Source organism: Triticum urartu, chromosome 6A (genome assembly GCF_056163025.1).
Source record: "Triticum urartu cultivar PI428250 chromosome 6A, HENAU_Tu73, whole genome shotgun sequence".
Taxonomy (NCBI): domain Eukaryota; kingdom Viridiplantae; phylum Streptophyta; class Magnoliopsida; order Poales; family Poaceae; genus Triticum; species Triticum urartu.
This window is the reverse complement of record NC_141878.1, coordinates 570,926,252-570,998,134: the sequence shown is the minus strand read 5'-3', so window position 1 is coordinate 570,998,134 and position 71,883 is coordinate 570,926,252. Positions and strand designations below refer to the sequence as shown.

Sequence of the window (71,883 nt, the reverse complement as noted above, 5' to 3'; positions counted from 1 at the left end):
CCGTCTAGGGTGCCCAAACACCCAAGAGTAATAAAACCCACAAGAAATATATGGCGGAATCAAATTTCCTTTGGTGGATACGTATATCTAGACCTCCCTCAATCCCTAGCAAACCAATAAGTTTGATTGGCTAGAGAAAGAAATTTGGCAAAATAGAGCTTAGGGCATTAATGGAGAAGAGAAGAAGGCCAAGAGGTATGTGGGAGGTGGCAGATCCATCTCCTTAAATAGTCCCTCATCAAACCCAACCATTATGCATAAAAACACATGGGAGCGGTACAACTACTCCAGAGAGCGGTACAACCACCCCAAGTCACATGAGCCATCTGCCAGGACTGAGTGGTACAATAGCTCAGCTGCATAGTACAACAGTCAGCTGCGCGGTACAACCGTGCAAGGCATGAGTGTTTCTGGTGGGTCAAGCGGTACAACCACCCTCACCACCAGTTGTACCATTTATTAGTGTAATAACCGGTGCAACCGCTCCAGCACCACCCTATACCGCTGGCCAAACCTGAAGGGAGACCGCCTCCGGTGGTAGTTGGCCCAGTACGAGGGCCATCGGTGCCGCGGCAGGGGAGGTAGTAGTACAACCGTCCATGTGGCTGGTACAACCGCCTAGCTTGGCCTGCGTTTACCCAGTCCACAAGGGAGCGGCACAACCGCTAGCATCAGTGGTACAGCCACTTGAGTGCATTTTTTTGCATAGTCAGAATTGAGGATCTATCCTCAAAATGGAAGACCTTGATAAAGTTTTGAACAAGTTCAAAATGGACCATCCTCAAAATGGAAGACCTTGATAAAGTTTTGAACAAGTTCAAAATGGACCAGTTAAAGAAAGGGTTCTTGCTTGTGTTACAAGGTGTGAACTTGAGTCAGACTCAATGCCCGACCACTTTAGAAGATAGAGAGAAAATGAAAGTCAATCCCTATGCCTCAGCCATAGGTTCTATCATGTATGCAATGCTGTGTACCAGACCTGATGTGTGCCTTGCTATAAGTTTAGCAGGGAGGTACCAAAGTAATCCAGGAGTGGATCACTGGACAGTGGTCAAGAACATCCTGAAATATCTAAAAAGGACTAAGGATATGTTTCTCGTTTATGAGGTGACAAAGAGCATGTCATAAATGGTTACGTTGATGCTAGTTTTGACACTGATCCGGATGACTCTAAGTCGCAAACCAGATACGTATTTATACTGAATGGCAGAGCTGTCAGTTGGTGCAGTTCCAAGCAGAGCGTCGTGGCGGGATCTACGTGTGAAGCGGAGTACATAGCTGCTTCGAAAGCAGCAAATGAAGGAGTCTGAATGAAGGAGTTCATATTCGATCTAGGTGTAATACCTAGTGCATCGGGTCCAATGAAAATCTATTGTGACAATACTGGAGCAATTGCCTTAGCAAAGGAATCCAGATTTCACAAGAGAATGAAACACATCAAGAGACGCTTCAATTCCATCCGCGATCAAGTCAAGGAGGGAGACATAGAGATTTGGAAAATACATACGAATCTGAATGTTGCATACCAGTTGACTAAGCCTCTTCCATGAGCAAAACATGATCAGCACCAAGACTCCATGGGTGTTAGAATCATTACTATGTAATCTAGATTATTGACCCTAGTGCAAGTGGGAGACTGAAAGAAATATGCCCTAGAGGCAATAATAAAGTTGTTATTTATATTTCCTTATATCATGATAAATGTTTATTATTCATGCTAGAATTGTATTAACCCGAAACTTAGTACATGTGTGAATACATAGACAAAACAGAGTGTCCCTAGTATGCCTCTACTTGACTAGCTCGTTAATCAAAGATGGTTATAGTTTCCTAATCATAGACATGTGTTGTCATTTGATGAACGAGATCACATCATTAGAGAATGATGTGATGGACAAGACCCATCCATTAGCTTAGCATAATCATCGTTAAGTTTTATCGCTATTGCTTTCTTCATGACTTATACATATCCCTCTAACTATGAGATTATGCAACTTCTGAATACCGGAGGAACACCTTGTGTGCTATCAAACGTCACAACGTAACTGGGTGATTATAAAGATGCTCTATAGATGTCTCCTAAGGTGTTTGTTGGGTTGGCATATATCAATATTAGGATTGTCACTCTGAGTATCGGAGAGGTATCTATGGGCCCTCTCGATAATGCACATCACTATAAGCCTTGCAAGCAATGTGACTAATGAGTTAGTGACAGGATGATGCATTACGGAACGAGTAAAGAGACTTGCCGGTAATGAGATTGAACTAGTTATGATGATACCGACGATCGAATCTCAGGCAAGTAACATACCGATGACAAAGGGAATAACGTATGTTGTTATTGCGATTTGATCGATAAAGACCTTCATAGAATATGTAGGAATTGTTGGGGAACGTAGTATTTAAAAGATTTGCCTACGATCACGCAAGATCTATCTAGGAGAAGCATAGCAACGATCAGGGAGAGTGTGTCTACGTACCCTCGTAGACCAAAAGCGGAAGCGTTGAGTAACGCGGTTGATGTAGTCGAACGTCTTCATGATCCAACCGATCAAGTACCGAACGCACAGCACCTCCACGATCTGCACACGTTCAGCTCGGTGACGTCCCTCAAACTCTAGATCCAGCTGAGGTCGAGGGAGAGTTTCGTCGGCACGATGGCGTGGTAACGATGATGATGAAGTTACCGACACAGGGCTTCGCCTAAGCACTACTTTGGTACCTCCCTGCTAAACTAATAGCGAGGAAAAAGAGGGGGCCGAATCCTACTAGGAGTGGAGTCCTAGTAGGACTCCCCCCCCCTTGGCGCCCCCCTTGGTGGCCGGCCTCCTCCTCCCCTCCTTTATATACGGGGGGCAGTGGGGCACCCCAAAGCACAACAGTTGTTCTCTTAGTCGTGTGCGGTGCCCCCCTCCATAGTTTACTCCTCCGGTCATAGCGTCGTAGTGCTTAGGTGAAGCCCTGTGCGGATCACATCACCATCACCGTCACCACGCTGTTGTGCTGACGAAACTCTCCCTCGACCCTCTGCTGGATCAAGAGTTCGAGGGACGTCATCGAGCTGAACGTGTGCTGAACTGGGAGGTGCCGTATATTCGGCACTAGATCATTTGGATCATGAAGACGTTCGACTACATCAACCGCGTTAACCTAACGCTCCCGCTTTCGGTCTATGAGGGTACGTGGACACACTCTCCCCCTCTCGTTGCTATGCATCTCCTAGATAGATCTTGCGTGATCGTAGGAATTTTTTTGAAATTGCATGCTACATTCCCCAATAGTGGTGGCGGCCTCATGGGAAGCGGTGACCACCACCGCATCGCAAAGTAACCCCATTGTGCCTGTGGAACCGTTTAGGTGGCCCACGGCGTCGACTTCCAAAATGGAGGCCATATCCGCCTCCATGGTTTGCAGACGGAATGAGAAGGAGGCACGGCTTGCTTGCCGCACAAGGCTACGGGCACACCTTGAAGCGAAGGTCGCGAGGAGGAGCAAGTGGAATCGCACGCCGGCATGGGCAGCGAGGAGGAAGCCCTCCATGCCTACATCATCATGAAGTGACGAAGGAGTGTGATCCATGTCATGGCAGAAGTGCAAAGCAGAGCGGTCCATGCCATGGTCGGACTACCTCCCAAGGAGAAGGACGAGGACGAGGACGGATCGGACAACCAGCAGTGAGCAGATTCGCCTCGATCTGTTTTGCATCTTCGACCATTACTTCCGCAAGGAATACGACAAGGACAAGGGAGACCATGCATGAACTTCTTCCGTTGTTGTTTCCTTCATAGTTAAGTAGAATGTGTCAAATTTTGGTAGTTCGATGACTTGTGTTCAACTACGTATTTTTAACGTTGCATGAGTCTGGTATGGATTTGTGGATTTGGTTTGATGGATCCAGTTGTGGAGGCGTACTATTAATGCATTCCCGGTCAATGTATGCGGATGCTCCCGCGCACGGTCGTGAATGTATATGGGCCCGGATTAGGCAACTCCTACACTAGATTCTCTAAGCAATTGAACAGCGATTCAACCACTTTCATGAGTGAATTGAATGTATGCCACACGCTCTGCCTCCATGAGATTGCCATGTGATACGTATCCAATGTATCTATATTTTTAATTGTTTCATGCTATATAGTATCAATCTTGGATGTTTTATATAACTTTTTGTTCTATTTTATATCATTTTCTGGTACTAACCTATTAACCCAGTGTCAAGTGCTAGTTGTTGTTTTCTGCTTGTTTTTGGTTTTTCAATAAATTAGTATCAAACGGAGTCCAAATGCTATGGAACTTTTTGATGATTTTTTCTAGACAAGAGAGACCTTAGAAGCTTTGGGGGGATACCAGACAAGAAGCGAGGGGACGGCAAGGCAACAGGGCACGCACAGGGGATAGGCGCGCCCTGATGCATGCCTTGTGGGCCCCACGTGGCTCCGACTGGCCTAATTTCACCTCTATAAATTGTCTAAAATCAGGAAGTCAACAGAGAGCCACCCCAAACACTTTTTTCTCCGCTGCAAGTTTCTGTTCTTCCGTGATCCCATCTAGAGGCATTTTTCGGCACTCTGTTGGAGGGGGGATCGATCACACGGAGGGCTTCTATGTCATCTTTGTTGCCTTCTGTTGATGCGTGAGTAGTTTACCACAGACCTATGAGTTCATAGCTTGTATCTAGATGACTTCTTGTCTCTTTGATATTCAATACAATGCTCTCCTCGATGTTCTTGGAGTTCTATTCAATGTAATTTTTTTTTGCGGTGTGTTTGTTGGGATCAGATGAATTGTAGGTTTATGATCAGATTATTCATGAATATTAATTAAGTCTTTTCGAAAAATTCACTTTGGTTCATAGGTGTAGATGCACCCATTGTCTAAATACGTATTTTAAAAAGTAAAAAAATGAGAAAAAATCATGCATGTACATCTGGACATTATATGTTCGTGCACAAAGTTTTGCTAAAAAGGGAATTTTTTGTGGCTTGTGTAAAAAAGACAATTTTCGATGCTTGATTATAGCTATTCAGGAAATATTTTTAAATCTTTTTTATACATGCCACAAAAATGTTCTTTCTTTGTGAATTTCTGTGCGAATATAGAATGTCTAGATGTACACGCGAAATTATTGTTCGATTTAAAAAAATTGAACTGTGTTATATATATAATAGGTGTATCTACACCTATGAGCCAAAACACCACTCTCAGTCTTTTCTGAATTCTTTTATGCATGATTATTATAGCATTGTATTTCTCTCCAATCTATCCATTTAGTTTGGCCAACTAGATTGATTTTTTCTTGCAATGGGGGTGGTGTTTTATGATGGGTTCAATCTTGCGGTGTTCAGTCCCAGTGACATAAAGGGACATGACACGTATTTGTATTATTATCATTAAGGATAAAAATATGAGGTTTATTCGTATTGCTTGGGTTTACTTTTTCTACATCATGTCATCTTACTTAAGACGTTACTCTGTTTTCATTAATTGAATATCCTAGATGTATGCTGGATAGCGGTCGATGGGTGAAGTAATAATACTAGATGTAGAAAGGAGTCGGTCTACTTGTCTCGGACGTGATGCCTATATACATGATCATTGCCTTGAATATCGTTATAACTATACGCTTTTCTATCAATTGCCCAACAGTAATTTCTTCACCCATCGTAGTTATGTGCTCGAGAGAGAAGCCTCTAGTGAACACTATGGCCCCTGGGTCTACTTTTATCATATATAAAAACACAAAAATACCTTGTTGCACTTTTATTTATTTTATTTTGTTTTTCAATTTATGTTATCACCCACCACTACGAGATTTGATCCTTGCAAATAACCGCCAAGGGGATTGACAACCCCCTTGTTCGCGTTGGGTGCAAGTATTTGCTTTTGTGTGTGTGCATGTGCTGCTAACAAGGTTCTGCGTGGTTCACCTACTGGATTGATAACCTTGGTTCTTAAGCGAGGGAAATACGTATCTCTAATGTATTGCTTCATCCTCTCCTCTTCGGAGAAATCCCAACGCAGCTCACAAGTAGCACCATGTCAATGCCATATACCCAAGAGATGACGAGAAATGCCAATGTTGTTGATGAGGTCGGAGAGACCAAACTAACAAGAAGAGAAGTAGGTTTTGCAAGTACAAGACCGAGGAAGACAAAGCTTTGTGAGAAGCTTGGGTCAACATCTCTCTCGATGCCACGTTAGGCACCGACCAAACAAAGGACAATTTTTTTTCAAAGGATCACGGAGTACTACAATAACAATGTGACCATTCGCTCCAGCCACACAATCAGATTTCTCACTCCTCATTGGAGTGTGATCTAAGATCAATGCAACTGGTGGGAATAATATGTTGAGCTAGTCAACCTTGCGTCGCTAGGTGGAGTGCCCATCGACGAGTATGAACCCGTCATTCAAGCTCTTTACAAGGAGAGTGATGTCTACTACACAAACTTCTTCTTGTAGACGTTGTTGGGCCTCCAAGTGCAGAGGTTTCTAGGACAGTAGCAAATTTCCCTCAAGTGGATGACCTAAGGTTTATCAATCCGTAGGAGGCATAGGATGAAGATGGTCTCTCTCAAGCAACCCTGCAACCAAATAACAAAGAGTCTCTTGTGTCCCCAACACACCCAATACAATGGTAAATTGTATAGGTGCACTAATTCGGCGAAGAGATGGTGATACAAGAGGTATATGGATAGTAGATAATAGTATTTGTAATATGAAATTATAAAAACAGCAAGTTAACTAATGGTAAAAGTGAGCGTAAACGGTATTGCAATGCGTGGAAATAAGGCCTAGGGTTCATACTTTCGCTAGTGTAAGTTCCCTCAACAATACTAACATAATTGGATCACATAACTATCCATCAACATGCAACAAAGAGTCACTCCAAAGTCACTAATAGCGGAGAACGAACGAAGAGATTATGGTAGGGTACGAAACCACCTCAAAGTTATTCTTTCCAATCAATCCGTTGGGCTATTCCTATAAGTGTCACAAACAGCCCTAGAGTTCGTACTAGAATAACACCTTAAAACACAAATCAACCAAAACCCTAATGTCACCTAGATACTCCAATATCACCTCAAGTTTCCGTGGGTATGATTATACGATATGCATCACACAATCTCAGATTCATCTATTCAACCAACACAAAGGACCTCAAAGAGTGCCCCAAAGTTTCTACCAGAGAATCACGACGATAACGTGTGCCAACCCCTATGCATAGGTTCCCAATGTCACGAAACCCGCAAGTTGATCACCAAGACATACATCAAGTGGCACGTGGTATCCCATTGTCACCACAGATATCCACGGCAAGACATACATCAAGTGTTCTCAAGTCTTTAAAGACTCAATCCGATAAGATAACTCCAAAGGGGAAACTCAATTCATTACAAGAGAGAAGAGGGGGAGGATAAACATAAGATCCAACTATAATAGCAAAGCTCGTGATACATCAAGATCGTGCCAAATCAAGAACACGAGAGAGAGAGAGATCAAACACATAGCTACTGGTACATACCCTCAGCCCCGAGGGAGAACTACTCCCTCCTCGTCATGGAGAGCACCGGGATGATGAAGATGGCCACCGGTGAGGGTTCCCCCCTCCGGCAGGGTGCCGGAACAGGGTCCCGATTGACTTTTGGTGGCTACAGAGGCTTCTGGCGGCGGAACTCCTGATCTTTGTTGCATTCTGGAAGTTTTAGGGTATATGGACTTATATAGGCAGAAGAAGCACGTCAGGGGAGCCACGGGGGCCCCACGAGGCAGGGGGCGCGCCCCCCACCCTCGTGGGCAGCTCCCGTATCTTCTGACGTGGGGTCCAAGTCCATCAGGTGTGTTTCCTTCCAAAAATAACTTCTCCAGTTGATTTCGTTCCGTTTCGACTCCGTCTGATATTCCTTTTCTTCAAACACTGAAATAGGCATAAAACAACAAATCTGGGCTGGGCCTCTGGTTAATAGGTTAGTCCCAAAAATAATATAAAAGTGGATAATAAAGCCCAATATTGCCTAAAACAGTAGATAATATAGCATGGAGCAATCAAAAATTATAGATACGTTGGAGACGTATCAAGCATCCCCAAGCTTAATTCCTGCTCGTCCTCGAGTAGGTAAATGATAAAAAGATAATTTTTGATGTGGAATGCTAGTTGGCATAATTTCAATGTAATTCTTCTTACTTGTGATATGAATATTCAGATCCATAAGATTCAAGACAATAGTTCATATTGACATAAAAATAATAATACTTCAAGCATACTAACTAAGCAATCATGTCTTCTCAAAATAACATGGCTAAAGAAAGCTATCCCTACAAAATCATATAGTCTGGCTATGCTCCATCTTCACCACACAACATATTTAAATCATGCACAACCCCGATGACAAGCCAAGCAATTGTTTCATACTTTTGATGTTCTCAAACTTTTTCAATCTTCACGCAATACATGAGCGTGAGCCATGGATATAGCACTATAGGTGGAATAGAATGGTGGTTGTGGAGAAGAAAAAAAGGGAGAAGATAGTCTCACATCAACTAGGCGTATCAACGGGCTATGGAGATGCCCATCAATAGATATCAATGTGAGTGAGTAGGGATTGCCATGCAACGGATGCACTAGAGCTGTAAATGTATGAAAGCTCAATAAAAGAAACTAGTGGGTGTGCATCCAACTTGCTTGCTCACGAAGACCTAGGGCATTTTGAGGAAGCCCATCATTGGAATATACAAGCCAAGTTCTATAATGAAATATTCCCACTAGTGTATGAAAGTGACAACATAGGAGACTCTCTATCATGAAGATCATGGTGCTACTTTGAAGCACAAGTGTGGAAAAAAAAGATAGTAGCATTTCCCCTTTTTATTTTATTTTTATTTTTTATTTGGCCTTCCTTTCTTTTGGCCTTTCTTTTTTTATTTGGCCTTTCTTTTTTTGGCCTTTTTTGGGACAATGCTCTATTGAATGATGATCATCACACTTCTATTTATTTACAACTCGATACTTAGAACAAGATATGACACTATATGAATGCCTCCGACGGTGTACCGGATGTGCAATGAATCAAGAGTGACATGTATGAAAGAATTATGAACGGTGGCTTTGCCACAAATACTATGTCAACTACATGATCATGCTAAGCAATATGACAATGATGGAGTGTGTCATAATAAACAGAACGGTGGAAAGTTGCATGGCAATATATATTGGAATGGCTATGAAAATTCCATAATAGGTAGGTATGGTGGCTGTTTTGAGGAAGGTATATGGTGGGTTTATGGTACCGGCAAAAGTTGCGCGGTACTAGAGAGGCTAGCAAAGGTGGAAGGGTGAGAGTGCGTATAATCCATGGACTCAACATTAGTCATAAAGAACTCACATACTTATTGCAAAAATCTATTAGTTATCGAAACAAAGTACTACGCGCATGCTCCTAGGGGGATAGATTGGTAGGAAAAGACCATCGCTCGTCCCCGACCGCCACTCATAAGGAAGACAATCAATAAATAAATCATGCTCCGACTTCATCACATAACGGTTCACCATACGTGCATGCTACGGGAATCACAAACTTCAACACAAGTATTTCTCAAATTCACAACTATTCAACTAGCATGACTCTAATATCACCATCTCCATATCTCAAAACAATTATCAAGTATCAAACTTCTCTTAGTATTCAACACACTCATAAGAGAATTTTATTATTCTTGAATACCTAGCATATTAGGATTTTTAGAAAATTACCATGCTATTTAATACTCTCAGAAGGATATAAGTGAAGCATGAGAGTTCATCTATTTCTTCAAAATAAAACTACCACCATGCTCTAAAAGATATAAGTGAAGCACTAGAGCAAATGACAAACTACTCCGAAAGATATAAGTGAAGATCAATGAGTAGTCGAATAATTATGCAACTATGTGAAGACTCTCTAACATTTAATAATTTCAGATCTTGATACTTTATTCAAACAGCAAGCAAAACAAAAGAAAATGACATCTAGTAATAGCAAACATCATGTGAAGAAGAAAAAACTTAGGATCAACCGATACTAACCGTTAATTGTTGAAGAAGAAAGGTGGAATGCCAACTGGGGCATCCCCAAGCTTAGATGCTTGAGACTTCTTGAAATATTATCTTGGGATGCCTTGGGCATCCCCAAGCTTGAGCTTTTGTGTCTCCTTAATTCCTCTCATATCACGGTCTCCCTAAATCTCAAAAGCTTCATCCACACAAAACTCAACAAGGACTCATGAGATAAGTTAGTATAAACCATTGCAAAAACCTTATCATACTCTACTGTAGCAAATCACTAAAATTATTATTCAACATTGCATACTAAATGCCTCTGCATATTTAATAGTCCTATCCTCAAATAGAATCATTAAAGAAGCAAACATATGCAAACAATGCAAACATAACAGCAATCTGCCTAAACAGGATAGTCTGTAAAAAATGCTGCAACATCCATACTTCCCTAACTCCAATAATTATGAAAGAAAATTCCCACTATAGTAAATTTATCAGAGCTTAATATTCAAAAGGTTTCAACATTTTATCACATTCTAAATTTTCTAGGGAATTATTGCAACAGCGGTAAACTTTCAGTTTTCAAACAGCAACATGTATACTTGTAACATAGGCATAGTAAAGGCTATCAATGCCACTTTTATTGAAATAAAAGATGCAAAACATTGTTCTAAATAATATCAAGCAAATCCTAACAAAATAAATTGACGCTCTAAGAAAAACACATATCATGTGGCGAATAAAAATATAGCTCCAAGTAAAGTTACCGATGAACGAAGACGAAAGAGGGGATGCCTTCTGGGGCATCCCCAAGCTTAGGCTCTTGGCTATCCTTGAATATTACCTTGGGGTGCCTTGGGCATCCCAAAGCTTAGCCTCTTGCCACTCCTTATTCCATAGTCCATCGAATCCTTACCCAAAACTTGAAAACTTCACAACACAAAACTTAACAGAAAACTCGCAAGCTCTGTTAGCGAAAGAAAACAAAACACCACTTCAAGGTACTGTAATGAACTCATTCTTTATTTATATTGGTGTTAGCCCTACTTGTGACGCCCCGTGACCGATGTGCCAGGTGTCTTCCCGTTATTCGCTGTTGTTGCCTTATCTTTCGCTTGCGTGTTGCATCTTGCCATGTCATCATCCGCATTGCATCATCATGTTTTCAAAACTTGCATCCGTCCCGGTCTCCTCGTTCCGTCTGTTGTCCGTTCTGAGCCCAGACACACTTGCACGCGCCCGCGGCATGTCCAAAATATTATTTTATAAGTGGCCGGAAAATGTTCTCGGAATGGGATGAAAGTTGGCGTGTGGTCTTATTATAGTGTAGATAGACCGCCTGTCAAATTTCATTGCATTCAGAGATCGTTTGTTGCCCCAACGGATAAATATAGCGGCAATAGTAGCTGGTCTTTTCGTCGGACATTTTCGGTCTCCAGAAACCGTGCCGTACTACATCTCTCCTCTCCCCTCTCAACCTAACCCTCCTACACATCCCACTTCCACTCATCCTGCAGCCCACCTACTCCATCCTCGCGACCGGAGCCATCGGATCGCGATCAGAGGGTCCGAAAACCCCCTAAACCCCCTAACCCTAGAACCTGCCCTATATAAACCTTCCCCCCTTCCATTTTGGGCAGCTACCTACCCCTCCTCCTAAATTTCCGTGCCCCCAATCATCTTCCAGCTGCCTCCCACCTCCTCTCCTCGAAATCTGGCACCGGCCAACCCCTCAAGTGCCACTTGGCGCCGCCCAACTGGCCAGCCGCCACGGGTCAGGCGCTCTCCACCTCTCCCGTGGTGCCACGTCGCCCAACCACCTCCTCCCACCGCCGTGGCCCTGCTAGGCCCATCCGCAGCCCGTCCCAGGCCGAGATGGGCCCGAGCCGCCACCGCCCGTCCAGCGCCCTGGATCCCTCACCCACTCCAGCGTGCGGGCCGCCGCCTCCGATCCGGATCGGGAGAGCCCCGATTCCCTCCCTCGCGTTCGTGCCGTCTCCGCCGTCTGGCCTCCCGCCGGCGACCACCGCTGCCATGGTGAGCCCCGACCTCGCCGTCCTTCTTCTCCCTGCCAACCGAGCTCATCGCTCTCTCCCTCCCGTTCTGCAGGATGCCATGATGCCGCCGGAGTCCGCCGCTGACGCCAGGAACGGAGAGTCAGCTCCAGATCGGGCCTCTGGAGCTCAGCCTCAGCCTCCTCCTTGCCTCCTCGACCCCCCCGGCGACCCGCCTTGCCAAGCCGCCGCCGCCACCATTGCCCTGCTCAGGCTCGAGCTGAACAGCGGTTCGATCCCCTGCCTCCCCTGCTTCGTGGTCGCGTTGACCAAGGCCCAGCCTACCCTTGGCCCATCCGGGCAAACCTAGCAGCTGCGCCAGATCCGCTAGGCCAGCCGGCCTGCTAAGGCCCGCGGTGAGCAGCCCAATTCTTCTCAGTTTCAGCCCATAGTTGTTTTTTTTCTGTGTGCTGCGAATTTGTCCATTTATCCTGAGACTGCAGTTTTTACAGTATAGCCCCTCTAGTCCATGCATATCGTAACTCTCAATCCGTGCATCATATGTAAAAACTTTAAATATGAAAGATGCTTAAAATTTCATCTAGTTTAATAATATGCCACTTTCATCCATGTTTAAAATGCTTAAAATGATGTTTGCTTTAATTTGCTCCTATGCCATGCTAAAATGCTTTAATTCATAACTAAATAACCGTAACTCGGAATTTAATAATCTTTATATGTAAATGGGGTGGGAAAATGCCTAGTTTAACATGGTGCATTCATCTTGTATGTTTAACAACCCTAAAATTGTGTTTAGGGCAGAACAGTACCATTACCAAAATTATGCACATGAGGAGTTTCCGGACTTGTTGTTTTGTTGTTCCGGCCTCATTTAAACTTGCCTAGATAGATAGTTTCATTATGCTTCACCTCTTGCCATGCTAACAACATTTAATCTTGTTGGGTACATAAACGAGAGGGAACTAAATAAGTCATGTGGTGTTTTCTTCAATATGCAACTCCGTTGCATATTGAGCTCCACTTAATTTGTAGGGTTGTTTGTGCATTTTGCCATGCCATGCCTCATTAAACCGGACATGCATCATACTTGGTTGTGCATCATGCCATGTCCATGTGTTGTTTGCTTACTATGTTGTGTGCTTCTTTCCGGTGTTGCTTCTTCAGGTTGGTTCCGATAACATCGTGTTTGTGAGGATCCGTTCGACTACGTCCGTTTGTCTTCTTCATGGACTCGTTCTTCTTCCTTGCGGGATTTCAGGCAAGATGACCATACCCTCGAAATCACTTCTATCTTTGCTTGCTAGTTGCTCGCTCTTTTGCTATGCCTATGCTACGATACCTACCACTTGCTTATAATGCCTCCCATATTGTTAAACCAAGCCTCTAACCCACCTTGTCCTAGCAAACCGTTGTTTGGCTATGTTACCGCTTTGCTCAGCTCCTCTTATAGTGTTGTTAGTTACAGGTGAAGATGAAGTTTGTTCCTTGTTGGAACATGGAGATGTTGTTCCTTGTTGGAACATGTTTACTTGTTGGGATATCACAATATCTCTTATTTAATTAATTCATCTATATACTTGGTAAAGGGTGGAAGGCTCGGCCTTATGCCTGGTGTTTTGTTCCACTCTTGCCGCCCTAGTTTCCGTCATATCGGTGTTATGTTCCCGGATTTTGCGTTCCTTACGCGGTTGGGTTATAATGGGAACCCCTTGACAGTTCGCCTTGAATAAAACTCCTCCAGCAATGCCCAACATTGGTTTTACCATTCGCCACCTAGCCTCTTTTTCCCTTGGGTTTCGCGGACTCAGGGGTCATCTTTATTTTAACCCCCCCGGGCCAGTGCTACTCTGAGTGTTGGTCTGAACTAAGCTGCCTGCGGGGCCACCTCGGGGAAACTTAAGGGTTGGTTTTACTCGTGGCTAGTCTCATCTGAGTGTGCCCTGAGAACGAGATATGTGCAGCTCCTATCGGGATTTGTCGGCACATTCGGGCGGTGTTGCTGGACTTGTTTTACCATTGTTGAAATGTCTTGTAACCTGGATGCCGAGTCTGATCGGAATGTCTTGGGAGAAGGAATATCCTTCGTTGACCATGAGAGGTTGTGATGGGCTAAGTTGGGACACCCCTGCAGGGATTTGAACTTTCGAAAGCCGTGCCCGCGGTTATGGGCAGATGGGAATTTGTTAATGTCCGGTTGTAGAAAACCTAAAGTTGACCTTAATTAAAACACATCAACCGCGTGTGTAACCGTGATGGTCTCTTCTCGGCGGGGTCCGGGAAGTGAACACGGTGTTGGAGTTATGCTTGACGTAGGTTGCTCTAGGATCACTTCTTGATTATAGATTCTTGACCGTGCTTTTGCCTTCTCTTCTCACTCTCATTTGCGTTGTTAGCCACCATATATGCTAGTCGCCTGCTGCAGCTCCACCTCATACCTTTTACCTTACCCATAAGCTTAAATAGTCTTGATCGCGAGGGTGTGAGATTGCTGAGTCCCTGTGGCTCACAGATACTTCCAAAACCAGTTTGCAGGTGTCGATGAAACCATACAGGTGACGCAACCAAGCTCAAGGAGGAGCTCGATGAAGATCTTGTCCTTTGTGTTTTTTCGTGCTAGTTGATCAGTAGTGGAGCCCAGTCGGGACGATCGGGATCTGTGTAGCATTTGGGGTAGTCTTCTTTCATTTTGGTTCCGTAGTCAGACCTTGATTGTATCTGGTTGATGTAATGTTATATTCATGTATTGTGTGAAGTGGCGATTGTAAGCCAACTATGTATCGCTTTCCCTTATGTATTACATGGGCTGTGTGAAGATTACCTCACTTGCGACATTGCTTTCAATGCGGTTATGCCTCTTAGTCGTGCTTCGACACGTGGGAGATATAGCCGCATCGAGGGCGTTACAAGTTGGTATCAGAGCCTTCCCCGACCTTAGGAGCCCCCTGCTTGATCGAATCGCTGGCGTTATTGAGTCTAGAAATGTTTTGAGTCATTTAGGAATTATATATATCGGAGAGTTAGGACTTCTTTTTACTCCTCGGTCCCTTCGTCGCTCTGGTGAGGCATCCTGACGTAGAGTTTTGACTCTTCTCTTCTCAAATTTCACTAAATTTTTTTAGGATCACGCGGGTATCTTGGAATCGTTCCGATGGTTTTGTGACGAGAACATTGTTCTTGGTGCCTCCTGACATTTAGGGGTTGTGGCAGTGTCCCGGGGAGTTGAGCTCTGAGGTGTTGTCATCACAATTTTATCGTTGCAGTTCTGGAATACCTGAGTTTAGTTTCACCGACATCGAAAATCTCTTTTATGCAGTTGTTGGTGAGATAACCTCGACGGCACCCAGTACTGGGGCGGGAGTTCAGGAGTATTGCCATAACTCGTATAACGGATGCTTCTCGAAGGTTGAGGTAAACGATTTTTGAAGGTTTCTTGGTTATGTGTTGAAGGATGGATACAGCTGGATGTAGGATTTGTTAGTTTTGGGTGAGATATTATGCTTCCCCTGTATCCCCAACACCTGATTGCATAACCGGAAAATTTCGAGAGTTTATAAGTGTGAATTCAAGTATCTCCTAGGATATCTTTCCGAAAGATGTATGATATGAAATTGGGGTTCGACGTCTAGTGGTCTGCCTATCCACGGTTGGTTTTATAGTGGTCTCGTTGTGTCTTAAAGAGTCCTTGGCTATGCCGACTCGGGGACGCTTCGTATGTCATGTGCACTGCCTTGTACATGATGGTGCTGTACGATCGAGCCCGTGTAGGCCCCACCACGAAAACTTCGGACGAAATCTCTATCATATGTTTGTTCCGGCTTATTCTGCAAGCCAATCCTTTGTTTTGTTTTGAGTTGTGGTATTCGAGTTGCTTTAGAGACAAATGTTGATTCCATACCTTACCTAAGCGGTATTCTCATGTTCTTATGTGATACTAATCCTTCTCGATCATCGAGTTTGTCATGTCAATTCTATTCAACCGGTGTGATTCTCTTCAAGATGATCCTATCATTTCAACATTCGCAAGATCCAATCTCAGTTTTTTTCAACAACGTTGTTCGTTTCATCCGTATTCAAGTTGACTTTGTTTTCCCTCCCTCCCACCCTTTTTCTTCAAGGACACATATATCTTATTAAAGTATCCATTTTATTCATGTGAAGACTCTTCATTCTTGTCTTTGAATGTTCTTATCCGGTGATTCTCATGAAGATACTAACGGAGCCTCAAGTTCGTCACTCTTCACTCATTTTCCTTCTCCGGTGGATTCAATTCAAACTTCGGTATTGAGCATTGTCTTTTCTTTTTGTCCAATGCTTTTCTTATGCTGGTGCACCTCATAATCATTCACGTCTCGCCATCCATTTGTTCTGGAGTGCTGAAGATATCTCAGAAGATTCACGTTTTCATTCCCGAGTCGTTCAAGTTATTTTGAGGTTGTTATCTCTTTCAAGTCATTTAACTCAACCGGCGCAATATCACTTTTAAATCTTTTCAATGGTGTTTCTTGTCAGTAGGTCCTAACCCACAGGTCTTTTCCTAGGATTTTACCTGACTCTTTTAATTTTTACGGAGTTATTATCAAATTCTTTTCTAAAGTTTGACGTAAGAATGATTTATCATCAGTCAAATGTCTTTCTCCAAGATCGGTTAAATTCTTTTTATCATTGGCTCAACCTTCCATTTTTCATCCCGGAGTATCTCAACAATTTGGTGGTGTTTCTCATCGTCATTCTCAGATTTTGAAGACCGAAGAAGAGTTTCTTTTAAATCTTGCCCCATTCTCTGCCATCCTCCCATAATTATTTCGGTTGTGAGAATTTCTTTTCACCCATCCGGAGTAATTCAGAGTATTTTCAGTTTGATTCTCCGAAGGCCATCAAATTCAGGTTTATTCATTCTCAGCTTTCAGTTATCATTCTCCAATCTTACCGGTGCATCGTTCAAGTGATCTCTAATCAGTTCGTGATCTCTTCGTTCTCATGTATCTAGATTGTCTCAAGTATGTTCGTTCATTTGCTTATTCTTATCGGTGATTCATCCTTTTACTTCATTCGTGTTCAATTCTTACGGTGGTTCGTTCAAGATCCCTCTTTATACGTTATCATATCAATTCACTCGTTTCTTCCCAATCCTACCGGTGGTTCGTTGAAGACCTTCTCAAGTTTATGCTATATCGCTCTTAATCCCTTCTACGAGAATAAGTAGTGTGCCAAATCTATTGGTTGTCATCAATTTAATTGGTGAAGGATAAGCATAATGTAATTCTTATTCTTGTTTCATCGAGTGAATTCAATTCCTTATTCCGGAGGTTCATCATATCACATTCTCGGTTCGAGAGGCTGTATCTTTTCTTTTCCAAGAGTTCCAAGGTCTCGCAATTATTTTATCACGGACATCCATCTAAACTATTACAAGGTTTCACCTTGTGTTTTTAACTTCTCTTTCCTTCCGTTTGATCATTCTTTTGTTTAACGGAGTTCCTCATGAAGGTTCTACATGATGGTTCATAAAGGATTTAATTCCTTCTTCAAGTTTTTCATCGAGATTCTTTTCTAAGAAGCTCAAGCTTTCTTCATATTGTAATCCGGAGTGCAATTCTTTCTTCCGTATCATTGGAAGTGGTACTAAGTCATTCTTGATAATTTGAGTTCATGTTTCATGATTCACATGTTGTTAAGAAGGAGGTATCTCAAATCCACTAATCTCTTCATTGGAGTTATCTTGGGTTATATTTCACCTAAAACCTTCCCTAGGGAATGTTGCTATTTATGGTGTTTATCGGTGATCCAAGTTTCCTCCTATTCTCGTGATGAAAGATGTTTTCATCTCTCCGTCGCTCTCAAGCAAGCAATTGTTTTCGTTTGTGGCAGGTTTTCACCTCAAGTTTTTGAGATGTTTTCCATAAGCCCTCAACAAGCGTGTTCTTTTCGTTGTTGATTTCCCAACAACTCCATTCAATCCTTCTTTTTAAGGATGCTCTCTCAAATTCATTCGAGGTAGAACATGTTGTTTTCTTCTCCGTTCTTTTCTTTGCATTCTTTCATTTCTTCCGGAGGCATTGCGATGTTGTTCTTTTCAACCGTCATCTCGTGTTATCTAAGATCATGTCCTTTTCATGCTTATCCATTTAACCGGAGTGTTGTGTCCTCTGCTCAAGTTCTTTTCATCTTGCAAAGTCTTCCATCCCTTCTCAACCGGAGTGTTGCCCAAAGTTGTTCTTCCTTGTTCCTCTTTGCTAACGGAGTGCTTTCAACTTCATTTATCTCCGTTGTATTCTTTTCTCGAAATGTCTTAACCTATTCAAGGTTCTTTGGTTTCACTCGTTTGTCAAAGGAGCAACTTAGTTTTACCTTCTCTCTCTCTCTCTCTCTCTCTCTCTCTCTCTCTCTCTTCCGTTTTTCCCTCCGGTGCCATTCTAGATCTCGGGACGAGATCCTCTCGTAGTGGTGGAGTGTTGTGACGCCCCGTGACCGATGTGCCAGGTGTCTTCCAGTTATTCGTTGTTGTTGCCTTATCTTTCGCTTGCGTGTTGCATCTTGCCATGTCATCATCCGCATTGCATCATCATGTTTTCAAAACTAGCATCCGTCCCGGTCTCCTCGTTCCGTCCGTTGTCCGTTCTGAGCCTAGACACACTTGCACGCGCCCGCGGCATGTCCGAAATATTATTTTATAAGTGGCCGGAAAATGTTCTTGGAATGGGATGAAAGTTGGCGTGTGGTCTTATTATAGTGTAGATAGACCGCCTGTCAAATTTCATTGCATGCAGAGATCGTTTGTTGCCCCAACGGATAAATATAGCGGCAATAGTAGCCGGTCTTTTCGTCGGACGTTTTCGGTCTCCAGAAACCATGCCGTACTGCATCTCTCCTCTCCCCTCTCAGCGTAACCCTCCTACACAGCCCATTTCCACTCATCCTACAGCCCACCTACTCCATCCTCGCGACCGGAGCCATCGGATCGCGATCGGAGGGTCCGAAAACCCCCTAAACCCCCTAACCCTAGAACCTGCCCTATATAAACCTTCTCCCCTTCCATTTTGGGCAGCTACCTGCCCCTCCTCCTAAATTTCCGTGCCCCCAATCATCTTCCAGCCGCCTCCCACATCCTCTCCTCGAAATCTGGCGCTGGCCAACCCCTCAAGTGCCACTTGGCGCCGCCCAACTGGCCAGCCGCCGTGGGTCAGGCGCTCTCCACCTCTCCCATGGTGCCATGTCGCCCAACCACCTCCTCCCACCGCCGTGGCCCTGCCAGGCCCATCCGCAGCCCGTCCCGGGCCGAGATGGGCCCGAGCCACCACCGCCCGTCCAACGCCCTGGATCCCTCGCCTGCTCCAGCGTGCGCGCCGCCGCCTCCGATCCGGATCGGGAGAGCCCCGATTCCCTCCCTCGCGTTCCTGCCGTCTCCGCCGTCTGGCCTCCCGCCGGCGACCACCGCTGCCATGGTGAGCCCCGACCTTGCCGTCCTTCTTCTCCCTGCCTACCGAGCTCATCGCTCTCTCCCTCCCGTTCTGCAGGATGCCATGGTGCCGCCGGAGTCCGCCGTTGACGCCAGAAACGGAGAGTCAGCTCCAGATCCGACCTCTGGAGCTCGGCCTCAGCCTCCTCCTTGCCTCCTCGACCCCCCCGGCGACCCGCCTTGCCAAGCCGCCGCCGCTACCATTGCCCTGCTCAGGCTCGAGCTGAACAGCGGTTCGATCCCCTGCCTCCCCTGCTTCGTGGTCGCGTTGACCAAGGCCCAGCCTACCCTTGGCCCATCCACGGAAACCTAGCAGCCGCGCCAGATCCGCTAGGCCAGCCGGCCTGCTAAGGCCCGCGGTGAGCAGCCCAGTTCTTCTCAGATTCAGCCCATAGTTGTTTTTTTCTGTGCGCTACGAATTTGTCCATTTATCCTGAGACTGCAGTTTTTACAGTATAGCCCCTCTAGTCCATGCATATCGTAACTCTCAATCCGTGCATCATATGTAAAAACTTTAAATATGAAAGATTCTTAAAATTTCATCTAGTTTAATAATATGCCACTTTCATCCATGTTTAAAATGCTTAAAATAATGTTTGCTTTAATTTGCTCCTATGCCATGCTAAAATGCTTTAATTCATAACTAAATAACCGTAACTCGGAATTTAATAATCTTTATATGTAAATGGGGTGGAAAAATGCCTAGTTTAACATGGTGCATTCATCTTGTATGTTTAACAACCCTAAAATTGTGTTTAGGGCAGAACAGTACCATTACCAAAATTATGCACATGAGGAGTTTCTGGACTTGTTGTTTTGTTGTTCCGGCCTCATTTAAACTTGCCTAGATAGATAGTTTCATTATGCTTCACCTCTTGCCATGCTAACAACATTTAATCTTGTTGGGTACATAAACGAGAGGGAACTAAATTAGTCATGTGGTGTTTTCTTCAATATGCAACTCCATTGCATATTGAGCTCCACTTAATTTGTAGGGTTGTTTGTGCATTTTGCCATGCCATGCCTCATTAAACCGGACATGCATCATACTTGGTTGTGCATCATTCCATGTCCATGTGTTGTTTGTTTACTATGTTGTATGCTTCTTTCTGGTGTTGCTTCTTCGGGTTGGTTCTGATAACATTTGTTTGTGAGGATCCGTTCGATTACGTCCGTTTGTCTTCTTCATGGACTCGTTCTTCTTCCTTGCGGGATTTTAGGCAAGATGACCATACCCTCGAAATCACTTCTATCTTTGCTTGCTAGTTGCTCGCTCTTTTGCTATGCCTATGCTACGATACCTACCACTTGCTTATAATACCTCCCATATTGTTAAACCAAGCCTCTAACCCACCTTGTCCTAGCAAACCGTTGTTTGGCTATGTTACCGCTTTGCTCAGCCCCTCTTATAGCGTTGTTAGTTGCAGGTGAAGATGAAGTTTGTTCCTTGTTGGAACATGGAGATGTTGTTCCTTGTTGGAACATGTTTACTTGTTGGGATATCACAATATCTCTTATTTAATTAATGCATCTATATACTTTGTAAAGGGTGGAAGGCTCGGCCTTATGCCTGGTGTTTTGTTCCACTCTTGCCGCCCTAGTTTCCGTCATATCAGTGTTATGTTCCCGGATTTTGCGTTCCTTACGCGGTTGGGTTATAATGGGAACCCCTTGACAGTTCGCCTTGAATAAAACTCCTCCAGCAATGCCCAACATTGGTTTTACCATTCGCCACCTAGCCTCTTTTTCCCTTGGGTTTCGCGGACTCAAGGGTCATCTTTATTTTAACCCCCCCCCCCCCGGCCAGTAATCCTCTGAGTGTTGGTCCGAACTGAGCTGCCCGCGGGGCCACCTCGGGGAAACTTAAGGGTTGGTTTTACTCATAGCTAGTCTCATCTGAGTGTGCCCTGAGAACGAGATATGTGCAGCTCCTATCGGGATTTGTCGGCACATTCGGGCGGTGTTGCTGGACTTATTTTACCATTGTCGAAATGTCTTGTAACCTGGATGCCGAGTCTGATCGGAATGTCTTGGGAGAAGGAATATCCTTCGTTGACCGTGAGAGCTTGTGATGGGCTAAGTTGGGACACCCCTGCAGGGATTTGAAATTTCGATAGTCGTGCCCGCGGTTATGGGCAGATGGGAATTTGTTAATGTCTGGTTGTAGAAAACCTGAAGTTGACCTTAATTAAAACACATCAACCGCGTGTGTAACCGTGATGGTCTCTTCTCGGCGGGGTCCGGGAAGTGAACACGGTGTTGGAGTTATGCTTGACGTAGGTTGCTCTAGGATCACTTCTTGATTATAGATTCTCGACCGTGCTTTTGCCTTCTCTTCTCACTCTCATTTGCGTTGTTAGCCACCATATATGCTAGTCACTTGCTGCAGCTCCACCTCATACCTTTTACGTTACCCATAAGCTTAAATAGTCTTGATCGCGAGGGTGTGAGATTGCTGAGTCCCTGTGGCTCACAGATACTTCCAAAACCAGTTTGCAGGTGTCGATGAAACTGTACAGGTGACGCAACCAAGCTCAAGGAGGAGCTCGATGAAGATCTTGTCCTTTGTTTTGTTTCGTGCTAGTTGATCAGTAGTGGAGCCCAGTCGGGATGATCGGGGATCTGTGTAGCATTTGGGGTAGTCTTCTTTATTTTGGTTCCGTAGTCGGACCTTGATTGTATCTGGTTGATGTAATGTTATATTCATGTATTGTGTGAAGTGGCGATTGTAAGCCAACTATGTATCTCTTTCCCTTATGTATTACATGGGCTGTGTGAAGATTACCTCACTTGTGACATTGCTTTCAATGCGGTTATGCCTCTAAGTCGTGCTTCGACATGTGGGAAAGTAGCCGCATCGAGGGCGTTACACTACTGTATTCCAACTTCTCTATGGTTTATAAACTATTTTACTAGCCATAGATTCATCAAAATAAGTAAGCAACACATGAAAAACAGAATCTGTCAAAAACAGAACAGTCTGTAGTAATCTGGATCAAACGTATACTTCTGGAACTCATAAAATTCTCAAATAAATTGCTGGACCTGAAGAATTTATCTATTAATCATCTTCAAAAATAATTAACTAAATAGCACTCTCCAAATAAAAATGGAAGCAATTCTCGTGAGCGCTAAAGTTTTTGTTTTTGACAGCATGATCAACAAGACTTTCCCAAAGTCTTCCCAAAGGTTCTACTTGGCACAAACACTAATTAAACACATACAACCACATCTAAATAGAGGCTAGATGAATTATTTTTTTACTAAACAGGAACTAAAATCAAGGAACTAAAATAAAATTGGTTTGCCTCCCAACAAGCGCTATCGTTTAACGCCCCTAGCTAGGCATGATGATTTCAATGATGCTCACATAAAGGATAAGAATTGAAACAAAAAGAGAGCATCATGAAGAATATGACTAGCACATTTAAGTCTAAAATGCTTCCTATGCATAGGGATTTTGTGAGCAAACAACTTGTGGGAACAATAATCAACTAGCATAGGAGGGCAAAACAAGCATAACTTCAAGATTTTAAGCACATAGAGAGGAAACTTGATATTATTGCAACTCCTACAAGCATATATTCCTCCCTCATAGTAATTTTCAGTAGCATCATGAATGAATTCAACAATATAACCAGCACTTAAAGCATTCTTTTCATGATCTACAAGCATAGAAAATTTACTACTCTCCACACAAGCAAAATTCTTCTCATGAATAATAGTGGGAGGAAACTCAACAAAATAACTATCATGTGATTGAAAATTAAAATCAAGATGACAAGTTTCATTGTTATCATTATTCTTTAAAGCATACGAGTCATCACAATAATCATCATAGATAGGAGGCATTCTTTCATCATAATAAATTTGCTCATCAAACTTGGGGGACAAAAAATATTATCTTCATCAAACATAGCTTCCCCAAGCTTGTGGCTTTGCATATCATTAGCATCATGGATATTCAAAGAATTCATACTAACAACATTGCAATCATGCTCATCATTCAAATATTTAGTGCCAAACATTTTATAGATTTCTTCTTCTAGCACTTGAGCACAATTATCCTTTCCATCATACTCACGAAAGATATTAAAAAGGTGAAGTGTATGAGACAAACTCAATTCTGTTTTTTCATAGTTTTATTTTATAAACTAAACTAGTGATAAAACAAGAAACTAAAAGACTCGATTGCAAGATCTAAAGATATACCTTCAAGCACTCACCTCCCCGGCAACGGCGCCAGAAAAGAGCTTGATGTCTACTACACAACCTTCTTCTTGTAGACGTTGTTGGGCCTCCAAGTGCAGAGGTTTGTAGGACAGTAGCAAATTTCCCTCAAGTGGATGACCTAAGGTTTATCAATCCGTAGGAGGCGTAGGATGAAGATGGTCTCTCTCAAGCAACCCTGCAACCAAATAACAAAGAGTCTCTTGTGTCCCCAACACACCCAATACAATGGTAAATTGTATAGGTGCACTAGTTTGGTGAAGAGATGGCACTACTAGGGAAAAGGCTAGCAGCAGCGCGGGTTTTGTGCTCACTAGTAGCGCGGGTAGGCGCACTACTAATAAGGAGCTACAGCTATTGCTTAGCAGTAACGCGTGCCCGCACGCGCTACTGCTAATGTAACTACTGGCAGCGTGTTTTCTCGCCATCGCTACTAGTATTATTTTTTTATTTTTTATTTTTAGTTTATTTATGCGCCATAGGACAAATATTGGTACAATACCAGTTATGAGGTTTACATCATTATGTCCATAACAGTGTGTCAAATGAAGGTGGATTAGGTTCAAGTGGAGGCAATATGTGGTGCATGTCAAAAGTATACTACTAATCCAAACTTGATCTAGTTTGGACTAGTAGTACTTTCGATGTGCACCACATGTTGCCTCCACTTGAATCTAATCCGCCAGCACAAGCTATTTAATCATCATCATAGTCATTACCACCAACAGTATTTATTTAATCACCACTAACGCTAGCTAATAATAATCATCATAGTCATTACCACCAACACTAGCTATTTTATCATCATAGTAATAGTGTAGCACATCATCATCCTCAAACTCATTTCTAGCTAGCTAATCACTCCTGTTGCTCTCTCTTTGGTAAAATAACATAAAACATGTGTAGCTCTCCTCCTTGATCAAGTTGGAGCATGCAGATGAACCTGTCTCCTAATCATGGGTAGCGCATCTGTTTGCTGCCCCCTAGTACTTCTCTGCGCTCCCCCATCACATATTTGGTCCAGTCTTGCACTATTAAGCATCCGTCGCTAATCTTGAATGCACTAAAGTAATCTGTAGGATATTTTGGCCGTAAGCTAATAATACTCATGGTACCTTTAGTCTTGATCCCATAAGGCACAACATTCATCGGGAGTCCCTGTTGAAGAACATCGTATGGTAACATACTTAGCAATGAAGTTTAGCTTCAAAAATAATGTATGGAAAAGATGCACTGAGGACAAATAGTAAAAATCTTACCATCCTTCCTAAATAGATGTGACCGTAGTTCATTACGAACACTATTGGTCGCACATTTTCAGTACTAACATTTCTAAATGCAGGAAGAAAATTTGTCTTGACAGTATCAAGATCCTCAAGCCATGAAACATAATGACTTAGCTCCCCGCAGTTGAGTTCAGCCTCGGGACAGTAGTAGGTCCTGTCTACCAAGCCCTGGACATGTTTGCTTGCACCGAAATAAGCTGACAATACAAATTAGTTGTCAACTATTTTTGAATAAACAATATCAAAGACATAAATATGGTTGAGAAACTTACATAATGGTATAACTGGAGGCGTCTGCACATCGACACAGATGTCGGTATTACCTTCAATATCATCTTCCGGACGAATATCAAAGGTGATAACCATATCAGGCTCAAATGCATAAGTCTTGCATAGTGCTCGCCATGTTTTGCATCCAAAATAGGTGTAGTCGTCTGAATTGTATAATTTTGCGTGGAAAATATAACCATGTCGGTCTTCAAGTAACTTTCTTTACCTCCATAGTATGACTGAAACCTATCTTATCAAATACAAATACTCTTGCATGGCAGGGGATACGCTAGTACAATAGTAAAAAAAAATATAAGTTAAAGCAAATGAAGCAGATGTCATGCTTAATTACGAAAAAAGACTTGTCGTTGTGACTTACTGTATCCACTTCGAAGTTCTCTTCCAGCTTGATGCTGAAGCTCCTATCATCATCTAGGAAGATTCCGTCGCACAGGCCGCGCTCGTCTTCGCAGTATTTGCAAATACCGGAATCCTTTTCGTCATCAGACATTTCCTATGTTCATAGTTAAAACATTAATTGAAAATCGATCGAAGACAACTACCAGGATACTCAACACACAAATCCGGGGCACTCGATATTTCCTACATATTCTGGCACAAGTCATGCCAAAATTCACGGAAAAATCCGGCATGACCTTTGCTAAAATAGGACATATCGAGCGCCTGAAATTTGCCGGAACGGAAATGAATCAACACTCCAGCAAAACAAAGGCCACTCGGAGGTGTAACCTGCAAACATGACCGGCCACTTGGATATTGAGCAACACAAGATATACATTTCAAAATATCTTATAGGACTCAAATTAGCATGCATTCAATAAGCAAAAGTAAATCATCTCATGCGTCCGTACATCATCGAATATTATCACTAATACATCCCAAATAGTGTCATACATATAACATCACTAATACAACTAAAACCCTAGCACACGACAGGTATCGGCGCGGGCGGTGGACACCCACAGAGAAGGAACCATCACGGGATCATAGCTCCAGTGAGGTCCCTGGAGAACCTGCCAGGTATTGGAGACTCCAACGCAAACAAGTAGCGACGGACGTGCGCATCCTCCTCACTGACACGATGACGCACCACCTCCGCGGAATCCTCGAGCCTCTGGACCGTCACTGGCCCACGCGACCGCCACCAAAGAAGGTTCGGGTCAACGACAGGCTGGCTCCTCACCAACCTGCGCCCCCCGGTAGGTAGCGCCTCCCAGTACCACCCCGGCGGAGCCCAGTCCCGGACATGGCCCATCTGGTCAAGCAGGTGTCGTCCTCCGCTGACTCGACGACGAGGATGCGGGATAGGCATCGTCCACGTCGATGCGAGAAAAAATGCTTTAACTAAAAAAATAGCAACAAGTTCTTACTAACTAGTTCTATTAATTCAACTAGTTCTTACTAAAAATAAACTTACTATAAATAAAAATAGCAACAAGTTCTTACTAACTAATTAGTACCTAGGAACTACTACCCTAATTACCATCTAATTTGATAAACCTAGGGGTGGAAAGTGGTAGCGGATATTCCAATTATCCAACTATAAAGTGAAATAGGTGGTCAAATTTTACTCGTTTTATGATTCATCTTAGAAATTTGATTCATTTCCACACCCTTACATGAACCCTATCTCATTTGAGCCGCATCCGCATATGATTCGTTTCAACCCTGTCCTTCATCGTTGCTAGCCATGTTTCCTACGATTAAATCTAGTAAATTAATTCTAGACCTAATAAAATGAATGACATACAAAAGGCCTATGTTTTGTAGGAACGTTGACTCCTTCCTGGTGCGGCAAATCCCGGGCACTCGATATGTCCTAATTTATAGCACAAGTCATGCCGAAATTCACAGAAAATTTCGGCATGACCTTTGCTAAAAAGTGGACAAATCGAGAACCTGAAATTTGCCATAACGGAAATGAATCAACATTCCGGCAAAACATATATAGGCCACTCAGCTTCATTAAAACAACAAAGCCACTTGGGCACAAACAACATGACCACTTCAATGAAAAGATATAATCAACAATAAAAGTATAGGAAGGGATCATCTTTAAAATAAAACTTGCCTAAATAACCTAGATAATTAACCTAATTAAACTAGTTAACCTGACTAGTTCTCTATCAAAGCCCTAACTAAATTTTTGCACTAACCTAGGTAATTAAACTAGTTAACCTAACTACTTCTCTGTCAAAGCCCTAACTAAATTTTTGCCCTAACCTAGATAATTAACATAATTAAACTAGCTAACCTATGCATGAGAGAGAGAGGAGGGGTGGGGGCTTACAGAGGATGTCTCCGGTGACGGCGAGGGAGGCAGTTGTGGCGAGGGAGGATCCGGTGGCGTTGATGAGGCTGCGTGGCTCTGTGGCGTTGGGGGCAGCTCCGGTGGCGTCGATGGCGCACGGCTCTGGTGGCTCCGGGGGCGTCGACGTCGGCAGGAGACAGCGGCGAAGTGGGGCGATGATGAATCGGGGAGACGGCGGCGGGGTGGGTCGAGAGATTTGGGGGGCAAGTGGTGGCCGGGGGGGGGGGGGGGAATGGTTTTTTGGTTAAGTCAAAACTAGCGGTAGCGCATTTCGCAGAACGCGCTATAGCTAAGGTAGCTATAGCACTTTTTCCAAAACGCGCTACTGCTATACATATGTAATTTTCTCTCTTTTTATTTCCTTTTCTGTTTCTATAGCGGGGGTCCTGGAAACGCGCTGCAGCTGCGTTAGCTACAGCGCCTCTTACTAACACACGCTACAGCTAAGCCTTTCTCTATTTTTTTTGCTTTTTCATTTATTTTGCTTTACATTTTATTTTTTTTCTTTCTCCTTTTTCTGTTTCTTTCATTTTCATTTACTTTTCATTTTATTTTATTTCCATTAGCAGTAGCGCTGTTACAGGGAAACACGCTGCTACTCATGTCCTAGCGGTAGCGCGCTTCCTGCAAGGCCGCTACTGCTATGCGTAGCCCATCGTTCCAGCAATGGGAATATTAGAGTAGCGCTTTTACGGGCACACGCGCTACTGCTAGAATCGTATCTGCAGCGCGGTTTATTCTGAACTGCTACTGCTATCTAGCACTAGCGCCCTTTTTTAACCCGCGCTGTTGCTAAATTTCTGTGTATAAGGTTTTCCCTAGTAGTGTGGTGATACAAGGGGTATATGGATAGTAGATAATAGTATTTATAATATGAAATTATAAAAACAGTAAGGTAACTAATGGTAAAAGTGAGCGTAAACGGTATTGCAATGCGTGGAAATAAGGCCTAGGGATAATACTTTTGCTAGTGTAAGTTCCCTCAACAATACTAACATAATTGGATCACATAACTATCCCTCAACATGCAACAAAGAGTCACTCCAAAGTCACTAATAGCGGAGAACGAACGAAGGATCATGGTAGGGTACGAAACCACCTCAAAGTTATTCTTTCCAATCAATCCGTTAGGCTATTCCTATAAGTGTCACAAACAGCCCTAGAGTTCGTACTAGAATAACACCTTAAAACACAAATCAACCAAAACCCTAATGTCACCTAGATACTCCAATGTCACCTAAAGTATCCGTGGGTATGATTATATGATATGCATCACACAATCTCAGATTCATCTATTCAACCAACACAAAGGACCTCAAAGAGTGCCCCAAAGTTTCTACCGGAGAATCACGACGATAACGTGTGCCAACCCCTATGCATAGGTTCCCAATGTCACGAAACCCGCAAATTGATCACCAAGACATACATCAAGTGGCACGTGGTTTCCCATTGTCACCACAGATATCCACAGCAAGACATACATCAAGTGTTCTCAAGTCTTTAAAGACTCAATCCGATAAGATAACTCCAAAGGGGAAACTCAATTCATTACAAGAGAGAAGAGGGGGAGGAGAAACATAAGATCCAACTATAATAGCAAAGCTCGCGATACATCAAGATCGTGCCAAATCAAGAACACGAGAGACAGATCAAACACATAGCTACTGGTACATACCCTCAGCCCCGAGGGAGAACTACTCCCTCCTCGTCATGGAGAGCACCGAGATGATGAAGATGGCCACCGGTGAGGGTTCCCCCCTCCGGCAGGGTGCCGGAACAGGGTCCCGATTGACTTTTGGTGGCTACGGAGGCTTCTGGCGGCGGAACTCCCGATCTATGTTGCATTCTGGAAGTTTCAGGGTATATGGACTTCTATAGGCAGAAGAAGCACGTCAGGGGAGCCACGGGGGCCCCACGAGGCAGGGGGCGCACCCTAGGGGGGTGGGCGCGCCCCCCACCCTCGTGGGCAGCTCCCGTATCTTCTGACGTGGGGTCCAAGTCCATCAGGTGTGTTTCCTTCCAAAAATAACTTCTCCAGTTGATTTCGTTCCGTTTCGACTCCGTCTAATATTCCTTTTCTTCAAAACACTGAAATAGGCATAAAACAGTAAATCTGGGCTGGGCCTCCGGTTAATAGGTTAGTCCCACAAATAATATAAAAGTGGATAATAAAGCCCAATATTGCCTAAAACAGTAGATAATATAGCATGGAGCAATCAAAAATTATAGATACGTTGGAGACATATCAGAGAGGAACAAGAGAAACGACTCAAAAGCATTTACTTTGCATCATTGTTACACGGAGCTTGATGTACATGACAAGTGGACAATAAGAAACCTTGAAACCACACAGAAGAGGCAAAGGCTCAACACTAGTGTTGATGATGATGATTTGGTAGATAATCCATCCACTCCTCATGTGTGTCCGGATGGATTGAAAATTGCAAAGCATGAAGAATGGTTGTGTTGGAGCATACAAGGAAGAGTTGATTGCAATGGTGGATGTTAAAAGGGCACTGGTGGCCGATCGGGAGGAGGAGAAGATGACTTGTTTCTCTGAGATGAAATTGATGGAGGAGACAAAATAGAAGGAAAAGGTGATAGCCGAGGAGATAAAGGTGCTAGTGGAAGAAAATAAAAAACTTGAACTTTAGTTGACAAGCCTTGAAATTAAGGTTGCGGAGAACAAAAAGATTGAGAGTCAGGAACAAAAGTTGCATTGGCGGCCGAGGAGAAAAGGAATAAGAGGGTGGCCGAGGAACATGCAACCATGTGGATGGATCCTAGTAAGATGGGCGAGAAGGCAAGGAAATATTGGGAGTTTAATCATGGCGACATCTTGGCTAAGATATGTGCTGGTAGCAGCAATGGTGGTGACGACAATAGTGGTGTCGCCGCTGACAACGCGAGTGCGTGAAGCCCTTGTGAACTATGATGGCATTTGGTCCATCATGTGTTGGTGGTTTTTTGGAATGGACTTATTCATCATCGCCTTTTGGCACAAATTATGGTTATGTTTAGTTGTTTGATAGATCCGTCCAAGGTACACTGGAATGCATGTTTGGACGACAATGCCTTAACTAAGCATAAAAATTGAAATAAATTGCCGTGCAAACGGAGAAATAAATGATCATATATATTTGGGTTTATTTAAGTGGCCAAATAGGAAGGACCAAGGCATCCAAAATTTCCTCTTTAACCACACCAATTTTGGTCCATTAATTATCGTTAAGGCCCACACATCGCTCTATTGCCTAATAAATATGACTTTCCCGTAGAGATCCATAGTGGGTCACATGTATGGCCAATCTCCTCTTCAGTTAATGCATATATTGGAAGGAAAATAGAATTAAGGAAGAAGCACGAATGATCTGGATCTGCTTAGAGGCCTAAGATAGCTAAACTGGACAAATAGTTCATTGGGGTGTGTGCTATTGTAAATAGCTTAACATGCCTTTAGTTTAATTTTCATCAATAGGAAAATAATAGTTCCACTTAGAAAAGTTATGTATGTATACTACTACTAATTTATTAGTAGCTCGTCGACCAGTTCTTAAGCTTGAGACCACTTGACTCCGACTATAATAAAATTATATTTCCACCATTCTCTCAAAAGTCCAAATTGGTATACATAAGCGAACAATATATTTTAACACTTTGAAGCATGCCAACTTATTTCACAATAGTGAAATTATTCTTGTAACACAACAACAACAACAACAACAACAACAACAGATAAGAAGGTGCACTAAAGTCACCATGGCATGCTCGTATCCCGGACCTCCAACACTTGTTTATTGATCAACGATGGTGGTGGTGGTGTCAGGGGTAACACCACCCCCATGTTTTCGTTGGGGACTGGTGAGGGAGGGTTCTTCATCGGTATCCTCTGCCCCAAGCGCCTCGCAGTCCCCATCCCAAACACCTTTCCCCCTTCATGATGCAGCCCATCTGAACGACCCCACACACCAATGTCGCCACCTAGCATCATCATAGTAATTACATCAACACACACATCCATACATATGAACAACAAATCCAGGATTTGGAAACATCCAAAGGGAACTCAATTGCGCATATAGATATACCTGGAGCATGATGCAGTGGGTCATGTGCGGCGGCCATGCATGGATAGGAAGACATCAGTGGTAGGAGGAGGATGAGGACGGCAATGACGAGAAAACATGTGGCTCTCTGTGGGTAGATCATGCCGTCTAGAGGGGAAGAGTTGGGTACGATGAGAGATCTGGAAGGCGAAGAGGAAAGAGAGGGGAAATTGCATACACAATGATCAGAGTAGTTAACACATCTGTTGCCTGTGAAGCTGCAAAACAAGGGGAGGCATTGGAATAAATAGGGGGAAAGGGTTGGGAGAAAACTAAAAAGGAAAAAACTTGCACGTAAACCAAATAAATATGGTGGTTCGAGTCGGTAGCTACAAGGGATAGACAGCGAGAGAGAGCTTGCTTTGTGCGTGTTGTGAGTTGTTCGTTGTCCTATAGCAACGCTCTTAAATTGCCTGCCACCCAGTAGCATGGATACAATTTTGGCTCTGCTCGTCTTGCGCGTGTTGACCATGCATGGCTAGATGTACGTTGCTTGCACTTCCACCCTGGTGATACACTCCCTTTGCCAATTGTCGTGTAGCCCTTCCCCTTCACATCTCTCACGCGGCGAAGTGAATCAAGCCGCGAGCCCACGATTAGGTCAGACCAAAATTCAATTTAGCCCGCCAGAGGCCCATAAACTTTGTCATTTAATCAATGGATACACTATTAACCTTATTTTTTGCCCCCTAAAAGAAGGGGTGACTGAAAATAGAGAAACTGGGAAAAAAATCTTCCATACAAAGTGTCAGAAAACAACATGACTCCAACGTTGTACTTGCAAAGATAATGCTAAAGGTTTGGAGTCGTTCAAGTTAGCCTCTGGGCAAAGAAAGAGCTCCCGCAGTTCCCCGATGCGAGCGTGGGTTTTCCTCCCCTTCTTCGGCCTCTTTAATGGCTTTCTTTATTCTTTCAATAGTTTTCTTTATTCTTTCAATGGTTTTCTTTGCTTCTTTAATGGTTTTACTGGCTTTTCTTTTCTTTTTCTTCATTTTCATTATGTTTTTTGTTTCTTTCTTGATTTTCACTGGTATTTCTTTATTTCTTAGTTTCTTCAGTTTTCTTCGATTTTCTTTCTTTCTTTCCTCGTTTTTCTGGTCTTCTTTGTTTTTTCTTTATTTATTGATTTTTACTATTTTTTCATTCTTTTGCATTGTTTTCTTGGTTTTTATTTCCATGTTTCTTTTTTTGGTTTTATTGTATTTTCGTTGTTTTTCCTTTACTTCTACTCGGTTATTACTATTTTTTCTTTGCTATTATTTTTTGTTCAGTTTTTATTTTCTTTTTCATTGGTTTTCTTCGTATCTTTTTTGGTTTTAATCGGCTATTTGCTTTTATTTGTTTCTTTCTATATTCTGGTTTTTTAAGGTTTTCTTTTGATTCATTTTCTTTGTTTATTTCTTGGTTTCATCGGTTTTATCTATTTCCATTTTTGCACTGTGTTTTTGGTTTTTCTTTTTCTTTTGTTTTTGAAATGTTTTTTTCCATAGGTTTCCTATTTGATTTTCATTGGTTTACTTTTTTCTCCAACACATGTTAAGTTTTTTACTACAAATTCAACACTTTTTGTATACATAAAAAATATTAATATTTTAAAATGCATAAGAAACATTTTTTGAAAACATATATATTTTGTGTCTACCTTTTTCCATGCACATTTTACATTTTGGTATATATAATACATTTCTCTAAGACACGTTTACCATTATTAAATACAAGATAATCATTTTTAATACAACATTTATATTTTTTGAATACATGGTAAAAAAATTCTATACACATTTTAAATAGTTTTCAAAAGATTTATTAATATTTTTGATTAAAATATTAACACTTTCTTAATGCATGATCAACATTTTTTCTATACACATTAAATTTTTTCCTAATATTTAATTAAAATTTTCATGTACAAGATTAATATTTTTTAATACATGGTCAACATTGTTACTATGCACATTTAACATTTTTTGCAATGCTTTATTAACATTTTTCAAATACTTGATTAACATTTTCTATATATATTTAATATTTCTCAATTGCACGATTAGAATTTTCAGATCACTTACTATATTATTATTTTGCAATATATATTTTTAGGTTTTGATAAGTGTAAACAAAATTAGAAAAAGAAATCTAGAAAATGAAAACAAAAAATGTGAAGATAAAAACAGGAAAAATAAACAAGACTTAATGGGCCGGCCCATCTAGTGCTGTTCTTACGTGATGGTTCCAGGCGCCCGTTGTCTCGCTTTAAGCGAGACATAGTGGCATCCATTGTATAGCACATAGCACATATCACTACAATTTGTCGATCCATCCACAAGCCCGACCTGTTAGTACACCGATGCATGCGGCGCGGGCTGAGTTTTCTCTGTACATAACATAACTACGGCCAATGCCTCATGACACAGAACTACAGAAGGTTCTCGTCTTTTTGGATGGCGACTCAAGGCAGTTTTCAAAAACCATTATTGGTAATGTTCGTGCGGGTGAAAGAACTCTACCACGAAGAAGGTGTTTCCAATAGATTTTCGATTTTCTTAGATTTTCGATCCAAAACAGTGTACCTGTAATTGTTATGAGTATGAATAAAATTACACGTGTTTGTAAAAAAAAAGAGGATTGTGAATTAAGCATACATAGAGTACGTATTGTGCTGTCATCTTTGCTAATTAACATGTGAATGTCATTTCCCTTCACCTTAATGACCTTCACGTCTCTCAACTTTATCATAAGTATTGTGTAGGCATCTTTGCTAGATTTGAAACAAAATAATGAATTTAAAATTTTGCATGTATTTCAAAGTGAATTTCAGAAATGTTCAGAAATCTAAAAAGTGTACATGTTTTTCAAAAAAATATTAGAAAAAAATGGTCATGTGCAAATTTCAAAATGAAACATGAAACTAAAAAATGTTCATTGATTCTAAAATAATGCAGATAAGTTTTCACATTATTATCTATTTTTTTTAAACTTCTCCCCTGAAGCAAATCTGTGTCTCCCGGAGAAGGATATTTGTGCTTCTCATGAAAGCATTATTTTTCGCGCGAGAAAACGGTGCAAAAAATCTCTAAAACCTAGGGAAAATCGGGCAAATAATTGGTGACTTTTCACCATCTATTCTCTGTATAGGTATTTAACGCTGTTTTCTAAATGTTTTCCGTGAACCAGGCTGGTTTGGTTTTTTGGTGTTTCTATCTGTTCCTTATCTATTTTTTTGTTTGGGGGCTCTACATTTTTTATTTTGTTCCTTTCTTTTTCCTCATTTTTTTATTTCTCTTCTTCTTTTTTGTTTAGTTTCCCCTTTTCCTTGTTCCTATTTTTCTTTCATTTCTTCTGGTTATTTTTCTTCATCAGCTACTTAGTGCCATTTAAAAAAATTGGTTTTGCCATGTGTTTTAAAATGTTAATGGTGTAACCAAGAAAATTATGGTGTATATTAAAAATATATTCATTGCGTATTGTGTATTAAAAATGTTTATGGCTTATTTAAAATGTTCTTCTTTGTATTAAAAATTCCTTGTGTATTAATTAGTGTTCATCGTGTACTAAAAACTGGTTTATTTACATTTTACTGAAAAGGTCCACCATGTACTTTTAAAATGTTCATTATGTATTAGAAATGCTTAATATTTAATAAAATGGCCATTGTGTTTCAAAAAATTATTCGTCAAGAATTAAAAAAGTTGCCACTTAATTAAATCTATTCTTCTCGTACTTCAAAATATTCGTCAACTAAAAAATCATCCTTTATTAAAAAAAGATTTGCCATGTAGTAAAATATTTATTGTGTCAATATTCATCATGGATCTAAAAAATGTTCACCATGTGTTAAAAGGGTTCATCATGTATATGAAAATGTTTGTCGTGTATTAAAAGTATATTCACCATGTGTCTTAAAAATGTTACAGTGTATTAGAAAATGTTCATGACTTATTAAAAGAATATTTGAAATTTATTAAAATTTTATGTTTTATTTGTAGTGTATGAAAAGGTAGTTATCATGTATTAAAACCTGTTATCATGTATTTACTAAATGTTTATCATGGTAATTAAAAGTTTTCAGACCGTATCAAATGCATTTTTAGAAAAAGAGTATTATACATCATTTGTGGTGTTGTTTTTGCACTCTATGTGTTGAAGTTGTGATATTATTGAAGTTCCATTACTAACCTTTTTTCTTTTAATACACACTTACCCCACATAGCTATTTGCACACATGTTTTTATGAGAAATACCTAGAGTTTCATTCACACTGGCCAATATTGCAGGTCCAATGCTTTGGATCCAAGATACAACAAATTACGAAGTAACTCGTACAACTAAGAATTACAATAAAATCTCTTTTATATGATATCAATCTTTGCAAGATGAAATAGTGCCAAGACTTTCAGTAAAGAGAGTGAAATTGAAGCGGAGCAACGATACCGCCGCTCGTTTACCCGCACAAACTTGGTTATCAATAAATGTTTCTGAGAGCCCCTTGAGTCGCCCGTCTAAAAAGATGGGAAACCATAAATGGTGAACATACTTGGGCTGGGGATGATTCCCTAGAAGTGCAAGACGTCGAACCGCAAGATCCTCACTATATTGTTGATGGAAGATTTTAACTCCACGAAGAATCAAAGCAGCAAAAGCAACATGGCGCACTAAAATAAACTCAGTCGATCTGAATAATCGACTCTGCAAGGACACAAACCTTTTTGGCTCCATGGAATCGCCAAATAAAGAATGTAATGTTTTTCTTCGCAAACATACAACGAGCACCGGTAGATGTTGACGAAGACCATATGATTCTTGACGATCTGATGTCCTCTCACCTCTCGGCACCAAGATGACTGAAGAAGGCGAGGGGACCAAAGGTATCCTGCCAGTGGTTGTTGTTCGTCCAACCCTAGCTAGTGGAATAGGTCTCAGTTCAAGCTACCCACCTTTTAGGCTAACGACATTGCTTGATCATACGTGGACCTACTTGCTTTTCGACTCGTGTAGGTCAGGATGATTGTGAGGTTTCAGAAGATGACGTAGGTTGCTTCAAAGTGAATAGAAACCACCCCTTAAATGTCTACAAAAGCCGGTCATAAGATTCCGAATGAAAGATTTTCCAAATATCGAGGACCTGTATAAAAATAATAAATAAGTAATTCTAAGGCAGAATTAGGCACTTGTAAATTGTAATTTCCTTGGCCAGCCCACACGCAATGATACCAAAACATCAGACAACCAAGCATCATACACACATCTACCCTAGGATGCATGCATAGTTGTTGTTAGACTACGATGCATGCCTATTTTTTGCTAGGTGTTTCCATGCTATTGGGGTTCTACACGTTCTTTTTTTTAATAACCAGGCATTTAAGGGTTTTGGCACAGTTTTACGTATAATGCGGGTTGATTTTGTTTTCGGAAATAAATAGTACGTACACCATGCCCCTCTTTGTAACATTCCTCAATAGAAGGGACCCACTGAAGATCAATGTTGATGGAAAGCACTCCAAATAATGCCTTGCGTGGCAACTTGGGGTTTGTCGTGCAAAACGAGCTCGGGGAGGCAGTGGCTATATGTGTGGGTCATATCCAACATATTTAGAGTCCCCAACTCAGTGCTAGGGCATGATTGCAGCCGTGGTCGAGATATACTTCCTCCTAGTGAAGCGAGCCATTAGTGATAATGACCATGATAGATCGCTCAGTGGTGTCCTCTTTCAGGAAATAAAAAGCTCTGTCTGGTTTAATTTTTCTCGTTTATTCATCATTCATTCTTCCAGAGAATGTAATAAGGCATCATACTTTCTAATTGCACATAGTGCAAGCCTGGGGCAATATCCTCAGCCGCATGGTCCGAAGCTGCGCTGATTTTGTACTCATTTTGGTCACCAGTGATTCTACTGGGCGACGAAGATCTAGTTTCACATCTTAGCATGATTGGAACGCATGTACATGGTGGTAAAGGTTAACTTTGTGGGCCCGCGGGTGCGGTTTCGGGGGCATAGGTGATATTCAGCTAGTGAGCGATGCTAGGACACCTACATGGTTGTTGTTGGACCGTGTTGCTTAGTTTTGCTAGATGTTTCCATGTTGTTGGGGTTCTACACGTTCTCTTTTAATAACGATGCATTTATAGTTTTTGACCCAGTTTTCTCTATATAGTGAGTTGATTCTATTTTTTTTGAAAATAAGCCCTACTTACACCCTACCCCTCTTTGAAACATTCCTCAAAAAAGGTACTACGTCTGGCTATCTCAAACGGGGACATGTTAATTACGTTAGATTCTTGGATTACGAATGCAATCAAGCCAACTACTCTTTTAGTTTGGGTTTGTAAGACTAAATACAAAACTGAAGAAAATCAAGAATATAGCGTAATGAGGATTTGTAACCTAACAACAATAGAAACCCCAAAATCGAGAGAGAGAGAGAGAGAGAGAGAGAGAGAGAGAGAGAGAGAGATCTTTATTGACTTGGCTCTCTCGACTAATAAATCAAAACAAACGGATACTATGTTTGGTTTACCATCATTGGAATTGCATTGCTAATGTAGAAACAACAATGATACTATCATATCTAAGAAAAGTCTTTTTGTAAAAGAAATAGTAGAACTCACTCCCTTTTGTGTAAGGCCCATCCAAAAAAATTGGCACTTTCATTTCTAAGCCTAGTGTAATCTGTTCCTTCATCGCCAATGTTGTTATTCTTTTGATGTGTTGTTCTGTAACGTTGGTTTGTTGCTAATTAATTAATACAAAATGCATGGGTTCATTACAAACGAGAATTTTATTCCCCAATGTGTGTTGGGTCCTGTTGGGTGATAGAGATGGTTGTATCGAGAGAAAACGAACCGCCTGATGCATAGTCGTTTAAGAGTCATCGGATTGGGGGTCGGGGGGTTCATAAGTCAGAAAAGGCGGGCGGGAGGGAGGGCATGGAGAAAATCGCGCAACACGTGGGGGGAGGGAGAGGGAGAGGATGGATCAGATCACACGATTAGTTTTTTGTGACGCTCGTATCATGAAATGGGTGCTGACTGTCGAAATTAAGGAGAAAGAGGAGAAGATTGTCGCTTTAGATCCAGATTTTTTGGAAAAACTCTGCATTGTTATGAGATGACTTAGAAATGTGCTTGTGACAAAACAAAGGGAAGAGAGTTTATTTTGGCAATGGTTATCTATTGTCTTTTTTATTCTCCATGCTGCTGAGAAACCGTCCAAGACTGGTCGGTGTCTGCAAAAAATTAATTAATGGCCACTATTCTTTGATGGACGGAGGAGAGGGGAGGCGCGTGGGCAGCCGATGCGTCGACGTGCCCTTGCCGGGATTGGGGTCCGGCGAGGGAGGCGCCTTCAGCGGCGTCCTCTGCCCCAGGCGCCTCGCAGCTCCCACACCCAGCAGCGTCCCTCCATGGCGCAGCCCCTCCGGTCGACCCCACGCGCCGGAGCCGCCACCTAGCACCATCAACACCGAAATCTAATCAATCATCCATTCGTGCATGCATATGCAGCAGAGCAGACTAGCTAGGACCCGGAACACCCAAGCGAGGGAAATCTCTTGGCACTCGATCGTGCGTACCTGGAGCATGCCGCGGCAGGCGATGCGTGGCGACGGCCAGCAGGGGCAGGATGACGGCGGCGGCGACGAGCAACCAGATGGCCATCCTTCGGCCCATCAAGCCGCGTGGGCGGATCACAGTCAGGGACGGCTTCAGCTGGCGAGATCACGGGTTCACAGCTCGAGTAAGCTAGCTAGCAAGCACTCCACTGAGACACTGCTTGCTCCCTGAGAGACTGTGACTATCTCTGCCTGCGGGTGTGAGATTGTGGGCTGTTGGACGTACAGTTATGGTGTTTTGACTGGATGAATCCTCCACCAGGGGCGCTGGATATTGCCTCGAAGCATTCGCAGCCGTTTCTTCCTGTGCTGGCTCCCTCGTGATGCACCCGTGAGTAAGCGAGGCATGCAGCTACATCTTTTTCATTTATGAAATGCTTTTTTTAAAGATGGTCCAAGTTAATATGAGCCATTAATTTTGCCCAATCCAATGGCTAGTATGTGTCTAACCTCTTGGGAGGTAATAAGGATCAATTAATTCCTTTATAAGGTCAATATACGGACTTTGCACATTACATAAATAAGGAAATATAAATGATTACTTCCTCAATCAATTCCTCTATTTGTACTAAATCAGCGACACTTATTTTTGATACGGAGGGAGTACATCTTAAAAGCGCCACAATTAAAGTGAACAAAAAATATATATGCTAATTACTACAATCTTTTTATCTTCAACTTTGAGATCCATTACTTCTTCACAGATTGAGTTTTTTTTTCATTTTTATTAAACGCAAAAACGTTGGTAAGATATACACACGATGTAAAATGGATTGCATATTCATCAAATTACTACTATTTGATCAATGTTTTAATGGTTTTCTCAATCTTCTTGACAATTTTTTCCTAGAGCCGATACAAATATTAGTATAAGATAGCGTAAAGTTTGAAAATATTTTTGTGTGTACGATGGTTCTTGGAGAATGATTACAGATTGGCAAGTATCATCGCGTGCCCGCGCGGAGCCCCGGCGCTATTCGTCAGTCGACGGCAGCAGTGATTACACCCGCTAGTTTAATGTTCATCATTACCAAAAAAAATGTTTCACACAGGAAAATTATATATGTATGCTATAATTAACTTATTACTATCTAGTCGACCGGATCTTAGCATGAGACAACTTGCCTCTGACTATATTAAATTTATTTTTTCCGCCATTTACCTCAGAAGTCCAAATTGATATAGAGAAGTGAACAATACATTTTAAGACTTTGAAGCATGACAACTTATTTCACAACAGCAAGATTATTCTTCTAACACATTAGTAAGAGACCAGAGGTGCACGGAAGTCACCATGGCATGCATATGCTCGTGCCCAGACTCCCAACACTTACTAATTGATCGGCAGCGGCAGCAGGGGAATCACCACCCCCGAGTTTTCATTAGGGATTGGTGAGGGAGGATCCTTTAGCGGTATCCTCTGTCCCAAGCGCCTCGCGGCTCCCATCCCTGACACCTTTCCTCCTTGACGATGCAGCCCGCCAGTTTGACCCCACACACCAGTGTCACCACCTAGCATCATCACCATAATTACATCGATGGGCCCATCTATACATACAAAGAACGAAGCACAAATCCGGAAACAACCAAAGGGAACTATATGTACCTGGAGCATGATGCGGTGGGCCATGTGCGGCGGCCACACATGGATAGGAAGCTAGCAGGAGCGGGAGAAGGAAGACGATGGCGAGGACGAGAAAACAGGTGGCTCTTCGTTGGTACATCTTGCCGTCTTGGGTGTGGGTGGGTGGGCGGGGGGGGGGGGGGGGGGGGGGAGTTGGCTCGATGAGAGACTGAGGAGGAAGGAGAGGGGAAGTTGCGTACGCAATGGAAGGGGTATTTAATGCATCGGTGGTGTGCAAAGCTGAAATTCAAGGGGCGATATCGAAAAAGATCGGGAAAAAAGGCTTTAACGCAAACTAAAAAGGAAAAAAAAAGCTTGCACACAAACTAAATAAAAACCGGAGGCTCGAGTCAGTACCTACAAGACAATGAGTAAGAGATTGATTTGTGTGTGATGTGAGTTGTTCGTTGTCGGATTGTGACCCTCTAAAATCCCCAGCCAGCCGCTAGCATGGAAATTGTGTATGCAACATGCAGAGTGCTTAATGCATTTGTTGCGTGGACGTGGCAATATCGGAAGAAATCAGAAGAAAAAAACACTTCGGCCCAAACTACAAGAAGGAAAAAATTATATGCAAAGTAAATAAAACAGAGAAAGTACTGCCATTCCGAGTCAGTATCTAGTGAGAGATTAAGAAATGAGACAATTCCTTATTTAATATTTTCTTAAATTTTGTTTTTCTATTTGACCCCGATTGTTTTTCTTACTTATATAACGCCGAGTCTAAATTTTACGCCTTTTCTATCATTTTTGTACATTTTAAGCCTTAAGGGTTTTGAATGACATCTGAAGAGACCTTTTGCCCTTCACAAAGTATGTGGCCAAAATTTTAATAGATGCTAATACTGAAAAATATAATGCATGTCCAACCCCGCCCGACCCTGTAGACGTGTCGACGGCTACATTGTTAACTACTCTCTCCGTAAAGAAATATAAGAGTGTCTAGATCACTTTAGTGGTAAAGGAGTAGCAGGTAACTCCATCTTTTTTTTTTTACGAGGGACATTCAACTCCATATTGTACACACGCGACACACTTACTTTGCTCAAGATGATGGTGCATGGTGCCTAGTTTGGGATGACTCATTTCACAAAAAAAAAATTGGGATGACTCGCAACATAGCAGTGCCCATTACACACGCGCGCACGTACACAACACATTTTTTTTTGTTTGCGTGAGCACATACACAACATTTAGATCTGACTGTGGAAAAAAGAGCAATAAGCCAAACCCACACAACATGCAGCATCTCTCACGTGCAAACGCACTGTGTAACAGGACACATCAACCAGCGGCAAATAATCAAACGTCATTATTCATTGAAGAAAAACAGTGTAACAGGACACATACACGACCCGAACACACCAGAAACACAGCTGGGCCAGTGCTTTTCCAGATATCACCTCGTTACAAGTGACTGGAAGCAGCGCTAATATTTTAAGAACAGTTACAGCCGCTCATGCGTGATTTTTCTTTTTTTTTTCTAAATGAAAGTTCATAGATTTCAAAAAAAGTTCACGAACAGGAAAAAAAAGTTGCCCTATTAAAAAATTCATTGATTTTGAAAACAGTTTGTCGATTTTGAAAAAAAGTTCACAAAAATTTGAAAAAAGTTCATCAATATTTTGAAAAAAGTCCAACAATTTGAAAAAAAACCATCGTTCTGAAAAAAAGTTCACTGAAACTGAAAAATAATTTGAAGAATAGTTTATCGATTTAAAAAAAGTCAATTATTTTTTTAACAAATCATCAAACTGGAAAAAGTTCATGGATTTTCAAAAATAGTTTACAAATTTATATGAAGTTCATCAATTGTGAAAAAAACTGAATTAAAAAAAGTTCATTGGTTTCAAAAGTTCATCGATTTTGATAAAGAAAGGTCACGCATATCAAAAAGAAGAAGAAACAGAGGAACCAAAAAGAAAAAAAGAAAGAAGAAAGAAGAAAGAAGAAAAGAGTAAAAAGAAGTAACCAAACACATTCAGGTGCGTTTGCTGGATTGCTACCGTATTTAGCACATGAGGAGGAGGTCATGGGTTCAAGACGGGGGGTGTGCGCCCGTTTGCAAGCTATACTATAACAGGCGCCTTAAGCGCCGTACAGGAAATGCCGAAAAATTTCCCCTGTCTTCCTCTCTCGCACGAAGCGAAATGTATCAAGTTGAGCCACAAGCCTGCAACTAGGCTGGACCCATACACAATTTAGCCCGCCAAAAGGCCAGAACATTTGTACTTAACCAGCAGAGTATTAAGCTTTGCTCAAAATAATAAGAAAGAGTAGAGTATTAACATTATTTTGGTCCCACGAAACAAAATTAGGGAGTGGCTACAAATAGCGAAACTGGAGGTTTCATGCTTTTGCACGGAGCAAAAGACCGTTCCAGTCATCCATAAGCGCCATTAGAAGCACCACAGGAAATGAAAAGACAGTCCTAAGACAAGATTTTGCAGCCGTCGGCCACGCGCAAGTACGCGACGTTGCATAGCATGGGCGAGTGAGAACCAGATCGGCATACTGCTTTCGTACGCCTAGTAAATTGATGATGGCGGCGGCGGCGGCGGCGGCACGGGCTTCACCATCGTCTTCCAGCCGTTGGGGTCCGGCGAGGGTGGCTTCACGGGCACTCTCTGGCCCAAGCGCCGGCCGGCTACCACACCCAGCTTCCTCCTCTCACGTGGCGTCGACTGCGCCGACCGGCTACCCTGCGCACCCGCGTCGGCGTCGCCACCCAGTAGCAGCACTGCGAATCCATTCACACACACACTGTCACATAAGCTGGGATTTGGAGCTCGCAGAGGAAATTATATGCATTATGCATACCTGGAGGAGAACGCAGCGGCAGCGGCGAGTACGTGGCCAGCAGCACCAGGAGGCCGGCGGCAACGAGGACCGCGTGGACGGCCGTCCGGCGACGCATCGGTCGAGCTATAGGTGGATCCGAGACCACCGTACTCTGTAGATCTGATATCAGTACAGCTCCGGTCAGTAGCCACTGAGACAGTGAGACTCTGCAGACGTGAGCTAGCTGTTCACTGTAGGATTTGCGGCGTTCTTAAATTGTCGACCCGGGACTCTGAATTTTGTCTCTTCTCTTCCGTGTGTTGACCTCGAGGTCCGCACGGCCGTTTGTCCTGTCCTTGATCCCGCGAGTGCGGTATTTTTTAGGCTGGTCATAGCGGGAGTGATTTAGCAAGTAACATAACACTAAATTTTTTTTTGCTTACATGACATGTATTTAATGAGGAGAGAGATGATTGAAGTAACATAATATGTTACTGTAACATAACATATCCCAAGACAAAATGAGTCTACACCTTAATAAATGATGGCTTGCATGACACCACATATATGTTACTCTCCACTATGAAGGTTATAACATAGACTAGTAACATAAGCATGTTACTAGTCTAAGTTACTCTCCACTATGACCAGCCTTAGCAGTAGTTGAACACGAGTTCAACTCTACCCTATGTCCAAGAGGATTCTTAATTAGGGCATCCCCGCGTCCCTCAAACCTCCCGCAACCGTCGGCATCGCGCTCTCCGCACCGTAAAAGCCATCCAACAGGACCAACCTATCTTGTATCGATCTGCGGAGCAGTCCGGACGTGATTTTTCCCGCAATCCGAAGAAAAATGTGAGGGCCTTTGCGGGACTTCAGACACACGAAACGTCACTCTCCGCCCCTGGCCTACCTAAAAGAAAGGCGGAGCATGAAAACGTCGGAGAACCTGTAGGAGATGGAGCTAGCAAATAGGTTCAAACAGTTGATAGAAGCGACGGAGAAGAAGATCAAGCTCGAAGAGAGTAGGACCATGATCGAAGAGAGGAAGGGGGCACTCGAGGAGAAGAAGGTCGTGCTCGAGGAATAGAAGGCCGCGCTCAAGGAAAAGAAGGCCGTGCTCGATGGAAAGAGGGTGAAGATCGCCGCTAATGCGGACGATGCCAAGATATTGACCTTGAATATCGACTCTTTGGTTGCTGGCGCTAGAATTATCTTGCAATCCGTCCGCTACCAGATGTTGGAGGGGCAGAAAGATGAGTTGGCGACGGCAAAAGGTGAGGACGCGGCGAAGGCAGAGGCTGGCGCGGACGCGGGGGCTGCCTACACGGCGGCGACGACACCTCCTCGATCGAGGAGCAGCTTGCTGGGATTGCCGGTCCGGCAGGGCAGAAATGCACGGACTGTTGGACACTGGACTGATGTTATTTTAGATTAGAACATGTAAAAACTAAGCATATTTTCCTCTTTTTGGTTGTGATCGGGGTTGCGATCCGGCGCGGATGTGATCCGGCATGTTGTGTGGATCAGTACATTTAAATTTGAATTTGCTGACGGACATATACAGGCTACGGTTGGATGATGGGCTTTCACATCCATGTCCATAAACTGATCCCTGTCAGCGGACGAATACGGGAGAAAATTTACAAGTTGCCATCGAAAATGCCCTTAAGGATGGAAGATTACAGTGTTACCTTTTTTGCCAACTGACATGTGAATGTCATTTTTTAGTCACCTTCACGTCTCACATGGAGGCGCATGTGCAAGCTCATGAAACTCATTTTTGTCGGCTACCATATTTGTCCTATATAGACTGGAGATAAGTGAGCATCATATATACGAGTAGTTGTGCAATCGAAAATCCACAGGCGTGGACGAGCTTGCCTGGTCACGGTATCCAGAAGCGTCGGCTCGTTTTGGGATACGAGACATAGGCCGTATTCTAGGGCACGTATGTGGCTACATTTAATGCGTATAGCGGACGGAAGAAAACGACGTTGTATGGTGCGCGTCAAATGGACGGTAGATTGAAGACGGCTTGGTCGGCCTACCAGCTCCATTTAACTCAGCCCATCGCCCTCACGGCGACTCAATCTTCTCCAATCGATTCCCAAATCCAAGAAACCCTAAGCGCACACTCCATCTCAATCAACCCCAAATCGAAGCTAGGAACCCTTATGATGGCAAACAAGAACCAAGGTGTTGATCCGGTCATCCTGCCAATCGTGGCTTGTCCGGATTGCGGAAGGAACGTAGTCACCTATGTAGCCCGTCGCGGGTAGAACACCGGCGAGCGTTTCTAATATGATGTAACACATAGCATCGATCTGTTGGCAGCAGGTAAAGATTGAAAGTGACTTCTCTTTAACTTTTCCCACAGCTGAAGCAAATAAACTTGAACATGCCAATATGTACTTACCACAACTGATTTTAGTGTGACTGAAAATTCTGCATGAACAATTGTGTCACATATGTCTGAAACCTCTGATATGTCTGAAACTTCTGAATATAGCTAGGCATACAAAAATCTGATTGTCAATCCGGGCTTATGGGGATCTTCTAACCGACTTCACCCGCAAAAAAAAGATCTTCTAACTGACTTGCTAGACCGGACGTATATTATGTATGAAGACCAATGGATTTGAATACTGTTCGCCAAACCTGTTGTTTTTTTCCTGAACATAGATCAAAAACCTTGATCCTTGTAAGGTGTTGATTCTACAAAATCTGTATGTTTGGCCACACGTGAATCAAAGTTGTTTCTTGTGCTGTGGTTGGGGTGAGGTGGGGAACGTCTAGAATGAGTTTTCTGAATTTTGCAGTAAGGGGGTAGACTGGTGAGATCAAATTTTGAAGATTTTCTCCGAATTTTGTTTTCTCAGAAGCACACATGCATGTCTGAAGAACTAAGCACAACTATATTAGTCGCCGGTGCTTTATGCAAACAAAAGCAAAAAACTTTTTTCCCTGGGACATACAGGCATGCATGTTTGATGAGCTAACTAGAATGTTTTTAGCTTCCAGTTCACGCCACCTCTCACTGATATGGTTAAGGGTAAATCCTGTCAAATACCACTCGCACAAAGCTGAAAATAGCAACGGTCGATTTTTTTCTGTTTGTTGTTACATATATAAATGTGCACAGATTCTTTTATCTTCTTTTTTCATGAACTATATTTGTAATGTTTTTGTATCTTTTATGGAATTTTCCCCCTGAATTCTTCCACTTTTTCGAATGTTGAACTCTGAATTTCCAGCGTTTTTTTTATGTAATCTCACATGAAGGATTTTTTGTTTTGTTTTGTAGCCCCGCTGCTTTATTTTTGTGATCACCGCCATATTTCTGGATGAGTTCTACTAGTTACAAACGATGGATTCCAATTGAGGCATTTAGCAGGGAAGACATGGCTAATATTTATCTTGGTCAGTGTCTTTGTTTTCACCAACGGAATATATGGCTGGTGTACCATCAATGCGCGTCAGATCAGACGGCTCCGTCACCGTATACTACTGCTGGGCATTGCGCATCTGTTCTACTCTCTACGGTCACATTCATTACACGTACAAACGCGTCACTGTCCCATTGGCACGCATAGCGGGAGCGGGCGAGCTCGTCCGCTCTATCGCCATTCTCGTTGTGCAATACAGTATATAATTGCGTCGAACTTTGTTTGACATCGCTGGCCAAAAGTGCTTTCGTACACGGCAGCTAGCCGTTCCTTATGCTATGGTGCATATCCACGCAACACACCCAAAAAAAAAGATTTATTTCTGCCGTTTACCTCAGAAGTCCAAATTGATATAGAGAAGTGAACAATACATTTTAAGACTTTGAAGCATGACAACTTATTTCACATCAGCAAGATTATTCTTGTAACACATTAGTAAGAGACCAGAGGTGCACGGAAGTCACCATGGCATATGCTCGTACCCAGACTCCCAACACCTATTAATTGATCGACGGCGGTGGCGGTGGCGGCGGCGTCAGGGGAATCACCACCCCCGAGTTCTCGTTAGGGATTGGCGAGGGAGAGTCCTTCAGTGGTATCCTCTGTCCCAAGTGCCTCGCAACTCCCATCCCTGACACCTTTCCCCCTTGACAATGAAGCCCATTCATTTGACCACACGCACCAGCGTCGTCACCTAGCATCATCATCATAATTACATCGACGGGCTCATCTATACATACAAAGAACGAAGCACGGATTTGGAAACATCCAAAGGGAACAATATGTACCTGAAGCATGATGTGGTGGGCCATGTGCGGCGGCCACACATGGATAGGAAGCTAGTAGGGGCGGGAGTAGGAGGACGATGATGAGAAAACAGATGGTTCTCCGTCGATACATCTTGTCGTCTTGGGGTGGGGGGTGGGGGCAGTTGGCTCGATGGGAGACTGAGAAGGTGAAGAAGAAGGAGCGGGGAAATTGCGTACGCAATTGAAGGAGTATTTAATGCATCGGTGGTGTGTAAAGCTGAAAATCAAGGGGCAATATCGAAAAAAATCAGAAAAAAGGCTTTGGCGCAAACTAAAAAGGAAAAAAAAAGAAACTACACACAAACAAAATGAAAAACGGTGCTCGAGTCAGTAGCCTAACGAGACAATGAGTGAGAGCTTGCTTTGTGCGTGGGGTGAGCTGTTCGTTGTCTGATTGTGACGCTCTTATATCCCCAGCCAGCAACTAACGTGGATTGGATTTCGGCGCTGCTCGTTTTGCGTGTGTTGACGATGCATGGCTAGCTGTACGTTGCTTCCTAGTTCCACCCTCGTGACACATTTTGCTCTCTTTGCCAATTATCACGTGATTGCACATTCCCTTCACCTTCACGTCTGCCACAAGGCCAAATGAATCAAACTCGCAAACCCACCACTAGGTTGGATCGAAATGCAATTTAGTCTGCCAAAGGCCCATAACATTTGTCATTTAATAAGTCGGTGTATCATTATTTAGGGCGTGGCATAAATAGGCAAACTAAAAAAATCTGATTGACCATAACCTTTGTCATTTAATAAGTCCATGTATAATTATTATTTAAAAGGAAAACAATCTTGATCAAACCCCCCCCCCCCCCCCCCCCCAACCAAATACTCCATCCATTCTAAAATATAAAATATATTTTTTGGAAAAAGTTAAATTTCATTAACTTTGACCAAGTTCATAATCGAAAATATCGACATCCACAATACTAAATAAATAAAATATGAAAATTCATTTCATGATGAATCCAATGGTACCACTTTGAAAGTCAAACTTAAAAGAAGGTTTGACTTTTTAAAAAACTAATGCACCTTATATTTTCAAACAGAAGGAGTAAAAAACTCAACAACCCCAACGGTGCGGCAAAGCGCGCCAACCCTTCTAGTTTGTACTAATGGATGCAAAATTAACAATCGGATCATATAAACTATGTCAACTCCTTTGATTACAGATTTGAGAAATAAAAATTTATCAAGCCAGCTACCGTAGTTGTCTACCCCTAACCCTAGACTGCTAGGGTAAACTCTTCCCTCCAGGTTTCATCAGTGAGCACATGGATTCGCTTCCCCTCTATCCGCTGCTTCGGCGGTCGGTGGAGGGGAGGGGCATCATGGTGCCTCCGCTTCGGTTAGTAGTTTAGGTCAGAGTTATATATTTCTTACATGTGCGGCGCTCAGGTGGATGGCGACGCTTCTTTGAGTTTGTCTTCCGGGTTCTGATGCTCCTCGAGTTTGTCCATCTGGACGTAGTCTGCGGAGCTTCGGGGTAGGTTCCTTCCACCCCTTTGGGCGGTGAGGTTAGGGTTTTTGGTCATGTGGCGAGATTTGGTGTCAGATGCTTCAGATCTAAGGGTTCAATGGCGACGACAGCAGCTCCAGAACGCGCTGGTCCTTAGAGATACGTGCACAAAGACTTTCCAACTATCATCGACAAGGTCAAGCACCTTTAACAATTGATCTGATCTTTTTCATAAACAAAAAAAACTACTGTAGTTGTACTTCATAGAATGGAGATAAGTGAGCATGAGAGCATCATACGAGTGGCTGTACTATATTGAACTGACTCCAACTTATTTGACATTAACGACAGTGCTTTCGTACACGGCAGCAAGCCGTCCTTTATCCTCTGGTGCATATCCACGCAACACCCTGGAAAAAGCAGGAGATATTGATCGATCGAAGGAAGACAGCATAGTGTGCCCGAACATGCATGCCGTCGGACAGCCGGCCCCCTATTCGTTTATCGACGTCGGCGGTGGCGGCGTCGGCGTGTACACCCCCTGGCTGGCCTGGGGTCTCGGCGAGGGAGGCCTCCACACCGGCGTCCTATGCCCCAAGCGCCTGGCAGCTCCCACTGCCAGCTCCTTCCCCTCACGCGCCGCGCTCCGGCCGAAAGCACCGGCGTCGCCACCTAGCAGCAGCACTGCAATCACATCGAGGCACCCGATTCATTTCATATACACATGATAAGGCTAGGATTCGAAGCACCCAAAAGGATCTTTGATTGCATATGTGCATATATATACCTGGAGGGGGCGGCGGCAGGCGAAGTGCGGCGGCCGCGCATGGATAGGAGGCCAGCAGGAGGAGGAGGAGGACGACGGCGGCGGCGAGAAAACAGGTGGTTGTCCGTGGGTACATCGTGCCGTCTAGCGGGATCACAGAGCACTGGGCATGCACTGATGCTCCTACTACGGTTCGCTTAAATAACCACTGGTGAGACAGTGAGAGAGAAGAAGCTCTCTGAGACTCTCTACACGGCGTGAGCTGTTCGGCGATCTTTGGATCTTCGGCAGGAATTTGGATTGGGTTTTGCCCCTGCCCGTCTTGTCTCTTGCATACCTGTGTTGATCTTGAAGGCTTCATAGCCGCTTGTCCTGCCCTCCTACACGTGGTCGTGTGTATGCGATGCATATATGGCTAAGCTGCACCACACTAGAGGGTGATACACGCTTCGACGGCCAATCCGCGGTCATGAGTTAAGTTTTTCTTAACAGGCTATTATGTTTGAATAATACTAGCACACATGTCCATCCGTTGCAACGGGATAATAAAATTACATGCCTTTAGCTCAATATAAGAATGGATCAAGACTCCCACATGCCTGAATTCTCTAGTTCAACATGGCACCTTTTAATTAGAGCCAAACTAGTATATTCTTTTTTATTGGCACGTGCCCATAATTTGTTTCATTTATAATTAATCAGCATATTCTCTTTTATTGGCACATGAAAGCTACCACTGTCAATAATTTATGGTGTCCCTTATTCTAAACGAGCCGACTTAGCTCGATGCGCCGGATGCAGAGCATGCCCAGTATGGGGGTGATCGAACTCACGACCTCAAAGACCCGACCACATGTTGCTAGCCACTCAAACAAACGTGTTTTGCTAACCAATTGTCAGCGTGAATATTAAAGAATATAATGCAATGTCAGATTCGAAACTTTTTTTTGAACTTTTCAAAAACTAATAACTATGAAATGCCAAATATACTTGGCAACGTGAACAAATTTTCAAATTATGATTTTTTAAAATTCCACACCTTTTTAAAAAGGCGAACAAAAGATTTGAACGGAACATTTCCTGAAATTCACATACATTTCTTAAAAACATGACCTTCTTATAAAAATACAAACATTTTCAAGCCGTGGACATTTTTTTTAAATGGGAACATGTTTTAAACATGCAGAAGAATTTTCGAAAATGAGTTTCTTTAATGCAAACATTCTTTTCAATTTTTAAACATGTCGGTAAAACAAGAATATTTTTTGAATTTTTTCAAATGAATTTGTTTAAATCTTGATTTTTTAAATACAAATTTTTTCTAAAAATTGGGAATATTTTTAAAATTTTGAACTAATTTTGGCACGACAAAAAAATCCAATCATTTTTTAGAATTGGAACACATTTTTGTAATTCTTAACTTTTTACGAAATTTTGAATAAAAATTGAAATTGCGAACATTTTTTTGAAAATTGTGAATTTCAGAAAAATAATTAAAAATAGACTTGCAATGGGAAAAATAAAAAAGAACCAGGAAATAAAAAGAGAACGAAACAGAAAAAAAATTGGAACAGAACACAAACAAAAATGGGCCGCCGAGTCTTGGGCGCCTTGTGCGTAGCTGAAACTATTTGCCGCATGAGCTGGAAATAGGATTTTCTTATTGCTGCGTGGGCAGGAAAAATGGGCTGACTTTACTGGGCCATAGGGCGCGGGGCCCATGGATGAAATTATGCACAAATCGTTTTTCCTTTGCTAATAGACGGACGTTTAGTACCACCTTGGATAAAAAAAGATCTTTTGACGGTGAACGGATGAAAAAATTTCGAAGAAACGCACCTTGCTTTATTAGTAGGTAATAGACTACATTTACAAAGAGCCTAACAAAAGCTTGCGTAAACTTCCTAACTAAACCTTTGCCCCCTAATTTTCACGGGGTGGACCCCTTCCTCCCTGGTCCCTCCAACCCCAGCGCTCCATGTTTCCTTTTACATAAGAACTAGAACATGGAGGCGCGCGTTGCCACGCCCGCCAATATTAACAAAAGAACAACATGTTTGAGAAAATTTAGTCATTGAAAAAATTCAAGAAAATCGATAGGTTCAAAATTACAATGTTGGGTGTGGATTTGGAATGATAATTTTGAATAATTCAAATTATGGAACGGATCAACGTGGTCGTTGCTGGCGTGCAACAATCACTTGCACCATCGGTGTTCTCCCGCAGCACGAGGAGATCTTGCAGGAGGTATTAGGGGTACAGTGCATCATATTAGGAATGTCAATTTGGGATATCCATGGGCTCGAAACATCAAACAAATTTGAGTTACTTTCGCCTATGTTCAGCATGTGTATTCAGGTGGCTGATCTTTTGGGAGGTGGCATGATCCAGAGTCATTTGCTAATACCTCTGCTAGAGTGATATCGCGATGATGTCTTTGGTGAACAAGATGCTTACGAAATGCAAGATGAAGCTACCCTGAAACAAATGCTTCATGAAGTGCTAGATCTAGGAAGAAGAAAACAATTGTATGTATGCATCCATCAGTTATTTATTTATTTTTTTATAATCCTTGGCCTTGTGAGCAGCAAGTTTTTTTTCTTTCCGGTACAAAAAAGAGTTCACAACAACAAAAACAAGCATTTTGACTTTGTTGCTTCTGAGACCTAGACATCTCGTGTTGGGTTGATACTTTCTAGTTCAAGCATACAAAAAATCAGGCACAATAACTTACTGAATGTATATGGCGCTAGTGTGAATGTATACCCTTAACAGTGTGAGTGTTATTCTGCTGCTGTGATGCAGCTGATAGATCAAGCCGTGCTGAAATCTGCTAGAAAGAAAATACATTTTATTAGAAACAAACAATCATCGGCTCCTTGATCGTGTACTCGAGAATGTTTAGGCGTTTTATGCTACTGAGGTATGTTGTGTGGCACACATGAACTATGAACATTAAAAAATAGAGCACAACCGACAACAGAAAAGGATGCGGTGACTGGAATAAAAGTGAAGAGATAGCCCACAATACATAGCAAGTTAAAAAAGGTGCAAAGGACTAACAATTAGGAAAAAGAAGAAGCCACCGGTCTGGTAGCCTTTCTTGCAAATAAAAATCTGATTTGACACCCAGTAATTACTGACATGAGAAAATTCTAAACTCCTCATTCCTGAAACAAGTAGAAGTATGTAAGCAAGGAATTTGGCTAATGAACAGCGGGAGGTCAGACACGAGAAATAAGGCGGAAACGAAAGTAATGAAACATAATATAAACTGGATCATGTACGCGTTGCCGACCCAGCCTCTTCGCTACCAGAAATTCTAGGCGGGCGCCGATTTATTGATGGAATGATTATCCATGGTCTTCCTCCCGTAATGGTCCTTGGTCAGAGCCTAAGGAGGAAGAAGAGAAGGCACCCAGGCCCGGATGCACGTGGAGAAGCGCGGAAGCGGGCGGAATGGCGACGGGGCGGCAAGGCGCGCCGCTGCGGGGAACGAGCGGTTCCTCAGGATGGATGGGAGTTTTCCCTTACCGGGCCTTTGTGCGCATTCGGCCTCTGAAGGGCCCGATCAAGCAGGGCACATTCAGCTTGACCTGCGGAGTAGCGGCCCGATTATGTGGGTCCAGTAGGTCGCGATGCAGTGAAAACGCGTAACGAAACAATCTGGGCCGTTTCTATGCTGAATCCGACGGCTGACAACGTCAAATCACTGTGGTGGCTCGTAAGTGGCTTTGTTATACTGTTTTGTAATTTTAAGTAACCTTACGTGAGTCTAGCAAAGCCCATTATGTTTAGTGCCTAGTGGTGATCACTTTTGTACCGAAAATCGAATAACGGAACTAAATAGAGTTGACCGATATTCATGGTTGAAAAACTCTATGAAAGTGCAACTATCCCTAGGTGGTTTTGGTAATTCATAACAACATATAGCTCATTGAGCTAATGCTATTCCAAGATGATTATTTCAGGAAAGCTCAATGATTGGCATGGCATGGATGGTGAAAGTGGAACCCTCAAAATGCTAAGGACAAAGGATTGGCTCAAGCTCAAAAGCTCAAGACTCTTCAATTTATATTTTAGTGATCCAAGATCACATTGAGTCTTTAGGAAAAGCCAATACTATCAAGGAGGGATGAGGTGTTGCTTAATGAGCCTCTTGCTTCATGTGCTTAGTGATATGCTCCAAATCCCTCAACTACTTTCCCATATCCACATTTGACCTAAACCCTAAGCCAAACTCGGCCCTACCGATTCTTTCAATCCGGCGTCACCGAGTTTCACTTGTCATAGCCATTGCCAAACCCTAGCAAATCGGTTCTACCGATAGGGATCTCGGTCTCACCGAGATGGGATTGCAAACTCTCTGTTTCCCTTTCGTAACTTTTCGGTCTCACCGAAAAGAGCGGATCGGTCCCACCGAGATTGCAATGTAAATTCAGTGTTTCCTTTTTGTAACTTTTCGGTCTCACCGAAAGAGCAAATCGGTCCCACCGAGTTTACTTGACCAACTCTCTGGTTAGATTATTACCAAAATTGGTCTCACCGAGTTTGTGTAATCGGTCTCACCGAGATTACGTTATGCCCTAACCCTAACAAAACCGGTCCTACCGAGTTGCATGTCAGTCCCACCGAAAATCTCTAACGGTCACTAGGTTTACTATTTCGGTCTGACCGAGTTTGTTGATTCGGTCCCACCGAGATTGGTAAATTGTGTGTAACGGTTGGATTTTGTGTGGAGGCTATATATACCCCTCCACCTCCTCTTCATTCGTGGAGAGAGCCATCAGAACACATCTACACTTCCAACTCATATGTTCTGAGAGAGAACCACCTACTCATGTGTTGAGACCAAGATATTCCATTCCTACCATATGAATCTTGATCTCTAGCCTTCCCCAAGTTGCTTTCCACTCAAATCTTCTTTCCACCAGATCCAAATCCCATGAGAGAGAGTTGAGTGTTGGGGAGACTATCATTTGAAGCACAAGAGCAAGGAGTTCATCATCAACACACCATTTGTTACTTCTTGGAGAGCGGTGTCTCCTAGATTGGCTAGGTGTCACTTGGGAGCCTCCGACAAGATTGTGGAGTTGAACCAAGGAGTTTGTAAGGGCAAGGAGATCGCCTACTTCGTGAAGATCTACCGCTAGTGAGGCAAGTCCTTCGTGGGCGATGGCCATGGTGGGATAGACAAGGTTGCTTCTTCGTGGACCCTTCGTGGGTGGAGCCCTCCGTGGACTCGCGCAACCGTTACCCTTCGTGGGTTGAAGTCTCCATCAACGTGGATGTAGGATAGCACCACCTATCTGAACCACGGGAAAAACATCCGTGTCTCCAATTGCGTTTGAATTCTCCAAACCCTTCCCTTTACATTCTTGCAAGTTGCATGCTTTACTTTCCGCTGCCAATATACTCTTTGCATGCTTGCTTGAATTGTGTGATGATTGCTTGACTTGTCCTAAAATAGCTAAAATCTGCCAAGAACTAAAATTGGGAAAAGGTTAAGTTTTTATTTGGTCAAGTAGTCTAATCACCCCCCTCTAGACATACTTTCGATCCTACAAGTGGTATCAGAGCCTTGGTCTCCATTTGCTTTGATTTTCATAGCTTTTGGTGGTCATAGCCTTGGTTTCACAACCTAGGAGAGTATGGCGTCTAGCGAGGGAAATTATCACCGTAGAGGTCCTTACTTTGATGGTACTAATTTTGCTAGTTGGAAGCATAAAATGAAAATGCATATTCTTGGAAATAACCCCGCCGTTTGGGCTATTGTGTGTGTTGGTTTGCAAGGTAACTTCTTTGATGGGAGAGAACCAAACCGTGAAGCTACCGTGGATGAGTTGAAGATGTTGCAATACAATGCTCAAGCTTGTGATATTGTCTTCAACGGATTGTGCCCCGAAGAATTCAACAAAATCATCCGTCTTGAGAATGCAAAGGAAATTTGGGACACTTTGATTGATATGCACGAAGGTACCGACTCCGTCAAGGAATCCAAATTGGATGTGCTTCAAAGTCAACTTGACAAGTTCAAAATGAAGGATGGTGAAGGTGTCGCTGAAATGTACTCTAGGCTTGCTCTCATCACAAATGAGATTGCCGGCTTAGGAAGTGAAGAGATGACCGATAGATTCATCATCAAGAAGATTCTAAGAGCCTTGGATGGAAAATATGATACCGTGTGCACATTGATCCAAATGATGCCCAATTACAAAGATCTCAAGCCAACGGAGGTAATTGGAAGAATTGTTGCTCATGAGATGTCACTTAAGGATAAAGAGGAACTTCACAACAAATCAAGTGGTGCCTACAAAGCCTCATGTGAAGCCCCTACACCATCAAGTGAGAAACAAAACTTCAATGAAGAATTGAGCTTAATGGTGAAGAACTTCAACAAGTTCTACAAGAGTAGAAGCAAAGATAGAAGCTCCAAGTCAAGGTCCTACAATGACAAAAGATCTTCTAGTCGAGAGCGAAACTGCTACAATTGTGGAAGACCCGGACACTATTACAATGAGTGTACGGCTCCCTACAAGAGAAGAGAAGACTCTCCAAAAAGAAGAAGCAAAAGAGAAGAATCACCACCAAGAGAGAGAAGGAGTAGAGATGATCGTTATGAACGAAGATACTCACGGAGAAGCAAGGATTCGGAAAGGAAGGAAAAATCATCAAGGAGCTACACAAAACGAAGACATCAAGCTCATGTTGGTGAATGGGTATCCGGCTCCGACTCCGACAACCACTCCGAGAGAAGTTATCACTCTGATTCCGAATATACTCAAGATGAAGGTGTTGCCGGCCTAGCACTTGTCTCAACCAACTCCTACGACATATTTGACTCACCAAATGAAGGAATTGGAAGATGCTTCATGGCCAAAGGTCCTAAGGTAACACACCCCGAGTATGTTGATTTTAATAGTGACGAAGATGACTTGTTAGGTGATGATGATTTACTTGTTGACAACTCTAGTGATGAATACTATGATGAAACGTCAATTAATCATGCTAATCAAGATAAAACGAATGACAATGATAAGGAGAAGATTGAGTCTCTAACTAAAGAACTAAACACTCTTAAGTTAGCTCATGAAACTATCTTCGAAGATCATCGAGAACTTTTAAGAGCTCATGAGAAATTACGCTTTGAAAAGCTCAATCTTGAGCAAGAGCATGAGTTTTTAAAGGCAATCAATGATGATCTCCGCAAGAAAAGTTATTCTTACATTGCCAAGCGTTTACTCTTATCCACTTACATGCCTCAAGTCAAGTCTAGTAACAAGAACAAGAAAGGTTCTTCCTCTAGTAGTAACAATGATCATGCTAAATCCAATATTGTTGCTTCTAGTAGTTCTCTTGATTCCACTAATGATTCTCTTAACCAAGTTACACTTGAGAAAGAAAATAGCTTATTGAAGGGAATTATAGAGAAATGAGTGTACAAAAGCCTTGCCGGGAGTAAGCAATTCGAGGAAATTGTGCGCAAGCAAGGAAGGCACCGGAAGAATCAAGGTGTTGGTTTTGAACGAAAGTTCAATGCCAATGGAGTTGAGTGGGAAGAAGATCAATACCCCAAGACAAAGTTTGTTCCTCAACAAGAGAAGTATGATACTTCCTTCAAGGGGACACAAGCTCAAGATGATCTTCCACCACAAGACTACAAGCAAAAAGGCAAGGACAAGCTTCAAGAAGAAATTGATGCATTTGAAGAAGCTCCTAAGACCTTAGTCAAGTGGATTCCCAAGACCACTTCAAGTTCCACTTCATCAAGTACGACTACAACTCCAAGGATTCCCATCAAGATGGTGTGGATCCAAAAGAAGAAGAACTAGAGAGTTCTTGAGGGTGACTCCGCCAACATACTTCACTCTTATCATTTTGGCAAGAACAAGTGCAATCAACTTCCACATCTTGCACTAGTTCAAGGAGTCACAAACCCTATTGTTGGTAAGACAAGGGACAAGGTAACCTAAAAGCTTTCATGGACATCATCTTGTGTGTGCATCACTCTATGTCTATGGATATCCTTGTTTGTTCCTTGTGGGACTAACCCATGTAGGTATTGAAAGTGCAATTCACTCAAATGGATAGCTCCAAGTGATCTACATCAACATTGAGCATCCACATCTTCAACATCTACATGAAGTCATCATCGACAAAACCCAAGGTTAGTTCATCCCTCTTAGGGGGGATATCACATCTAGGGGGAGCTTTACTCTAAGACTTGAGCTAAAGCAACTCTAAAGATGTGAACACAACAATGCTTTATGTAAAAGTGGTAACCCCACTTGAGCTTAAACGATGAGTATGACCTATGATCAAGTGTTCTCACTTGACTCCTAAGTCAATATACTCATATATAGATGACCTAGTCATCGCAAATTGCTTGATAGATGCTAGAATTGGTTGTGCATGCTTTGTCACATATTTCAATTGCCATCTTATTGTGTGAGCATGTTGGTTGCATATTTTACTCATTCGAGGACATCCACTTGTTGTTTTGATTGTTTGGTTTTATTTTCTTTTGCCAAGTGGATGGACAAGAATGCCTAAGAACCTTCTCTAGCTATCTATGCTTTTCTCGTCTCAAACTCTATTCATGCTACATCACAAAATTTGATCAAGTCAGATTCGAACCACTCTGTGTGAGGAGCACTCGGAGTCCCTGATTCGTCATAGACTTAAACTTCCAAAACCTCTTTGTGATTCTCGGTCTGACCAATATCCTACTTTCGGTCCTACCGAGATCATTAAGTTGATCTGAATTTTCGATCTCGGTGCAACCGATTTGAACCATTCGGTCACACTGAGTTGTTCCACTCGGTCACACCGACAGGGTTGGGCTATATATAGTCACGGGCAAAAATTTGGAAATTTCTCCGAACCCCTTCGCCCGCGCGATAGCTCGCTCTGCCAACGTGGTCTCCGGATCGTCTCCTCGCCGCCAGCCGCCTCCAGTCGCTGGTCTCCATCGCCGTCAACGGAAATCAACCCCGCCATTGCCGCCGTAGCGAGTCTCCGCCGAACTAGGGTATGGACTCGATCTCTGTGCTATTCCCCAATCCGATTCCTAGCACATTGTGATCATAATGATTCTTGCCACGTTTGATAAACTCCTATCCAGTCAATGAACTCTTAGATTAGGTTTGATTCGAAAATTTTAGGGTTAGGTTTCCGCCGAAACCATCTCGGACCCACCGAGTTGAAAAACTCGGTCCCACCGATTTGGCTTATGCCATTGCACAAGTAAGACTCGGTCTGACCGAGTATTGCTAATCGGTGTGATCGATTTTGGAACTTTGTGAAACCCTAGCAGTCTCGGTGCCACCGAACTATGACTCGGTCTGACCGAGTTCACTAGTTTAGGTTCCAAAACTGCTTCGGTATCACCGAGTTTAAAAATCGGTAGATCCGAGATGATTTCTGTGGGAAACTAAAACTAAGTTTTTGAACCATTCTTTTACAAAAATCTCTGCATTTTGTGATGCTCATCCACTCTACCTCATCTATAAAATATTCACAGGGTTAGCAGTCAGCTTGTTCATCATGTCTGATCAGAGTGACAGCCAGAACAGATCAGAAGAGCAGGTGCTCATGAGTGAGGGCACTAGTCCCTCCAGCTCTTCAGATGATGGCAGCAGAAGTACCCCAAGCAATTTGCCAAAAGCTGCCACCAGACAGAGGAAGAAGAGAACTTCAGATTCTGAGGATGAAGATTATGTGGCAGAGGAAGAGGAAGCCACATCAAAGAGAGTTGTGCTCAAGAAGGAATATGGCTCAGCTCAAGGCACAAAGCCAGGCTTAAAAATAAAAAGGCCAGCAGGTAGGCAGCCTATGCCAAAGGCCAGAGCTTCAACTCAGATTCCTGAAAAGCCTGCAACCATAGAGCCAGTTGCTGCTGAAGGAAAGAAAAGGAAGGAAGGGGTCAAGAAGACCGTAGCCAGAGTGCTTGGAAAGGCTTCCATCATGGAAGAAGAGGAAGAAGAAGAGGTTGCTGCACCAGCACCTAAGGCACCCAAGCTAATGGGTGATGCTATCAAGTCAGGGGCTACTGCATCTAAGCCCAAGGAAGCACCTAAGGCTGCATCAAAGGCCAAGATAGCTCCAAAGAGGAATACTAGGAGCATCCCAGCTGCTGAGAAGAACAAGGCCCCAGTGCCTGAAGCTGCTGAAGAAGATGATGAAGAGCATGTTCTGAGAAAGCTCAAGCCCAAGATCCCAGACCACAATGATGCTCATCCTGTGGCTGAGGACATGAAGCTCAGAAGAGACTCAGGGCTAAGGAAGTGGAGAGAAGTAGATCCATATGCTTCAAGGAGAAGGACTGCTGTTGACTACAGGTTCCCCACTAAGGAACAACAGGACTTCTATGAGACAGTCTTATTGGACAAGAAGCCAATTGTATGTGATATGAGATGGGTAGACTGGGAATACATCAAGGACAATGAAGAGCACTATCCTGGAGTGCAAGACAGCTTCAAGGCATGTGGAGTAGCTGACTTTGTTGGGCAGAAGCTCACAAAGTGGAATGAAGAGCTGATCATGCAGTTCTACTCCACAACACATTTCTATCCAGATGGAAGGATCACATGGATGTCTGAAGGTACAAGGTACCACTCAACTGTTGAGGAATGGGCAAAGTTGATCAATGCCCCAGAGGAAAATGAAGATGACTTGGATGTCTACTCCAAGAAGAAGATGGACCACAACTCCATGTCTAACATGTACAAAGAGATCCCAAACAAGGCACTTGACACTTTCAAGTTTGGATCTGTACACTATCTTCTGTCAGGGCTGCCAACCATTAATTGGATACTGAGGCACACCTTGTTGCCCAAGTCAGGTGATCACAAGATGATCAGAGGCCATGCAATCAACTTGCTTCATATCTTTGATGTGCCACAGAAATTCAAAGTCATGAGCCTCATGATTGAAACAATCAAAAGGACTGCAGCAGACCAGAAGAGGAGCTGTGGATATGCCCCTCAGATCCAGGAACTGATCAACTCCAAGATGGGCACAGGCATATACCTTTTGGATAAGGAACATCTGCCTATTCATCCTGATTTTGAAGATAATGAAGTTATGATGAACAAAGATGAACCATCTTCGGCCCATGCACAAGCACAGAAGGAGAAGGAAAGGAAGGAGAAAGCTGCAAAGATGCCAACTCAAGAGGAGGCATCTGAATACTTCTTGAAAACCAAGCAAGAGCAGCTCAGTTACTTGATTGCATCCACCCTGCGGATAGAGAAAGGTCTGGCCACCCTAACTCAGAACCAGGTGAGCTTAGAGAGAATCGTAGAACAAAAGTTCTATGACTTGGATATCAAGGTGACAGAGATTCAGTCTGCAGTGGAACAACTTCAGGATGACATGCAGGAGAGGAGAGGCAAGACTACAACTGATGCATTTGCCAGAGTGCCAAGAGCTCAGAGATCACATGCAGTGCCAGTTGCTGACACCAGAGCCACCACTTCTGCACCAGCTACAGCTTCAGTTCCACCAGCTCCAGCATCTACTTCAGCCTCAACTCCAACCACGTCTACAGAAGGCTTCGTCCTTGGAGTGCTCCGGGCTCCACCACCACCAGAAGATCAAGCCTGAGAGTCGATCTAGCACTATGCATTTTCTAGGAACTTTTTGGTAACTTGTTGCCAAAGGGGGAGAAAAATGTATAGATCATAGGCTTCGAGAGAGAGAGAGTGTTGCTTTTATTCTCTCCTGCTTTATTTGGTGGTTCTTCGAACTTTGTTTGCTTTTGAGTGCTTGAGATACTATGTCGTTATCTGTGAGACATTGATGATCATGTGTTTGATCATAAGCTACACTTAATGCTTGGTGAATGCTATTATCTTATCTATCTTATGTGATCATTCACTTTTCTTGGTGATGAGTGCATGTATTTCATTCTTGTCATTTTAAGCGCTCCACCAAGATGTATGTGACATGGAAGAGTAACCCATGACTCTAACTCTTTGTGCATTTGCAGTCCAAAGCAAATCTTAAATATGCACAAATTTAGGGGGAGCTCTTACTTATCACATACTTCTCAAAGCGACGATATTTTTCATGCTTATTATCATTTGTCGAAGCTTTGATCTATATGTTGTCATCAATTACCAAAAAGGGGGGGAGATTGAAAGTGCAACTATCCCTAGGTGGTTTTGGTAATTCATAACAACATATAGCTCATTGAGCTAATGCTATTCCAAGATGATTATTTCAGGAAAGCTCAATGATTGGCATGGCATGGATGGTGAAAGTGGAACCCTCAAAATGCTGAGGACAAAGGATTGGCTCAAGCTCAAAAGCTCAAGACTCTTCAATTTATATTTTAGTGATCCAATATCACATTGAGTCTTTAGGAAAAGCCAATACTATCAAGGAGGGATGAGGTGTTGCTTAATGAGCCTCTTGCTTCATGTGCTTAGTGATATGCTCCAAATCCCTCAACTACTTTCCCATATCCACATTTGACCTAAACCCTAAGCCAAACTCGGCCCTACCGATTCTTTCAATCCGGCGTCACCGAGTTTCACTTGTCATAGCCATTGCCAAACCCTAGCAAATCAGTTCTACCGATAGGGATCTCGGTCTCACCGAGATGGGATTGCAAACTCTTTGTTTCCCTTTCGTAACTTTTCGGTCTCACCGGAAAGAGCGGATCGGTCCCACCGAGATTGCAATGTAAATTCAGTTTTTCCTTTTTGTAACTTTTCGGTCTCACCGAAAGAGCAAATCGGTCCCACCGAGTTTACCTGACCAACTCTTTGGTTAGATTACTACCAAAATCGGTCTCACCGAGTTTGTGTAATCGGTCTCACCGAGATTATGTTATGCCCTAACCCTAACAAAATCGGTCCTACCGAGTTGCATGTCAGTCCCACCGAAAATCTCTAACGGCCACTAGGTTTACTATTTCGGTTTGACCGAGTTTGTTGATTCGGTCCCACCGAGATTGGTAAATTGTGTGTAACGGTTGGATTTTGTGTGGAGGCTATATATACCCCTCCACCTCCTCTTCATTCGTGGAGAGAGCCATCAGAACACATCTACACTTCCAACTCATATGTTCTGAGAGAGAACCACCTACTCATGTGTTGAGACCAAGATATTCCATTCCTACCATATGAATCTTGATCTCTAGCCTTCCCCAAGTTGCTTTCCACTCAAATCTTTTTTCCACCAGATCCAAATCCCATGAGAGAGAGTTGAGTGTTGGGGAGACTATCATTTGAAGCACAAGAGCAAGGAGTTCATCATCAACACACCATTTGTTACTTCTTGGAGAGTGGTGTCTCATAGATTGGCTAGGTGTCACTTGGGAGCCTCCGACAAGATTGTGGAGTTGAACCAAGGAGTTTGTAAGGGCAAGGAGATCGCCTACTTCGTGAAGATCTACCGCTAGTGAGGCAAGTCCTTCGTGGGCGATGGCCATGGTGGGATAGACAAGGTTGCTTCTTCGTGGACCCTTCGTGGGTGGAGCCCTCCGTGGACTCGCGCAACCGTTACCCTTCGTGGGTTGAAGTCTCCATCAACGTGGATGTAGGATAGCACCACCTATCCGAACCACGGGAAAAACATCCGTGTCTCCAATTGCGTTTGAATTCTCCAAACCCTTCCCTTTACATTCTTGCAAGTTGCATGCTTTACTTTCCGCTGCCAATATACTCTTTGCATGCTTGCTTGAATTGTGTGATGATTGCTTGACTTGTCCTAAAATAGCTAAAATCTGCCAAGAACTAAAATTGGGAAAAGGTTAAGTTTTTATTTGGTCAAGTAGTCTAATCACCCCCCTCTAGACATACTTTCGATCCTACACTCTACATTTACGTACCACCTACGGAATGCTTCTTAAAAACTCTTTCCTCAACCAATCTCTCGTTAATCCTCCTCCTCAATTTCAGGGCAGTCCCTTGGATAATTCTAAATGCACTGGCAATTATGGAGGGTTCACAGGCCTCTCCACATTAATAATCTCCCCCTCCCCCTAATTTTAGGGGGATGGAGCTCGTCTCCCCCTCTAATCTCCAAGCAAACACTGCCAGGTAGCACCATTTCGTCAAGTATGTAAAATATGTTCATCGTTCTAGCATTAATTACTCATCCTCCTCCTCCCTAATTAAATGTTGCCATCTCAATCTGTAAAAAAAATTCTGTAAGTTTTGCTCGTAGATGTAGCAAAGCTCTTCATGACCCAGATGGCAGTCCTCATGGTCGGCTCTCCGGCGAACACCATCGTGGCGGTGTTGGCTTTATACCATCATTGGCGAATCAAATTGTTATCATTATTGGAATCCAATTGTTATCACTTTGCTAGTGTAGATACTTTACACCATAATTCGACCTAAAATAGATAGGTACTTCCAGTGGTCTACCTTCATTGGAATTGCACTGCTAATGTAAAAACACCAATGATACTACCACACCTAGAGAAAAGTCATCTGAAAGGTTTTTTTGTAAAAGAAACAATATTTTTTTTACTAAATTGTAAAAGAAATAGTAATAATCATTTAGTTTCATTTTGTTAGGTTCATCTCTAAAAATTGTCATTTCTGTTTCTAAGCCAACTTTGACATGTTCCTTCATTGCCAATGTCGTCATACTTCTGGTTTGTCATTTTGTGATGCTTGGTTCATTGCTAATTCACTACAAGATGCATGTGAGTCGTTAGAAATAGGGAATTTCATTCTCCGTTACATGTTTGCTTTAGCGTCATTCAATTGAGCGAGAGAGATGGTTATATCCGGACAAAACAAAACCACTCGACACAATGCTTGTTTAAGTGTCAACGCATTGGGCGACAAGAGAGAGGGGGGCTGTGGAATCATGACTTAGAAAAGGTGGGAGGGAGGGCGAGCATGGAGAAAATCTTTCACTCCTGGGAGAGAGAGAGAGCATGGAACTGATCGTATGATTCGTTTTTGCAACACCAATGGCTGGCATTACATGAGCGCCAATTGTTGGAATACCTGCTACTCTAGCATTACAATGGAGCAATTTGCCTGTTGATGTTGAATTAGACAACCTTGAAGCAGTGAAGATGATTCTTACTAGGGATATGAATAGATCAAAATATGCTTTTCTGATAGAGGAGATCAAAGCTAGTTTGATCGAGCGTAATTCTTGTATTAGTCATGTTGTGCGCAGCAAAAATAATGCTAGTCACTTTTTGGCAAATTTTGGACGATCGCAATGCCGAACTGTTGTGTGGCTTGGATCGGGTCCTGATGAACTCCTCGACATTGCCGGTCGTGATTGTAACCCTGGATAGTTTTGAGTAATACAAGTATTATCCTGCAAAAAAAATGAACTGACTCGTGAGATTAAAAAATCTACATCTCAGGGGCTTGTGCTCAAGTTGGATTATGAGAAAGCATATGCTAGGGTTAGTTCGAATTTTATTTTTGAGATGCGTAATTCTAGAGTCTTTGGTCAAAAATGGATTTCTTGGATTAGAACTATCTTATTGCAAATCACTTTTAGCGTGAGGATAAATGACACTAATGATGCATACTTCATGGGAGGGAAGGGGCTTAAGCAAGGTGAGCCCTTCTCTCCTCTCCTTTTTAACCTTGTGACATAAGTTTTTTCCAAGATGTTGATTAAGGCCTCAAAGGATGGTTTGATTTCTGGACTCCTCCCACATGTTATTCCTCAAGGGGTGATCAGTCTGCAGTATGCAGATGATACCCTCCTCTTCCTAGAGGATTCCTATGATAAAGCTAGAAATTTTTAATGGATTCTCTCTTGCTTTGAAAACCTCTCTGGATGAAAATTAATTTTCATAAAAGTGACTTGCTGACTATTAATATTGATGAGGAGAGATCGAAGATTTTTGTGTGTTATAAGATGGGATCTTTTCCCATTAAGTACTTAGGGGTGCCTTTGCATCATGATAAGTTGAGAAGGGAAGATTTGCAACCTATCATTGATAGGATCATTAAAAATATACCTGGATGGCTAGGGAGATACCTCACTTACGAGTAATGCTACACGTACAAACGAGTTACAAGGTTTTACAAAGAAGGTTAATTTGATTGGTCAATAGGTGGGGAGGCGGCCCACCCCCCCTGAAAATCAGGGGGGGAGGGGCAAGTTTGTGATTGGTTGGTAGATAAAAAAATTCCTAGTCAGCGTGTAATTGCGTGTAACTCTTTGTATGTTTAGCATTATTGCCTCACTTACAAAGGAAAATTGATTTTGTTGTGTGCTTGTATAGTTAGCACTCCTGCTTATCTAATGTCTGTAGTTAAATTTTCCAAGTGGGCGATTAATGCCATAAATTCACAGATGGCTCACTTTTTCAGGGGTGATGTAGATGGACAACACAAGTACCATCTGGCCAATTGGGGCCTGGTTACTAGAAAGAAAAGTTTTGGTGGACTTAAGAGTCCCTAACTTGAAAGATTTTAATATGGCCCTTTTGGCCTCTAGGGGTAAGCGTTTCTTTGAAAATGAAGATAAAGATTGGAAAAAAATATTACGTACAAATACAATGTGCACTTCCCCAATATCTGGTGGGCCACACACGGCTTTGGTTTCCCTTTTGGAAGAGTGTGACCAGGGCTTTGAATGCCTCCAGAACCTTCTACACTTGGAAAATTGGTAATGGTGAGAGTATAAGTTTTTGGCATGACACTTGGGCTGGGGATTGTTCCCTATAGAATTTGTTTTGGGATTTGTTTGAAATTTGTAACCAACCTGACTGCTCGTTTGCCCAGGTTTGGGATGGTTATACTCTGAAACTCTCGTTCAAGCGATGCATAGAACAGATGGGGATGCTGAGGTAGGTGCAGCTGATAGAACATATAACAAAATTCTCTCTGTCTGACTTGCCTGACACACCTATTTGGATCCTGGAACCTAAAGGGAAATATTAGGTTAAAACCTTTTATAATACCATTACCTTGGTGGAATGATATCCCCTATTGGAGACAGCATCCAGAAAGTTCTTTGTCCTCAAAACATTCATGTTTTTATGTGGTTGTGTGTCTACAATAAAATACTGACTAGAGATAATTTGGCGAAAGGAAGACAAGTAGATGATATGTCATGTTTGTTCTGTAATGATGATGAATCAACTCAACATCTCGACTTTGATTGCATAGTGGGCCAATGTGTTTGTAACCTGGTCTCTGAATGTTTTAATATTCAAAAGTTAACTTGCTTTGATGATGTTTAGGCTATTTGGCGATGGCACAAAAGTAAACATGTTCTTAATATGGTGGTTGTTGCATCCTTATGGAGCATTTGGAAATTGAGAAATGAATTCTGTTTTCAGAGACATACGTCCAGAAGTTTAAACTGCATTCTTGTTAGGCTCAGGGGTGTTCTTCAGCGTTGGGTGGTGCTCTGCGACGACACACAAGCGAAGCTCCTACAACACTACATTTTACTGCTGGACAAGCATCGCGGGGAACTTCTTCGGATTGCTTGGAGATAATCCCCACACCGCTCTGAGATGACGTCGAGCTGCCTTTATGCCTTTAAGTCTGTAATATATTAAGGAGTCTTATGGTGGTTGTTTGCTGGTGTTATTGTTTCTAATATCAGTGTAGTCGCTTTGCTCGTGGTTCCCACACATCCCTGTTTTGGTTTGCCTAGGTGCGTTGGTAGGGTGTGAGTTTGGAGGCAGGTTTGCCTAGACATGTTTCTATTTTCTCTGTTGCTGCTTCATCAATAAAATGGGGCAGGGGGGAAACCCTTTCGTTAAAAAAAAGAGGTAGAGAGCCACACAATTAGGTTAGTCCCAAATATAAGGAGAACATTTAAAATCGGCTGGCCAGCCAAACTTTCGGCCGGTCACGCTGCTAGCGTGGCGTAAGTACAGGTGGGCCATGCACAGCTTCCTCTTATCCACTTAGGAAGGAGCGTCTCATCCACTCATTCCGTCTCATCTTTTTTCCTTTGTGTCTTCTCCGGTAGATTCTTCAATCCTCTTTGCTTCGTCTCTCGTCCCCCATAGAAACCCACCATGAATCTCTTGGAGATCAAGCTTGTCGCCCTCTCTCCTCCATGCAGTAATCCGCCACGGATTCCAAGAAGGGTGGGCTCATCCGTGCTGCCCTCTTCCTTTTCCTCTGCAATAATCTGCCATTTGATCCTCCTATGTCAGCTCGTCGCGCGCTCCAATAGGGCGCGCTACAACTGGCGCCCGTTTTTGCTACAACCGATGAGCGGCCGTGCTACAAAGCCAAGGGAAGGGGAGAGACGAGGCCGCCGGCGTGGCGTGCTGCAACCAGTACGAGGGGAGTTGCAATCGTGGATAGAAGAGCTGCAACTGCAGTCCGCCGGAGCTGCAAGGCGATCCTTGCGGCGGGGATGCTGGAACCGTATTGACGAAATGCTGGAACCGTATTGACGAAATGCTGGAACGATGTTTTTTGGATGCTGGAACTGCGATGACAGGCCCGCCGAAATGCTACAGTTGCACTTGCTAGGTGCTGGAACCGCGTTGTGCTGATTCTGGAACCATGGTGACTGCGAAACACTGTATGTTGGGACCGTACTGACCATGCCCGCGCGGATGCTGCAACCGGCACAACGGCAAGCTTGAACGAGCACAGCGACGAGTTGCAACCGAAGGCGCCAGATGATACAACCGACGCACATCGAGATGGAACCGAAGGTGGCAAATCCTACAACCACCCCCAAGATTTGCTGGGATCATAGAGATTTTTTTCTGGGACCATGTTTGCGGGTGCTATGTACTAAGGGAGGGAGATGATGCAATGTGATTGGTGCGGCGGCGACAACGATAAAAGCTAGGGGCGAACCGGCGGCAGGGGAGGAGCTAAGGAGATGCAGGGCCGCACAGGAGATGCGTGTAGGGGAGTGGGTCTAGCAGGAAGAGCTACAGGGAGTTCGCGGGCGTGAGGAAGAGGACGGCTGAGCCCACAATCCTTTTTTGACGCGACACTCAGTGGACTCGATTCCGTGCGGGGCCAGATCTGACGGCCCGCAGGCGACCGGCCAAGTGTTTAGGCCGACGCACCGGCGCCTATCACTGGCCCAAATATAATGCAGGCATGCAGCCCGCTAAAAGTCCAGAACAAACCTCACTTTATATTAACCTGATTTTACGATTCTGAGGAAAAAAGGAAAAACTTGTTTTTATTATTCTCAGCAGACGAAAAAATCAACTCATTTCCCGTGATCGATCAACGCCAGGAAGGAACCGACTAGGGACTTACACGAAAAATAAAGAAATGCAACTTGTTTCCGCTTCTTAGAGCATCTCTAGTCAATTTCTCAAAACCGTTCACTCCTCTTAATTTTTCATTTTCAGTTAAACCCTCGCGTGTCGGCTGGCGGTTATATTTGAGCAGGCGCATCCGAGTCTCGGGATAATTTCGGCCCTTCCCCGGGCGCCGACCCTCGCTCCCTCTTGGATCAAAGCCCACATCGCAGGCCTCTACTCCCCACTCCCCACATATCTTGTAATCAACCCGGCTACTCCCTATCGCCCCAAATGGCCGGATCCATCCAACAGAAGTCGCCATCACCGAATCAACGCCGACGACATGGATTGGGAGAATCTCATGCCCGAGGAAGATTAAGTTATTCGGCTTTTAGTATTTTTGACGGAACCTTGTTAAAGGGCAGGTTGCTCCCGCAATTTCATATAATAGGAAACAATGAAAACACCGAGTGACATGGTTTATAAGGGAAAATATAAAGTGCTTCTGCAATTTGGTTTTTAATACCATACTAGTAGTTTTATTTTGTTTGAATGTAGTAATTTTAAGTTCATGTTTTGCAATGTATTGAATTGTTCTACATTTGTGTTTGAATTTGTGTTTGAAATGAATTAGTGTGAAAAAAGTTTTAGAGGGTTATTTAAGAGTTCGGTTTGGAACCAATTTTATTTAACTTTTCAAATATAAGGAGTTAGGGTTAAGAGGTTGTTTGAGGAGCTAGATTATAATGGACCGGTTAGAGATGCTTTTCGGTTATTATATCACACATGCATGGCCTGTCTAAACAGAAGGTGCACGACGGTGGACAGCTAACGTTTTGGAGTTGGGACTATATGTTGGTAATTGAACATTCAGGTATGAGCATGCTTGCCAACCTGTGTGTCCATCCCCGCAACTGAACTAGCTACTGAAGAAAAACTATATGTTTATAAACTTTGTTCGATGGTGAATTGAAAGATATATTTTTTGTCATATAACACATGCTTCGCTAATCAAATTGAAAACTTAAAAACCTGTGCCCAACCAGATAGAGTTGGTATTAGGGAGATTGGGCTCCATGGCATTTGGACACCGTACTCAACTTTTTTCAGCCATGTTGCAACATCGCCGAATTGCACTTTCAAACTAGCACTGCTAAACATGAAGAAAATGTAAATGTAAAAAGAAGCAACGTTCAACCAATGTCATTATCTACTAGATGATGACGGGCACTCCTTCACTGCCACAATTTTCATGACTAATTTATCCTCTTCATCTTCTAGCGGTCGGCAAAATCAGAGTATGTCCATCCCCCAGACCATGTGGCGGGCCTAGTCAACCATCTTGAAATCACTCAAAAGTGTATGTCCATCCCTTGGGGACGGAATGACCGTCACCACCAAAAACTATAATTATATTTATTCACACTCTACCACATCCACTTACAATACTACAACTATTGCAGCAAACTCAACCATCCTATTGGTGAAAAATGAATTAAGTATGGGAGACAAGTGTGCTTACTGGCCATTTTTTGCGTGTGTGTTTGCATGTCGTGGTCTACGTGGGAGGAGGGTTGCTAAGATACTGGTGGTTTATGTGGTTAAAAGGTGTACATGAAGTATCAATTAGATGTTGGTTGATGAAACTACACATGCATAATGTCATACCAACGGAGTGAGATGATAGAATATTCAAGAAGAAAAATGAAGTATGCACTCAAGTGCAATGAGTTCACATCTATCATGAAACATGCATGCACGACGCATGATGGGAGGAGGATAGCAAACACACATCTGAAGGCCTTGACAAATAAGTTAGTAGCACTGATGAGAGAGCTAGCAAGAGAAGAGAGTTGTGATGGCTACTGTTGAAATGGCTACGGATGGAACATCTCTGATCATATCCACTCCTACTGCTCTAGATGTCGCTACCATGTGAGGGGTCTTCTTGGGCCCAAATGACCATACATCAATTGCAACGACTTTCTAGGCATCGCAGACAACTAATATATTGGATCTTTGGAATCAAATACGAAGGTGCAGAAAAGGAAATATGCATTTGAACAGCTATCTGACATTGGTACCTAGGAGAAAAGGGCATGCAAGACTATGTGTATCAATGGACCACGAGGTTCGTAAATGCTCACTTGAAGAGTGAAAGTAATTAGCATCCAGCTCCCCTTGAGTATGCTGGCCTATGTTCTTAATTATTTGTAAGTCTAATGAACTTCGCGGATAAAATTATCGGAGCCATGTGCACTACTACTTTCAAAAAACTTGACGTGAGCAAAAATATTGTATCGTTTTTTATGTTTTCTAGAATACAAGAGTCAGCAATCGAACACATAAAAAATCACACTGGGTTGTGGCATGTACGAAAATACAAAGTGAGTTCTCAAGTGTTTTCGTCAAGCTGCCACACTCATTGTTCCATTTCAATGAACACTTTATTTATTTATTACTCATTTTTCCA

The 71,883-nt window shown here is 42.8% G+C and overlaps 3 protein-coding genes and 3 long non-coding RNA genes across 6 annotated transcripts; all 6 read right to left on the bottom strand.

Moving 5' to 3' along the window:
* Positions 1-31,194: 31,194 nt before the first annotated feature.
* LOC147966429 (uncharacterized) lies at positions 31,195-32,107 on the bottom strand. Its single transcript, XR_015607762.1, has 2 exons — positions 31,714-32,107; positions 31,195-31,606 (listed from the first exon to the last, which is right to left on the bottom strand). It is a non-coding gene; the product is annotated as an uncharacterized LOC147966429 (long non-coding RNA).
* A 6,724-nt stretch (positions 32,108-38,831) lies between these two features.
* Positions 38,832-39,659, bottom strand: LOC147966428 (uncharacterized). The gene is made up of 2 exons (XM_087527254.1): positions 39,298-39,659; positions 38,832-39,173 (listed from the first exon to the last, which is right to left on the bottom strand). Exons 1-2 carry the CDS (start codon positions 39,392-39,394, stop codon positions 38,977-38,979), a joined length of 294 nt encoding a protein of 97 aa, XP_087383380.1. The 5' UTR covers positions 39,395-39,659; the 3' UTR covers positions 38,832-38,976.
* Positions 39,660-40,442: 783 nt separating this feature from the next.
* LOC147966427 (uncharacterized) lies at positions 40,443-41,084 on the bottom strand. The gene is made up of 2 exons (XR_015607761.1): positions 40,943-41,084; positions 40,443-40,848 (listed from the first exon to the last, which is right to left on the bottom strand). It is a non-coding gene; the product is annotated as an uncharacterized LOC147966427 (long non-coding RNA).
* A 2,123-nt stretch (positions 41,085-43,207) lies between these two features.
* LOC125512826 (uncharacterized) lies at positions 43,208-44,010 on the bottom strand. Its single transcript, XM_048677903.2, has 2 exons — positions 43,781-44,010; positions 43,208-43,700 (listed from the first exon to the last, which is right to left on the bottom strand). The coding sequence occupies exons 1-2, from the start codon at positions 43,875-43,877 to the stop codon at positions 43,489-43,491; spliced, it is 309 nt and encodes a 102-aa protein (XP_048533860.2). The 5' UTR covers positions 43,878-44,010; the 3' UTR covers positions 43,208-43,488.
* A 3,484-nt stretch (positions 44,011-47,494) lies between these two features.
* LOC125512825 (uncharacterized) lies at positions 47,495-48,361 on the bottom strand. Its single transcript, XR_007285561.2, has 2 exons — positions 47,979-48,361; positions 47,495-47,884 (listed from the first exon to the last, which is right to left on the bottom strand). It is a non-coding gene; the product is annotated as an uncharacterized LOC125512825 (long non-coding RNA).
* Positions 48,362-49,593: 1,232 nt separating this feature from the next.
* Positions 49,594-50,594, bottom strand: LOC125512824 (uncharacterized). The gene is made up of 2 exons (XM_048677901.2): positions 50,246-50,594; positions 49,594-50,142 (listed from the first exon to the last, which is right to left on the bottom strand). Exons 1-2 carry the CDS (start codon positions 50,583-50,585, stop codon positions 49,952-49,954), a joined length of 531 nt encoding a protein of 176 aa, XP_048533858.2. The 5' UTR covers positions 50,586-50,594; the 3' UTR covers positions 49,594-49,951.
* Between the last annotated feature and the right edge of the window lie 21,289 nt (positions 50,595-71,883).

What these genes read in the sequence shown, in the direction of transcription:
- LOC147966428 (XM_087527254.1), bottom strand. Translation starts at nt 39,394, where the DNA reads ATGGGCCGAAGGATGGCCATCTGGTTGCTCGTCGCCGCCGCCGTCATC. An exon ending in CCTGCCGCGGCATGCTCCAG is followed by an intron (nt 39,174 to 39,297) that starts GTACGCACGATC and finishes TGATGGTGCTAG; the next exon opens with GTGGCGGCTCCGGCGCGTGG.
- LOC125512824 (XM_048677901.2), bottom strand. Translation starts at nt 50,585, where the DNA reads ATGAAGCCTTCAAGATCAACACAGGTATGCAAGAGACAAGACGGGCAG. An exon ending in CCTGCCGCCGCCCCCTCCAG is followed by an intron (nt 50,143 to 50,245) that starts GTATATATATGC and finishes ATGTGATTGCAG; the next exon opens with TGCTGCTGCTAGGTGGCGAC.
- LOC125512826 (XM_048677903.2), bottom strand. Translation starts at nt 43,877, where the DNA reads ATGCGTCGCCGGACGGCCGTCCACGCGGTCCTCGTTGCCGCCGGCCTC. An exon ending in GCCGCTGCGTTCTCCTCCAG is followed by an intron (nt 43,701 to 43,780) that starts GTATGCATAATG and finishes ATGGATTCGCAG; the next exon opens with TGCTGCTACTGGGTGGCGAC.